The 72,089-nt window shown below is 45.1% G+C and overlaps 1 protein-coding gene across 1 annotated transcript; it reads left to right on the top strand.

Moving 5' to 3' along the window:
* Positions 1–16,051: 16,051 nt before the first annotated feature.
* SPATA18 (spermatogenesis associated 18) lies at positions 16,052–58,709 on the top strand. The gene is made up of 13 exons (XM_075544349.1): positions 16,052–16,312; positions 30,750–30,855; positions 30,987–31,102; positions 33,534–33,637; positions 37,862–37,957; positions 40,420–40,704; positions 41,588–41,900; positions 45,289–45,447; positions 47,106–47,281; positions 52,004–52,127; positions 54,094–54,177; positions 56,435–56,480; positions 56,794–58,709. Exons 1-13 carry the CDS (start codon positions 16,226–16,228, stop codon positions 56,799–56,801), a joined length of 1,704 nt encoding a protein of 567 aa, XP_075400464.1. The 5' UTR covers positions 16,052–16,225; the 3' UTR covers positions 56,802–58,709.
* The last annotated feature ends 13,380 nt before the right edge of the window (positions 58,710–72,089 follow it).

Genomic DNA, 72,089 nt, shown 5'->3' with positions numbered 1-72,089 from the left:
GGTGAAATCACTTCTGGAAAATATCTTTGGGCCCTACGGCTATCCAGCTCAGCCGGACGCATCAAGGAGCCCAGCTAGCCGAGGCGCCTTCCTCTGGGAACTCCATCTGTTCTTGCTTTTCAGTGAGGAGGAGTAGTTATCTGTACATCAGAGAACTGTTGTTAAGTTTAAACGAGGTAATCTGGCACAGAGTATATCCCTTCTAATCGCATGCTTTTCTCTTCCCTGCTTGTAGCTAATGTCAGTGCCTAACTTACTGCCATGAGTCAATACAGACGCATAGCGACCTAATTGGACAAAGTAGAACCGCCCTGTGGGTTTCCCAGAGGTCACTCTTGACAGGAGTAGAAAGCCTAGCCTTTCTCTGAGCGTTCATCCATCTCATCTATCTTTTTTCTCCAATGTTCCACCCAGCTACCCTCTCTCGGCTCACGCCTGCTCCTGTCTCGAGGACAAGCTTCAGAGAAGAAAATTAGAAAGTATAACCCATTGCTTTGGGAGCCAGCAGGGTGTCACTGTGTTAATAGTCTGGCTCTGGTTCCCTTTGTCCATTCGGCTAACTGGACTTTTGACTGATGCTCACTTATTGTCCCCAATTACTGTGATAGAATCCTTACTTCCTATGTGTCGTCTCTCTCTCTTTGCTGCTCAGAAAGCTCTCTTCTACTTTGGCTAGCACATTCTTATTTATCCTCTAACTGAAAACCAAACTCACCGCCAATGAGGTCAATTCTGAGCAGCAGGACTGGGTAGCACTGCTCCTGGGGGTTTCTCAGACTGTAACCTTTTATGGGAGTAGAAAGCCTCATCTTTCTCCCTTGGAACAGCTGGTGGTTTTGAACTGCTCATCTTGCGGTTAGCAGCCAAACATGTAAGAGCTCATTCATATGCTACTTGCTCTCCACTGGCTTCCAGGCTCCCACAGCACTTAGTCTGACCCTTCATGCTGTTCCTTACTCTTTCGTAGCATTTGTCAGGGCCCATGGAATTTCATGTGTTCACCCAACTGGCTGTTTCTGGAAGACGGTGAGGTCTACTGAAAGGTTTGTGCAGTGTACTCCTACTTTCTTTGCCAGTGCCTATCACAGTCACGGGACTCAACGCATGTTTTAGAAATCTGCCCGATACAACAGCTGCAAGAAGAATCTTTGCTACCTTTGATTTTGCCAAATTCTCTCTTTGCCAAATGTTGAGATATCTGACCATTGATTTTCCTGAAGTTAAATATTCCTTTGGCTGTCCAGGGTGGTCTTCTCCTGGATAGCATGCTGTTGCCTCACGTCCCTCTGAGAAGACAGACACCCTGTTATTCTCCTTAGTGTGTCGCAGCATTCTTTTTGATGCGATTGCTGTGCCCTTTAAAGAAGCCCAGTCAATAACCTGGAGTCACTGAAGCAGTTGCTGATAAAAATCCCGACAGTCGTTAAGTATAGCGTCACCAGGAGTCAGAATCAACTCGATAGCAGTGAGTTTGGTTTGGTCTTGGCCTTGAGTATAGATTTCAACTCAATGTAAAGAAACAACATCTTTATAACTGATCCAATAGACATCATGGTAAATGGAGAAAAGGCTGAAGTTGTCGAGAATTTAATTGTGCTTGGATCTACAATCAGTGCTCGTGGAGGTAGCAGTCAAGAAATCAAATGGCACATTTGATTGGGCTCACCTACTGCACAAGATCTCTTTTAAGAGCAAAGATGTCATTTTGAGCATTAAGGTACACCTGGTCCAACCCATGGTATTTTAAACTGCCTCTTATGCCTTTGAAAGTTGGACATTGACTAAGGAAGATCGTGAAAAATTGATACATTTGAATTATGATGTTGGCAAAGAACATCTGAAGGTACCATAGATTGCCAGAAGTACACATAAATATGTCTTAGAAGAAGTACAGTCAGACACTCCTTGGAGGTGAGGATGGCAGGACTTTGTCTCTAATGCACAGGACCTGGTGTAGGACCAATGTGTGTTAGGTAGTTTTTTGCGTATCAACATCGCACCCGTAAGAAGATCTGGGTGGAGTCTAGCCTGTCAATCAGGTCACAGGCTAATGGCGTATCCTGGTTGGCGTGGCCTTCTCATAAGGAGGGTCCTGGGAACTTCCTGCCTCTCTCTGCTTTCACCTGTCTGTGATGAGACACGCAGACACCTGTGCCAGCCCTGAAGATGCTTTCACCACCATTGGAGCCACACAACTCTCCACCCACCAGCCGGTGATCTTCCTGCACTCTGCATCATTGCTTGTGGTTTTGCGAGCTTGAAGAGGGATTGATGGACTAGTGCTGGATTTATGGCAGGTATCAGAATTATGGACGTTATCTTGACTGGGCTGGGATGTTTTCCTAATACACAATTACTTCTTGATATAAAGTTCTTTCTTACATAAATATGAGTGTCACTGATTTGATTCTCTAGTTCACCTGGCCTAACGCACAGTGTTTCATTCTGTATTGTGTATGGGTTAGAATCGACTTGATAACACCCAACAACAATAACATTGGACATGTTATCAGCAGAGAAATCATGCCTGGTAAAGTAGAGGGGTGGAAATGAGGAAGGCCACTGGCGGAATGGTCTGACACAGTGGCTACAACCATGGCCTTAAACATAACAACAATTGTGAGGATGTGCAGGACCCCCTGCCGCATCTAACAACAGCAACAGTTCGATCACATGGCTACTTCTTGCTTGTGGATCATTCAAATTTGTTTTCTCAAATATTATCTTCAAGTTTGTTTTCTGAAATAATGCTTTTTAGACTCCACTCTGTGACTGGTAATTCCTCTAATTCTTTTAGAAAGGAAGAAATCAAGGTTCACTGAGGTTAGGTGGTTGATTAAGTTTTCAACTAACAAAAAGTCAGGATTGACCGTAAATTCATCTAACCAGAGTCTCTGCTCTTTCTACCATATGGCATAGCCTTTAACTCTGCAGTTCTCTTTGCCTGCTGCATGTCATTAGCATTTACAAGTATGGAGTACTAGTCGGATCTACCACCCTCTGCCGTTGAGTTGATCCCGGCTTACAGAGTCCTACAGGGCAGAGGAGAACTGCTCCACTGGGTTTCTGAGGCTGTCCATTTTTATGCCAGCAGAAGCAGATGACTTCATCTTTCGTTATGGCTGGTGGATTCGAACTTCTGACTTTTTGTTAGTAGACTAATGCAGAATCCCCTGTACCAGTGCCTCTTCTGGTCAGATTACAAAGACATTTGTATGTTCATTCACTTCAAGGTCAGTGCATCCAAAACTTGGACTGAAAACCTTTCCTACCGATCTGCTTCTCATGTGTCCTGTTAGTGAGCAAGGCAAGTACAACATCCAACTAGAAACCCCCCACCCCCTCACTCTTGACTGTTTCCTCCGTCTCCAGTGTGGTCTTTCTCAAATACAAATCTGATCCTGTCCTCCCTTGCCTTGAAGCTAATCTTTCTCCAAGGCTTTCCAAGATAAACATCAAACGCCTTCATATTAGCACCTACGGTCCTTTACCTTCTGGTTCTGTTCGACCTCCTTTTAGCCATGCTTCCCTCGTACACACAAATTCACCTTTCCGCTCAGCCGTGGGTGAAATTTGCAGTTCCCACTTACTTGCTAGAACTCACCAAGTTGTTAAGGCCTCTCTGCCTTCAGCCGAGCCACTGCTAAAGACTGTGTTTAAAGGAAACTTCCCTGGCGACACTGTCGGGTCAACGTTAAACTACTCAAGCACAAGGCAGATCGTTCAAAGCTTACCAGCCACTCTAAAGGAAAGCAATGAGGCTATGCACTCCCCTAAAGACTTATGAGAGCTCACAAAATCTTAGAAACCCTACATAGGGTCTCTATGAGTCATAATCAGCTCAATGGCAGCCAGAGGTTGGTTGGTTTGTTTTATTCATGTAAGTGAGTCAGCCAAGGCTCAAAAACTTTCTTCAAATAATACTGCAGGCCCTGATTCAAAAACTCAAGATCCCAACACAGACAGCTGTGAGACAAGAATAACCCAGAAGAGGATCAGGGTGCCTGCAAAGGAATCCAGGCCAGAGAACACGGGCTATTCCTTTAGTTACACGTTGGTGAAAGGTTTGCAACTGTCCCAAGTGAGGAAGAACTGTAAATGACAGCAAAGACTAGGCAACCTCAAACTACAGCATGTGGGCCACATGTGGCCCGCCGAGGACATTTATCCATCCTGCCAGCTGGTTTCGCCCTATTTGTTTTTTTACTTCAAAATAAGATATGTGTAGAGTACATAGAAAACTGTTTATACTTTTTAAAAAAACTATAGACCAGCCCTCCAATGGGTCTGAGGGATAGTGAACTGGCCCCATGTTTAAAAAGTTTGAGGACCCCTGGCAAAGACGTATGAAGCAGGGAAATTACTTGGTATGGTCCTTCCAGCCATAGTGTTCAAAACTCCCAGCAAATGAGTGGGTAGGGCCGTGCAATTCGGTTGTATGAAACTCTAGTGGTAGAACTGGTCAAATTTGCCATCCGTCTGGGTTTGAAACAAGCCATCTCAGAAGTAGAAATGGGGAGAATCTCATGACCATCAAGAAAGGGAAACCGGGAGTACAGCATTTCCTATGAGCTGAGATTCCTTTGCCGACCCTCCTAGATCCCGGGAGACAGCTGTGACCCCAGAGACAGCTGGAGCTGGGAGAGAAGTGACAGAGGAGCAGAGCCAGCAGAAGCGGTGACAGAGCCCAGGCTCTTGACTCTTGGCTGTCTCCCGAGACTTAACCTGGGGGGCTAGCCGTGCCCGTCCTACCCACAATCCATGCACCTAGAACCGAGGACCGTCGGCCTAAACTGTATGGAGATGTGGTGTGTCCTTTGGGCATTGATCTGAAATGCTAAAGGAGCTTTTACCACGTGTCCCAGCAGGGCGGAGGCCAAGGGGCTGAGGGCCAGAAAGAGATGCTCCTAATAGAACTGCTTATCTTGATCCTGAATTGTAACTCGTTAGCTTCTCCCCCAAACCCCTTAATTGTGAGTTCTGTGTGCAGTGCAAGGATTGGTGACCCCAGGAGAGAAGGAGAGTGGCACGAAGGGGCAGTGGGTGCCAGAACACTATCAAGTCGGAGACTTGTTTAATCTCTGCCTCATAGAAATTGGCCTTGGGCTGATGTGGAATTGGATTCTCCATTCCTCGGTGTAGTCAGAGGAAGTCAGACATGCCCATGCCATTCCTATAGGACCGCACTGGATTTCCTTCGAGCATACTACATGTTTATCTTCATGCACCGTGGACTACATAGACAACTCCTTGAGTGCATTCCGTTACCCTTGCTGGCTCTGTAAACTCTCAATTGGGAGGAAAAATCTCTGCAGTGGCCTCATATAGGTAAAATTTAGAATAGGCACAATTAAGTACTTTCAGAAGGCTCCAGTGAGGATGGCATGGGGCTGGACGTGGTTTCCTTCTGCTGTACAGCAGGAACCGACTTGACAGCACCTAACAGCAACAACAACAACAACAACAACATTCCATATGGATGTTTGGCTCATTGCACATTACTTGAACAAAAGGCCCCAGATTACTTGGAAGAAGAATAACGCCAGAAGAACAGCTGTTCAATTTGCTTTCTTTTGGTTATGACATCAGAAATAAACCAGTCAATCATTTCCCTGCTTCCTGCCCTTCCATCCTCTCTCCCGCACTTTCTTCATTTCTTTCTCTTTTGTGAATAATTTTGTTTATCCATCTGCTATAGAAGGTCTAGTCTGTGTCAGGTCCTGTACTGAGGATGTAAAGCTAAATAAGACGTTGTTCTTTAAGAAGCTCACAAGTTTATCAAGGAGGCACATCAGTCAGTAAGTATCACTGGGTATCATAAATATAGCAATAATAACATGTCCAGAAGTTAGAGAGAGAAGCACTATGGTGTTAGTTAGGAAAATTTTGTCAGTTTACACCTCTATATTAAAATTGAAGTTTCAGAGAAATCTTTGTTTATTTACTGGAGGTTAGAAGGATTGGTTATTGAAGAAAAACTTTAGGGTAAAAAATTGTACTCAAGAAAGGTGCTTGACTTTTGATAATTGACTAATCACTTGAAAGCACGGTTTGACCCCATCTGACCCATGAGCCAAAAATGAAACAAAGGACAAAATTTGCTGAATCATTGGTTTGTTGAAACGAACCATGTCTAAAAATAGTTTTGAAGAATGAGTTTGAGTACCTGAAAACGGAGGCATCTGGCATGATTCATACAAATAAGTCTGAATACAATTTGTGCACTGTCACCACTAGTGTGTTGTTCTTTACTTAAGACTGATAAAAATATTTTGTTCTCAGCAGAAATACTTGTAGAGAGATTTCTTTTTTCTTTTTAATTTAAATCATTTTATGGGGACTCGTGCAGCTCATCGCAATCCATATATACATCCATTGTGGCAAGCACATTTGTTGCCCTCAGCATTCTCAAAACATTTGCTTTCTATTTGAGCCCTTGGAATCACCTCCTCATTTTCCCCTCCCTCCCCGCTCCTCCCTCCTTCATGAACCCTTGATAATTTTTAAATTATTATTTTATCATATCTTGTAGAGAAACTTCTAGGTGTTTAATGCCCTAATTCTTTAATATGACTCTTCAAGAACCTTTATTAGTTGCACCAAATGACCTTCATTTTCTTGATAAAACCAAACTCTGGGTCAATGCTGACTCATAGCAATCCCCTGTGGGTCTCCGACACCAACTGTTTACTGGGAGTAGAAAGCCCGGCCTTTCTCCCTCGGAGCTGCTGGTGGTTTCCAACTGCCGGCCATTCGGACAAAATTCTATCATGCGATTTTCAGCTTTGCTTCTGTCTCTCAGGCCATATTTTTCAACTACTGTACCTTTCTCATTGTTTCCAACTTTTGCATTCCAATCACCAATAATTATCAATGCACCTTGATTGCATGTTAGATCAATTTCAGGCTGAAGGTGTTGGTAGAATACTTCAAATTCTGCTTTAGTGTTTGGTGCATAAATCTGAACAATAGTTGTACTGACTGGATTTCCTTATATGCAGATAAATATCATTCTATCACATCGTTGTACTTCAATTAGATCTTGAAATATCCTTTTTTGATGACTAATGTATCGCCATTCCTCATGATTGTGTCCTTCTTGGCACTGGAAATCATATGATTTTTCTGATTCAAACAGTCAATTATCAGTCCATTTCAGCCCACTGATGCCTAGAACATTGACCTTTATGCATTTTATTCTTAACACTTTCATTTTTCCTAGCTCATGCTTCATACATCCCAAGAGCCAACTATTAAAGAGATGTTTACAGTAGTTTCTTCTTATTTTGAGTCATATCTCATCGGCAATAATGCCTTGCTCCATCCATCTGTTTCATGATAGTCAACTCTAGTTTGAGAGTCATATTTTTCTAATCATATTTCAATGTCTTTTGGCCTGAAGGGCTCAGTGTCTGTCAGTATCTCTGACAATGTTCTGCTTCTGGTTATTAGGTTTTCAGTAACTGACAGTGTTTCTATGTTCTCCACAGACTTTTCAGTGGCCAATCCCTCTGAAGTTGATAGCCTATTCCTTCTGTACAGTATGTTCTTAGTCTGGAAGCTCTGATGAAACCTGTACACTTTGAGTGACCCTGCTGGCATTGACAATACCAATGACTTAGCTTTCAGCATCACACAAGCCAACACAGTATGACAAACCGACAGACAAGTTGGAAAAGTGGTGGGATTGATATTCTGCTGGGTATAAAATGAGCCATCTGAGAAGCAAGATGGAAGATCCAGGAGTGGAGCATGTCCTTTTGACCCTGAGGTCCCAGCACATTGAGCCACCTTGATCCAGGAGACAGCCTTGACACCAGAGCAGCAGCAAAAACAGATCCAGGAGCCAGAGCGTGAGCCAGAGCAGTGACCTTTCGAGCTCACAGAACAAATACTGCTGTGTGCTTGGGGGCAGGAATCTGCCTTGTGGAGTGGGCTGCCTCTGGGTGTTTAATTGGAGGAGTTGAGTTTGCTGAACTATGGAGCTAGATCTGAGCACCTTCAGGCTGAGGCCTTTTTTTTTTAATAAACATTTTATTAGGGACTCATACAACTCTTATCACAATCCATACATATATCAATTGTGTTAAGCACATCTGTACATTCTTTGCCCTCATCATTTTCAAAGCATTTGCTCTCCACTTAACCCTTTGCAGCAGGTCCTTTTTTCCCCCCTCCCTCCCCTCTCGTCCCTCCCTCATGAGTCCTTGACAATTTATAAATTATTATTTTGTCATATCTTGCCCTGTCCAACGTCTCCCTTCACCCCCTTTTCTGTTGTCCGTCCCCCAGGGAGGAGGTCACATGTGGATCCTTGTAATCGGTTCCCCCTTTGCAACCCACTCACCCTCTACCCTCCCAGTATCGCCCCTCACATCCTTGGTCCTGAAGGTATCATCTTCCCTGGATTCCCTCTGCCTCCAGCTCCCATCTGCACCAGTGTACATCCTCTGCTCTATCCAGACTTGCAAGGTAGAATTCGGATCATGATAGTTGATGGGGAGGAAGCATTTAGGAACTGGAGGAAAGCTGTATTCATCGGTACTACATTGCACCCTGACCGACTCATCTCCTCCCCTAGACCCCTCTGCAAGGGGCTCTCCAGTGGCTGACAAATGGGCTTTGGGTCTCCACTCTGCACTTCCCCCTTCATTCACTGTGGTAAGATTTTTTTGTTCTGATGATGACTTATACCTGATCCCTTCGACACCTCGTGATCACACAGGCTGGTGTGCTTTTTCCATGTGGGCTTTGTTGCTTCTGAGTTAGATGGCCGCTTATTTACCTTCAAGCCTTTAAGACCCCAGACACTATTTCTTTTGATAGCCGGGCACCATCAGCTTTCTTTGCCACATTTGCTTATACACCCGTTTGTCCTCACTGGCTGAGGCTTATGGTGGAGTGATGTGCCCTTTAGCTATTTATTGGCAGCCTAACATTTCTTTGTAGCATTGCATGAGCAGGGCAGAGGCCAGGTCAGATGGCTGAGGGTCAGAGGCAGGCCTGCCTGCGGTCACACTGTCCTGACGGCACACCTGTAGCCTGAGCATTTCTCACACCAATTGTAGACTGTTAACTTCCCCCAACAAACCCCCTATTTGTGAGTATGGTCTGTGAATTCTGTGTGGTCATTGCAATGAAAGTTCAAACCCAGCTGAAAAATAGAGTGTGCAGTATGAGGGACAGTTGGGGCCAGAATAGGGCAAAAACAAATGAAAGGTGGAGACGTGTCTAACCTCAGTCTCAGAGGAATAAGCGTTGGGCAGTGATGATGGCAGTGATGATGACCTTCCCCATCGTGTAGCGGGAGGAGGTTAGATACTACCCACATCACATCATCCTTTTACAAGTTTATGCTTAAAAACAAAATGATAAGAACATTCTGGAAGTGAATGGTGAGAATGTTTCTTGCCAAAAAGTATTTGTCTCCTGTTGTGGCTCAGAAATTTTACATACATAGTTTGCTTTCAGAAAGTACTTGTGATTCATATGTAACTGCCAGCCCGACTGAAGAAGAATCTTTTCCTCTTTCCGATTTTGGGGTACTCAGTATTTCACCCAACGCTTCCCCCATTTGGTCTCTTGCAAATCCAAAATAAAGTGTGCTCAGTTCTCTTCTTAGATTTCTGGCTATTTTTAACTCTGACATATGCAAGGAATTGTGGAGCTTACCTCACCCCCACGTTGTGGTTTGTGTATGGGGAAAGTGAAGCTTGGGTGATTAAAATCCAAAAATTGAATTCAATTTCATGGAGTTGGGTCAGTTTCCCAATGAACCTGGGTAGGGCTGCTGAGAATATAAATCTGTATGGGAGCAGACAGCCTCTTCTTTCTACCTTAGAGTGGCTGGTGGGTTTGAGTCACCAACCTTGCAGTGATCAAAGACTTGAGTACACACACTGGTATACTCACTGCCATTGCTTCTGACATATTGCAACCTTATAGGAAAGAGTAGAAGTGCCCTTATTTCTGAGACTCTTTATGGGAGTAAAATCCTCATCTTTCTCTCACGGAGTGGTTGGTGGATTTGAAGTGCAGAACTTGAGGTCAGCAGCCCAAAGCATAGCCCACTACACCACCAGGATGTAAGCAATAGCATGAGGAAACACAAAGTAGCATAGTGTGAGATGGAGCAATGGTGTTCGTGTTCTAAGCTGTTTCTTTATTTGCTTGTTTCTACTTATCCAAGATACATGGTAATGCATCACAAATGAAAGGCTTCTCTCAGCCAGTGGCAGGTTGGGAGGCCAGAGGGGCGGGGTTTCTGTACCCCCTAAGACACTGGATTAGGATTTGGGTCCCTTCCCGCAGCTGCAGAGATGGAGCTCCCCCTGCAGGTCCCATGTGGTCAGGCTTGCAACTACTCAGTACACTTTTAGTGTTTATACCAAACAGGCTGTGTGTGTAAACGATTGTCATGGAGTCCCACCCTTGCAGAGAGAAGCAGCAACAAGCATTAGGTGAATGGTTGAAAGGGCTTTAGGGCTCAGAGGCTTTCAGGCCACTGTTTCTGCTCTCCAAGCCTGTTGACGAGGCCACAAAGGCTCCATTGGTGAAAGTTAAGAAAGAATGTAAATAAACAGACACCTGCGCCTCTGAGCGTGGCTTTCAAAAGTGGGTACTGATTGTGGAACCACCTACAGAATTCAGTAGAATTTGGTTTGGGGGCTTTTGTAATTTGACTCTGATAGGAACTTTGGTTACTTAATTCTCTATAACTTATTTAATGTACTGTATAAATAAACCCAAACTGTTAAGTATGTATTAATTTTACTTAATGTACTCAATGCAATAACTACAGTCCTTTAGGAAACAAACACAAATGAAATGTTTAATTAATGCTTATCTTTTCTTTCTGAGAAAATGACGTAGTGGAGAGTTTGTTAAACTAATCTAATTGGGACACAATTGTTGTTAGCTGTTGTGAAGTTGACCCCTGCCTCATTTGCTATCCTCTGCCCAGTGGGATCAGACTGTTGTGATCGCCAGCTTTTTCTTGGATGAATTTCAGAAATAGACGATCGGGTCTTTCTTCTTAGTCTGTCTTGGAATCTGCTCCATTGAAACCTGTTCAACTTCTTAGTGACACAAAGGGCACAGGCTGGGAGTTGAACCAGGGTCTCCTGTATGCAAGGTAAGAATTCTGCCACTGAACTATCGCTCCCTCTGGGACAAAGTTAGAGCAGCAATGCAACCTGCAGGCAGAATCTCTACTTAGTTAATCTTTTCATTCAAAGAACTGGTATGTGTATTTTTAAAATCTAAAAAAAAAGTCTAATAAAAAACTATAAGACCAATTTTCCTTTATCCTTTGGCTTTCAAAAAACTCAGACAAGTATAAAGTGAGGCTTCATCTCAGTATATAAACATAAGCTTAAATTTTTATTTTCTCTTTCTTAAAAAATACCCCCACCGTTCTATGAATCTTTTATTCAAACCAACTCAGATTTACAAGTTGTTTTTATCTGCTGTTATATCGGTCTCTTAGTCATGGCAACTCCACGTGAAACAGAACGAAAATGCTACCTGGTCCCGTGTGTCCCATGATGGGCTGTGAGCCATCGGGCTTCCAATGGTGCCTTTTCAGAAACCGAATGCCAGAACTTTCTTCCTCGGCGAGCTTCCAATTGCTGTTTGGAAGTTGTGGATTCATAATGAGTAAATCTATAAACCATCGTTTTTGGTTTTTGATCATTGAGTGGAAACCCAATGCTTCTCTCTTATCAAAAAGCACAAAGTTCCTCTGATGAACAAGATATGCTCCTGGTTTCTCGGGAAGACAAGAGGTATATGAAATTACTTCAGGCTGCAAGAACCTCGAATATCAAGCTTTAGAGGTAAACAATATCAGGTATATATTGTAAGGTGATTTAAAAGACCCATTCTATTGTAAGAGTCTATGAGTCTAATTGCTAAATTAGTAATATTGGTCAGAGCACCTTGTTTTGTGTCAGCAGCTTAAATATCGGTATTTTGGCTAACATTTTTCTGAGATGGCAAAGTGTTAGAGTTGGGATCTTAATTATCTAGTTCTCTCTCTCTCTCTCTCTCTCTCTCTCTCTCTCTCTCTCTCTCTCTCTCACACACACACACACACACACACGTCTGGTTTTAACAAACACATTTGTATTCTCATAGTTTAGAAGCCTAGAAGTCTGGATGCAAAGTATCAGGAATTCAGGAAGGTTTTCTCTCTCAGCTTTGGGGGAACATCTGCCCTCTTTTTAACCTCTTGGGGCTTCTCGGAGGCCCATTGAAATCTCCACATGTCTGGGCATCGATGTTCCCGTGGGTCCAGGAGGGTCTCAGGACCGTGTCCCTGGCTCTAAACCAGGCACTCCATTCCTGATTCTTCTTGGTGACTGCAGTTCACGCCGGCTTGACTCACTTTTCTCCCCTGTGATCTCTTGTGAGCTAAATGGTGAAGCAGATCAATTCCCAGGGAAATTTCCCTTATCAGGGATGTGTCCAGAGTAAGGATATTGTATCTTACCCTAACCCCCTTACAATCAAATGGCTAATCACGGCACATCTGCATGGTGATTATATTATTAGATAACTGCCAAAGCACTGAGAATCATGGCCCAACCGAGTTGACACTTTTTTTTGAGAGAGAAGTGGGGAGACAATTCAATCTATGGCATTTTACCATTTGGGTAACTTTTTATGGGATTAGGCTTTAATAAAACAAATTCCTAAACATGGTAGATATTTAGAAAACTAGAAAATTAAAATCACTCAGAATTAGGCCTTGGCTTCATAGTGTGCAGTGTAACAATATACAATGTTGTTATGCACCCTCCAATCTGTTCCGACTCAGAGATCCTCGGTGTAACAGAAGGAAACACCACTCACGCACGGGCCAGCCTCATGACTCGTGCATGTGGGAGCCTCCTCTTTTTGACTGACTCTCCACTCAGCCAAGAGTGCTATCCAAGGGGCTAGATTCTCCTGATAACATACCTGAAGTACATGAGACATCTCACCACCTTCGCTTCCAAGGAGCAATCTGGCTGTACTCTTCCAAACAGATTGGTTCCTTTCAGTGGGACTTTAAACATTTTTTTGCCCACATCATAACTCAAATGCATCAGTTCTTCAGGGCTTCCTTATTAATTGTCCAACTTTCACCCGCATTTCATAGGTGCACCCTAGACTTCAAAGTGACACTTTAAAACGGTGACATTTTACCCAATGCAATGTCATTTGTTTTCTTGGCTGCTGCTTCTATGGGCATTGATTGTGGATTGAAGCAAAAACGAAATCTTTGATAACTTTAGTCATTTCTCCATTGAGAATATTGTTGGCTCTTGGTCTACTTGTGAGAATTTTGGTCTTCTTCACAACGAACTGTAACCCATTACTGAAGGTTGATGTCCTTGATCCTCATTAGCAAATGCTCCAAGTCTTTTTCCTCACTTTCAGTGAACAAGGTTGTGTCATTAGCATATCAAAGGTTGTTAATCAGTCTTCCTCTAATTCTGAAGCCTCATTCTTCTTCCTGTAGTCCAGTTTCTTGGATTCTTTACAGATGGAATATGTATGGTGATAGGACACAACTCTGACAACACCTTTCTTGATTTTAAGCACCCTTGTTCTAGTCGTGCTACTGCCTCTTGTTCCACGTATAGGTTGTGTATGCACACAATGAAATGTTCTAGAATTACCATTTTCTCAATGTTTTCCATAGTTTGTTTATGATCCACACAGTCAAATGCTTTTGCATAGTCAATAAAACACAAATGAACAGCTCTCTGATAGTTTCTGCTTTCAGTCAAGATGCATCTGCCATCAGCAATGATATCCCTCCTCGCACCTGCTCTTCTGAACGCAGTTTGGATTGTTGGCAGCTCTTTGTGAATGCGCATCTGTGGTTGAATTATCTTCCATAAAATTTTACTTTGTGTTACATTAATGTTTGGTCATCTTTCTTTGGAATGGGCACCAATATGGATCTCTTCCAGTCAACTGGCCAGGTAGCTGTCTTCCTAGTTTCCTCAATCATGGATGAGTGAGTGCTTCCAGCGGTTCATCAGCTTATTGAGATGTTTCCATTGGTACTCCGTCAATTCCTGGAGCCTGTATTTCCCTAGCGTCTTCACTGCACCTTGGGTGGACTTTCCCTTCAGTATCCTTCAGAGACCTGTTTCCTCGCTACTGAATACTATATAGTAAGCATTTCTACATACTAGATAGTCTTTAATGACGTGATTTTTATTGTCCAACACTATGATTAGAAATTTTAACTCTTCCTAGGTTTCCCTACTAAATACTGTGATCATTGTAATAGTGCTTTGAGCATTCTTTTAGCACTTACGACAGTAAGAAAAGCTACGAATTTTGCTAAGCACCTTAAAGGAATTATCTGGACTAGTCTCATAATAGTACAATGATATTGGAACTATTATCTCAATTTAATAGATGAGGCAGAAGCATATTAAGACGTCCACAGGTAAGAGAAATCCAAACCAACTGGTTGCCAACCACTCTATTTCACCTCCTAGCACCCCTTAAGGACATAGTCGAACTGCGCTGAGCTTCGAGGCTGTAAAGACCCAGGAGTCGGACTGCCACTCTCTCTCCAGTGGAGTCTGGAGGAAGACCTTGCAGTCAGCAGCTTATCCACTGTGCTTATCCACTGTGCTAACAGGGCTCTTAGAAGAAGCACTCGAAACACTAGTTTAGTTTAGGCCCCCGTTTACCTGTCATAAACACATACTCTCTTCTTATGATTAAGTAAATGAGCACGCTTTGAAGATTACAGTGGCTGTCGGCAGTTGTTGGTTCTTCCTTTAAAGGAAGACAGATGAATATCTAATATTCATTAGATAATGAATGTTTAGAAGTGTGTCCCTTTCCTCTTTCGTAACATACTATGACAACAACACGTTTGTGCCTTTATAGCCCTTGGATTGTGATATACCGGAACACCAAACAAACCACCAAACCTCGACCTAGTGGCCCCAGTGTGGACGCTGTAGGAGGAAGCAAATCCTCCGTAGGGGTTCCTGGATTGGAAGTCTTCATGGGAGCCAGCATCCTGATCCTTATCTTGAGCAGCAGCTGCTTGGTACAAACAACTCATCTTCCTCTCCGTGCTTCCCCCCCCCCCAAAAAAAATCCGTCTGGTCTCCCAATTAGTAGTGGAGCATTTAACCACTTGTACTACGAGAACTCCCAGAAAATGGCACTTTATAGTGTATACTAATAACTAATTCTAAACCAGAAAGCCAAACTCCGTGCCATCAAGTTGATTCCAACTCCAGCGAACCGACAGGGCAGCGTAGAACTGCCCCTGTGAGTGCCCAGACTGTGACTCTTTACAGGAGTAGAAGAAGCCTTTTCTTCCCCCTTTTCCCGGGAGTGGCTGATGGATTTGAACCGCTGGTCTTGCGAAAAAAACACCGAGGAACTAGCTTCCATCTGTCAACATTCTGGAGTTCAGATCCATTCATCTGGGCACCCACCTAGGAGGGAGGAACGAAGCAAAAAGAGACAAGTGGGAAGAACGGAAATTATAGCCCAAAGCAATTCCATACACGCAAACCCGGAGGTGCTACACGTGAAAATTTAATGGAAAGTGTGTGAGATGGAAGACTAAAAGCTCCAAGCCAGCTTTCCGGAGAGCCGAGCCGGAAACCTTGGCTTTCCCAGTGGGGAGGTTCCCCAGACCCCCAGCGGGGAGAGTAGGGTTCTGGGTTCGGGTGCCTCGCGCTGTAGCTCCTCGAGGCACGCGCTGTCCCCTCCGGGGTCTTGGAGCCTTCCAGGCCACGTCCAACCAGAATCTCGGTGGCTTCGGGAGCGCGGGGGCCAGCAGTAGGAAGAGCCCCGGAGGAGGAGCGGCGGCGGCAGGAGCAGGAGCAGCGTCCCCAGCGCCAGCCTCGGTGCCTGCGCTGGAAGGCGGCGGGAGGGCGGGGAGGCGAGCGCGTTGCCAGGACGCCGGCCTGGCGCGTCCCCGGCAGCCTCGCCCACGTCACGGTTTGTTTAATCATCGCCGGGTATTTAGGGCCGGGGCTTGCGGGCCGGCCCCGGGACGCGGAGATCGTGCGGGGCAGCGGACGCGGCGCGGCGGCTGCGGCTCAGGACACCTCGCGCCGGCTTCCAGATCGCCGCCCCGTCCGCCGGGCGGGGGAGATGGAAACAGCAGCCGCGCGCTGAGCCCCGCCAGCTAGAGGACCACCTGGCCGCGCGTCCACCCGCGGTCGCCCGGACGCCCCCGCGAGCGATGGCAGACCACCTGAGGAAAATCGTCTCCAACGAGTACCTGCGCTCGCTGCCCGACAGGCTCGACTCCTGGCTGCGGGAGTACAGCGTGAGTCCGCGGCCCGGCGCCCCTGCCTTCGCCCCAGTTCCCCGCCAGGCCTGGGCCGGGGCTGCCGATTGATTACTCATCAGATGTGCGTGTGTGTGCGCGCGCACGTGTGTGTGTTGATGATTACTCTTCGGATTGTGTGTGTGTGCGCACGCGCGCGCTGCTGATTACTCTTCAGGGGCGTGTGTGTGATGCTGAGTACAGATGTGTGTGTGTGTGTCTCTGTGTGTGAGTGTGTGCTGCTGACTACTTTTAAGGGGTGTGTGCGAGTGTGTGCTGCTGATTACTCTTCAGGGGCGTGTGTGTCTCTGTGTGAATGCGTGTGCTGCTGTTTACTCTTCAGGAGTGTGTGTCTGTGTGAGTGTGTGCTGCTGACTATTCTTCAGGAGTGTGTGAGTGTGCTGCTGACTATTCTTCAGGGGTGTGTGTGGGGTGTGTGTCACTGACCTTTACCACATTCACCGCGAGGTGCCACAATCACTACTACGTTTGCGGAAGGGTTTCATCCCCCAGCGTAAGCGCCAGCTCCTCTCCCCAAGTTCCCCGCCTGGGCTGGGGTTTTCTCTTTTGGTCTCAGGACTGGACTCGGCTGTCCCCTCGGATTCCAGGTCGGGGACAGCTAGAGGCCGAGGCACAGTCAGCGGGCTCCGGGCAGGCGGAGCTAGGAACGTGTCCCGAGGAGGGAGAACACGTGGCTGCTTGGCTGTAACCAAGGACGCCAGTCACCCTAGCAACAAGGCTTTCCAGTGTGGCCTGCGGGTCTCTTTTTTCATCCCCTCTGCCAGCACAAGCCGTCCCTTCTTCTGCCCGCTCCCCTCATTGTTCGACTACTCCCTGCTCCTGTCCCACTCTGAGGACACCCAACGGTTGCAGATACCCCCCAGAACGACCCTTCGTCAAAATACATCCGAGCGTCACACGGCACACGGGTCAGGCTTGGGGGTTCCCTGTAGACTCTTCAGCCCAGCATGCTGCAGTACCGGGGCACATTACAAGTTAAGAAACCAGCATGTGTCCTCCAGCTTCCGTGCTCATCCACCTGCACCCTCAGCCCGGCTCCAGAACTTTCCCTACTCAAAGTCGAACCTGAGAGCAGCAGGCACCTGAACCCTGGCGGTTCTGTAGTCTAGACAGCAGCTGCTAACGCCAAGGTTTGCGATCCAAACTCACTAACGACTCCTGGGGAGAAAAAGGAGACCGTTTGCTCTGAAAAGATTTAGAGCAGTGGTTCTCAACCTTCCTCATGCAGCGACCCTTTCATACAGTTCCTTATGTTGTGGCGACCCCCTAACCATAACATTATTTTCGTTGCTACTTCATCACTGTAACTTTGCTACCATTATGAATCGGGTGACCCTTGTAAAAGGGTCGCTTGAACGCCCAGGGGGTCGCGACCCACAGGTTGAGAACCTCTACTTTAGAGGGCTGCTATGAGTCACAACCCACTCACTGGCAGTGGATTTGGTTTCTGTTTCTCATCCATCTTACATGAGAGGTCTCATTCTCCCAGGAAAGGTGAAGGCTCTGGGCTCGGAGTCAGATTCCCTCGCTCTTTCTAGGTCTGGTTCAGCACCCAAGTAGCTGTATGACCTTGGTCAGTTAGTTCACCTCTCTGGGTCTCAGGCACCTCGTCTATAAAACAGAGTGCAATTTCATGGCACACACGGTTCTTTTTCACTTGCAGGGTTTGGAAGGTGGATCCATTTTGTTTCAAACCGCCAGGAGGACTGCAGTTGCTGTTGCCCACAGTCTGGTGGGTTTACTCTTGACCCTTCAAGTGGGGTTCCTGTGGGCTTGAGCAGCTCAAGGACAGACACACCTTTCTCCTTAGCCTTCCTTCCAGTGTTCAATATGTACATCTCTCCCACCGCCCTTGATTGTTCCTACTTTATCAAGATTGCTGGAAAATACATCACAAAAAAGGCTGGGTCCCTTCCCCACCATCTTTACCATCAACTGACAGCTTATGGCTTATGGCAACCCATGTGTGTCAGAGTATTACAGAGCCCCATCATGACTGATTTTTCTAAGATCACTAGGTCTTTCTTCAGAGGCACATCTGATTGAATGTGAACCTCCAAGGTTAGTACCTGAACCTGAGCCCATGAACTGTTTGCATCCCAGCCAGGAATGACTCCTCATCTTTAAAAGTTCTTCATTTCTCTTCCACCGCAGAAGACTGAGTTGGAAAAATCCTAATACATATATTCACCATTCTTAAACTACCTTTTACCTTCTACCCCTCAATGCAGAAAAAATAGCTTTACTACTATGTGTCTTAAATAAACTTTGAACTTAAAGTCTATATTCTAATTCCACCACTTGTCAGCCTTCCAAACTGTGGTGACTTACATGTTGCTGCGATCCTGGAAACGATATCACTAGGATTTAAAATACCAGAAGAGGCACCCAAAGTGAACAGGTGCCAACAGAGCTTCCAGACTTAAGAACAGACTGTGAGGAAGGAATAAGCTATCCACTTCTGAGCCATTAACCACTGGAAAGCTTATGATTAGCAGCTGAAACTTGTCAGATCTAATGGCAGAAGATGAGCCCCCCAGGTAAGAAGGCACTCAAAACATGACTGAGGAAGAGCTGCCTCTTCAAAGTAGAGTCATGGTGACATGGAGGGAGTAACGCTTTTAGGACTTTCTTTTGCTGATAGGACTTAATGAGAAGTAACAACTGCAAACACCCACTAATAATCGGAATGTGGAATATGCAAAACAGGACTCCAAGAAGATCAGAAGTCATCAAAAATGAAGTGGAACACCAGAAGTTGATATCCTAGGCATCAGTGAGCTGAAGTGGACAGGCATTGACTATTTTGAATCTGAAAATATATGGTTTCCTGTGCGGGAATGACAAATTCAGGAAGACAGGTGTGGCTTTCATCTTCAAAAAGAACATTTCAAGATATAACTTGAAGTATAATTATGCCTGTAATAGGATAATATCTATAAACCTATGAGGAAGTCCAGTTAATACAACTATCATTCAAGTTTATGCACCAACCACTAAAGCTAGTAATGAAGAAATTTCAGAATTATACCAATTTCTTAAGTCTGAAATTGATAAACATGATCAAGATGCATTGCCAATTATTGGTGACTGGAATGCAAAAATTGGAAACGAACAGAAAGTTGGAAATAAGGTCTTGATTATAGAAATGAAACTGGATAGTGAATGATAGAATTTTGTAAGGCCAATGACATCTTCATTGCAAATGCTTTTCAATTACATAAAGGGTGACAATACACATGGAGCTTGCCAAATGGACTACACAGGAATCAAATTGGCTACATCTGTGGGAAGAGGTGATAGAGAAGCTCAATATCAGCAGCTAAAACAAGACCGGGGTTGACTGTGGAACAGACTATCAATTTCTTATGTGTAAGTTCAGGTTGAAACTGAAGAAAATGAAAAGAATTTCACCAGAGCCAAGATATGACCTTGAGTGTATCCCCAAAGAATTTTGAGAACACCTCAAGAACAGTGTTGATGCACTAAACACTAATGATTAAAGACCAGATGAATGGAAGGCGACACTAAGAACTTCATACAGGAAGAAAGCAAAAGATCTTCACAAAGACAAAAGTCAAGAAAAGGCCAAGTGGGTGTCAGAAGAAACCCCGAAACTTACTCCTGAATGTAGAATGGCTTAAACAAATGTAAAAAAATGAAGTACAAGAGATCAACAGAAAATTTGAAAAGGCAGCTTGAGAAGCCACAGTGAAGTATTATAACGAAAGAAATTCGCAGAGACCTGGAGCAGAAACCCAACAGGGAGAACATGCGCAGCATATCTTGGGCTGAAAGAATTGAAGAAAAAACATGAAGCCTCAAATTTTAATACTAAAAGATTCTATGGGAAAACTATTGAACTATGCAGGAAGTATAAAAAAGAAATGGTAGGACTGCACAGAGCCACTGATATAAGAAGAACTGGTTGACATTCAGACATTTCAAGAGGTAGCAAAGGACTAAGAACTAATGGTACTGAAGGAGAAGTCCAAGCTGCACTGAAGGCAGGAGGGAAATACAAGGTTCCAGAATCTGATGGACTAGCGGTGGAAATGCTTTAACCAGTTGATGAGAAGAAGCCCATATTTGCATCCATTTCAAAAAACAGGGACCCAAAAGGATACAGAAATTATAGAACAATGCCATTAATAAAACTTGCCAATAAAATTTTGCTGAGTACCATTCAACAATGGTTGCAGCAGGACATTGACAGGCAGGTGCCAAAAGCTCGGGCCAGATTTAGAAGAGGATTTGGAACAAGGGATATCATTACTGATGTCAGATGGAGCTTAGCCAAAAGCAGAGAAAACTTGTACTTTATTGACCATGCCAAAGCATTCAACTGTGTGGGTCATAGCAAACCATGGAAAACATTGAGAATAATGGAAATTCAGAACACTTCATTATGCTCATGTGGAACCTGTACATGGATGAAGAGACAGTCATTTAAACAGAACAAAGGAATACCGTGTGTTTAAATATTAGGAATGGTGTGCATCGGGCTTGTCTCCTTTCACCATACTTATGCAATCTGTATGCTGAGCAAGTAACTTGAGAAGTTGTACTGTATGAAGAAGAATGTGGCATCAAGATTAGAGGAAGACTTGTTAACAAACTTTATATGCAGATGACACAACCTTGCTTGCTTAAATCCAGAGAAAGACTTGAACGTGAAGACCCAGGACAGAAGCCTTCAATACGGACTACAACTCAAGGTAAAAAAAGCAAAATCCTCACAACTGGACAAATAGGTAAATAACATCATGGTAAACAGAGAAAAGACTGAAATTTTCAAGTATTTCATCTTGCTTGGATGCATAATCAACATTCATGGTGCTGGAGAAGAAGAATATTGAAATTATCATGGACTACTAAAAGAGCAAACAAATCTATGTTGGAAGTACATCAGAATGTTCCTAAGAAGCAAGAATGGTGAGACTTTGTCACACCCTCTGTTCTTGTTGTCAGCAGGATCCTGGGAAAGGACATCACACTAGAGTCCAGTGAGAAAGCAGAGACCTTCAAGGAGACGGATTGATCCAGTGGCTGCAACAGTGGGCTCAAACACAGCAACAATTGTGAGGATGGTCTGTTGGGTATAGGGTTGCTATGAGTCAGAACCGTTTTAACAGCACCTACTCAAGTTGTCACTGACAAAATTAGGTTCAACACATTTACACTAACTTGACTAGAGAAAATTTAATGATATTTTTAGGAAGCATCTGAAACTATTGAAAAATGCCACAGTTGATTATCCTTCTCCTTTTCAGCTATAGAGGCCCCTCGGTACCCACCCAACCCATTTCAATACAGCCTCTCCTCCCATCGTTCTACTTCAGAGACTTGATTTTCCAGCTCTCGTGACCACTTCCCTGGCAGCATCATCCTTCTTGAGCGCTCAGACACCTCTCTGCTTGGGATGGTGGACATCCCAATTCTCCTAAGGCTCCCAGACTGTTGGGCTCCTTGCTTGACCCATTCCTCTCTGTGGCTCTTCTTCAAGGGTCAGACTTTGGAGTCTTCCTTTTAGCTCTCTCTCCAGTATCGGTTCTTCGAAGTATGCCCAAGAACCTCAGACCTACATCCTGGACCTAGTATTGGCTCAGTTCTCACCAGTCCAACCCACTGCCACCAAGTTGATCCTGACTCATGGCAGCCCACCACGGGGTTTCCAAGGCTGTAACTTTTCGGGGGCGGGGAAGATAGTTTCATCTTTCTCCTATCAAGTGGTGGTGAGTGTAAATCGCCAACCCTTTGATCGGTCAATCAACACCAGAATGCACCACTAGGTGAAGCACGGACCTCTTCACTGTCTTCACTGCGATATACTCCATAGCCTTGATCATCAGCCTAATCGACTGGTGCTCACTTCAAAATCCCTAGAGAATGTGAGCACCTCCCACCACCTCCACTGCAGTCCTCTTAATCCACTTTCACCTGCATCATTTTAAAAACTCAACCTGAAGTGGTTTGGGTTTTTTAAATTGTGAAATCAGATCTGCCCAAACCCTCTACACCATAGGTTCCCACACTTATTTGGTTTAACATAGCCTTTTTAGAAAAAAATAAACAAAAACTCAGTGCCTCCTGGCAATCAAAACCTTTTGGACTACGGCCTTTAATCCAAGCTAGAGTGGTTGGTGTTAGGTGCTGTCCAGTGGTCCTGCACCAGCCTCACAATTGCCCTTATGCTTGAGTCCAGTGTGGCAGCCCCTGTGGCCATCCAGGTTGCTAAGGGTCTTCTTTTTGGCTGCTCCTTTACCTTACCAAGCATATGTCCTTCTCCAGGGCCCGGTCTTTCGTGACAACATGCCCATAATATATGAGATGAAGTTTTCCCATCCTTACCTCTAAGGAGCATCCTGGCTGGACTTCTTTCAAGACAGATTTGTTGTTTTGGCAGCCCATGGTACTTCCAGTCTTCTTCGTCAGCAGCATAATTCCAATCTCCCAGTCTTCCTTACTCAGTATCTAACTTTCATGTGCATATGAGGTGATGGAAACTACCATGGCTTGGGTCAGGCACACCCTAGTCCTCAAAGTAACCCCTCTTCTTTCCTGCACTTTGAAGAAGTCTTGTGCAGTAGATTTATCCAATGCAATGATCTCTGACTGCTGTCTCCATGAGCAGAAATAGAATTGAACTATCTATGAATGGAAATAACGATGGTTATTAATTAAAAACGGTAAGTCATGTTTTCCATGGAAAGTTGATTTTATTCACAGCCCTATGACTCACTTGTCGACTATGACATCAATTTAGTTCCAGTTAACTACAGTAAACCAATTGCCGTTGACTGGGCCCCAACTCATGTTAACCCCCTGTGTGTCAGAGTAGAACTGTGCTCCAGAGGTTCTTCAGTGGCTGATTTTCAGAACAGATTTTGCCAGATCTTTCTTCCCAAGTGCCTCTGGCAGGACGCAAACTTCCAACCTTTCAACTAGTAGCCCAGCTCTCAGTCACGTGATGTCCGCCACTCAGGAATCCCTTCTTCAGTATTCCCTTAAAAAGACTTTTTGCATGATTAGTTATTTTTTAATTCCAAGAAGGGATATTAAGAAAACAATCAAAGACTTAAAAAAACAAAGGAAACAGATAATCAAGCCGAATAAAAAAATTGCTTACTCAGTTTCTTGTACTGAAATGCAAGTCTCTTTCAGGTTTTGACGATGGCCTTGCCTTAAGGCTTGGTTTCTATTGGAAGCTAGGGAAGGCTTGGTTTGAACATGGAACTTTCAGAAACTGTTTTCTTTTGTGGGTCTTGAGAGTGTTCAGGGAAAGCACTATTTTCAGCTAGGAACGGAGTCCATTATCCAGAGCTTAACAGTCCATTCTACAGGTGATTCCACTTTGGCACTCTGCTTTTATTTACAGTATTTATTTGTGTCCATTTGTTTGTTCTATCTTTCAGATATTATGTATTATATCTTTCAGAGTCTATCTGTGTGCTTACATCTGGGAAGCAGTATGGAAAAAACAAGAAAAGTGCCATGGCTAACCTAGTGTATTTGGGGGTGAGGTGGTGTGAATGGGTCAAGTCAAGGAGTGGAAATGAGAGGCCGAATAGGTTGGGTGGTTGAGGCCAGATGGTGATGGGCCTTGGGAAGAGTGTTAAGGAGTTTGCACTTTCTCCTGAGGGCAAAGGGAAGAGACTAAAGACTGTATATAAAGAGTAGAAATATGTTTGTGTTAGATTTCAGAACACCAGCAGTTCCGAGGGAGAAAGACCGAGCTTTCTACTCCCATAAACAGTTACAGTCTCAGAAACCCACAGGGGGTCGATATGAGTCAGCAGTGACTCAGTGGCAGTGACCCTACCTTTAGCATTACCAGGAAATTGGAGAACAGATGGGGACTGTACCATACTTTAAGCAAAAGATTCTATCAACCTCTATAAGCTACTCTGGCACATTGAGTAAGCACAATCAAAGACTCTAAGAATAGTTTACATCGGATATGTTGCCCTGGATTCTTAAATTCACCATGCAACCTTTGTCTGACTTCCTTGAGAAAGTATTTAAAGAGTCAAATGATCTTCTTGGAGCTTGGGTATTTGCAGAACTGGATTCTGATCCCCTAATGACTTTAAAGAGATATTAACATGACCAAATGCAGTGTTGGCAATATCTGGAGTGGGTCATTTCTGGTCAACCCCCTCTATGGAGTGGGTCATTTCTGGTCAACCCCCTCTCCGTTGTGAGATGCTTTGTGTGTCCCCTAGTGCCCTGTGGAGTAGGGAGTTAACCTTGGTAAGATGCTCTTAGATGTCTCAAAGGAAGTACTCTCTGCTTTGTGTAGTGACAGTGTTATTGTTAGGTGCCAATGAGTGGGTGTGTTAGTCCGTGTAGACTAGAGAAACAAATCCATAGACACTCATATGTGTATAATAAAGAGGTTTATATACAAGAGAAGTTGAATATTGAGAAAACATCCCCGCCTAGTCCCGATCAAGTCTATAAGTCTGATATTAGCCCATATATCTGATACCAATCTATAAATTCCTCTTCAGACTCACGTAACACATGCAATGATCTGGAATGCAGGAAGATCACAGGCTAGTGGGTGAGAAGCCTTGTGGATCCAGTGGCATTGTAAGCATCTCAGCTTTGGCGGGACTCTCCACATAGCTTCTCTGGCTGTGAGGCTCTAGCATAGTTCCATGTATCTTGTCAATAGAGTCTCTCTCAGGGATTCAGTATATATTTAGAGAGTGTCCCCCGCCTCCAAGGAGGAAATTCCTGAGTTCCCAGAATCCTCAGGAGAAGGCCATGCCCACAGAGAGGTCCCATTGGCTGTATCCTGTTTGCAGGCTAAAGTCCACCTTCACACTCTTAATCCTCAAACTGACACCAGATGGTGTACCTACCACAGTGGGTCCAGACTCCTAGCCACCCTACGTACAATAGAACAAAACACTGGCCCGGTGCTGCACCATCTACACAATTATCGATACGCTTGATTGAGCCCAGATTGTGCATCTCCATCTCCTTGGCGATCTTCCTCTTTTTCACTGACTCTTCCAAACATGATGTCACTGTTACATGCGGACACCATGGACACAGGAGGTGACACAGTCTTGCCTTCCTTGCTTCAAATGAAACACTGGCCGTATGTCCTCCCACGTAACTTTCTTGACAGGTTATTTCACATTGAATTTTCTTTGCCGATACCCTAATTCAAAAGCATCATTTCTTGTCTGGTCTTCCATAGTCATTGTCCAGTTTTCACATGCATATGACAAGATCAAAAACACCATGGTCTGGGCCACGGCACCTTTGTCTTCAAAGTGCCATACTTCCTCTTGCATGCTTTAAAGAGGTGTTTGCAGTACATTTGCCCAATGTGATGTGTCGTTTGATTTCTTGCCTGCTGCTCTCATAGGTGATAATTGTGGATTCAAGGAAATGAAGTCCTTGACATCTTCAATCTTTTCTCGATGTATTTTGATGCTGCTCATTGGTCCGTTTGTGAGGATTTTTCTCTTATGTCGCGGTGCATTCCATACTGCGGTCGCTAAGTGCGTCAAGTCCTCTTCACTTGCACTGAGGAAGGTGGGCCCGTCTGCATGTTGCAGACTGTTGATGAGTCTTCCTCCAATCCCGATGCAACGTTCTTCCTATAGTCTAGCCGGCTTCTTGGATTATTTGCTCAGATTGAATACATATGGTGGAAGGCTACAACCTTGCTGCCCTCTTCTGGTTTTAAACCAGGCAGTATTCCCTTGCTCTGTTCAAATGTCTGCCCCTTTATCTGTACATAGGTTCCTAAAGAACATAATTAAGTGTTCTAAAATTCCCGTTGCTCATGATGTAGTTACTAGAAAATGGTGTAAATTTTGAGTGGGGATGGATGGCGTGAGGGCTGGTAATGCTTCCTTCATCTTGCAAGACCTTCCTCTTGCAATACTTGCTTCCTATATGCTAAAGGAATCTGCACTGACAACTGAAAAGAGTATTAAATGTCAGCACGCCAAGTGCGATTTTAAAGTGCTCTCTCCTCTGTTTGTTTTAGAGTAATCTTTATGGTTGAAATTCCAAAGGGTTGTAGTCGTTGCTATGGTGTGCTCAAACAGACTCCCTGCCCATGTACACTCCTCCCTGCATAGTCAACATGCTTCTACATTCTTGAGGATTTAATCTACTAGTACAGTTCTTTCCTTTTCCTCTTTACGAGCCAGATTACCCTAAAGAAATGAATTTAACCCCAAATCCCAAGATCACAACATAGTTGCTTCTCATTCATGGCAAGTTAGATGGCTTCTCTCCTTCATCACTGACTGCTCCAGGCACCCTCTGCGGGGCTGCTGTCTCATCATGCCATTCCGAAGGTCTCAGCTGCAGAGGAAGCGAACCCAAAACAACCCAAATCAAAGCACATTACTGTGTATGGGCCAGTGGTGAGAATTTGGGGTTTCTTTACATTGACTTGCAGTGCATACTGAAGACTGCAGGCCTTGACCTTCATCAACCAGTGTTTCAAATCCCCCTCAATTCCACGTGCATGTTACAGGTTAATAAGCTTTCTTCCAATCCCGATGCCATTTTCTTCTTCATAGAGTCCAGCTGCTTGTAGCCCAGCTTCAGCTAGCTCAGCCTACAGTTAGAGTAAGTCGGTGACAGGGTATGATGTGCACCTTTCCTGATTGTATAACATGCCGGTATTCCCTTATTCTGTTTGAAAGACTGCCTCTTGGTCCACGTACAGTTTCCACATGAGCACAATGAAGCGTTTGGGAATTTCATTCTCAATGTTTCCCCTAGTTTGATATGATCTACCCACAAATCAACATCTTGTTGGTATTCTCTGCTTTCAGCCAAGATGCATCTGACGTCAGCAGTGATACCCTCTTTCCAAGTCGTCTGAATCCACCTTGAATTTCTGGCAGCTCCCAGGCACTGTACTGCTCTCACTGTTGTTGATTAACTTTGGAAAACTTCTACTTGCGTGTGATATGAATGATAATGTTCTATGCTTTCTGCACTTTGGGTGCCCTTACGTTGGAGCGCTTCCACTGGGCTGGCCGGTGGTTGTCTTCCCAGTTTCTCGGCAGAGGTGAGTGAGTGCTTCCAGTGTGTCATCAGCTCTGCCCATTCTGGAGCCTTGTTTGTTGGCTACTGCCCTCAGGACCATTGGTTCTTCAGCAGATGGTACCCCTGGAAATGGTTGAATGCTGGCCAGTTCTTTTTTCATAAGGGCCTTTGTTGATTCCTCCCCTCTTCTTCTGATGCTTTCAAAATATCATTTAATATTTTGCACATAGAATCCTTCAATATTGCAACTCAAGCCTTGACATTGTTATTCAGTGCTTTCAGCCGGAGATATGTATATTCTTCCATTTTGGTTTCCTAATCCGGGTCTCTTTACATTTCATTACAACACTACTTCTCTTAAGGAGCCCTGGTTATACGTTCGAGTGCAATCTGAAAGGTCAGCAGTTTGAAATCACCAGTCACCCCGAGGAAGAAAGACCCAGCTTTCTACTTTTGTACAGAGTTAGTCTGTAAAACTCACAAGGATGGTTCTACCCTGTCCTACAGAGTCTCTGAGAGTCTTGATGGCAGTGGTTACTTATCTTCTTGAGCTACTCTTTGTGATTTTCTGTTCAGCTTTTCTATTTCATCATTTCTTGCATTTACTCCAGCTACTCCAAGTTCAACAGCAGGTTTCAGGGATTCTTCTGACATCACTTTGCTCTTTTCCTTCTTTCCGGTCTATTTAGTGACCGCTTGCTTTCTTCACCTGGATGTCATCCCACAGCTTATCAGGTCTTCTGCCATCAGTATTCAATGTATCAAATTTGTTTTTGATACTTGATCTAAGTTTAGGTGAATATACTCAAAGTCATATGTTGCCTCTCATAGACTAGTCTCTAAGTTCTTCACCTTAACTTCATTAACGAGCCATTGATGGTTGGTTCCACAGTCGCTTCTTTAGTTGCTAATGTTTACCTTTCCCATCACCTCTCCCCAAAGATGTAGTCGATCTAATTTTTGGATAATCCACTTGGTAAGGTTCAGGTGTACAGTTGGCTATTTATGTTGTTGAAAAATGGTACTTACCATCACGAAGTAGTCATTCTCAAAAAATTCTGTCTTGTCCAGCTTTGTTTCTATCACCAAGGTCATGTTTTTCAGCTACTGCCCATTCTTTTTTTTTTATAAATCATTTTATGGGGGCTCATACAACTCTTATCACAATCCATACATACATCAATTGAGAAAAGCAACCTTATACATTCGTTGCCCTCGTCATTCTCAAAATTCGCCTTCTATTTGGGTTCCTGGAATCAGCTCATTTTCCTTTTTCCTTCCCCCTCCCTACCTGCTCCCCCTCCCTCATGAACCCTTAGTAATTTATAAATTATTATTTTTATCTTTTTTTAAATTTTATTTTATTTTTTATTTTATTTTTTATTATTTTTATCTTATCTTACACTGCCCGGCGTCTCCCTTCACCCACTTTCCTGTTGCCCATCCCCCAGAGAGGAGGGTTCTCAATGAAATATTGAGAAAACATCCCAGTCCAGTCCAGATCAAGTCCATAAGTCTGATACTATCCCACATGTCCGATACCAATCTATAAATTCCTCTTTAGACTCACGTAACACATGCAATGATCTGGAATGCAGGAAGATCACAGGCCAGTGGGTGGAAAGTCTTGTGGATGCAATGGCTGTAGAAGCATCTCAGCATTGGCAGGGTTCTCCACGTGGCTCCTTCAGTTCCAGAGCTCTAGTGTAGCTTCATGTGGCTTCTCCTCAGGAATGTCTCCCAGGGAGTGAGTCTGCACCTGCCTCCATTGACCTATTTATCACCTTAGTGCCTCTCCATGCTGTCTTTGAGCTGTGACCCGATTGACAGGCTAAACTCCACCCCTTCACTCTTCAGTCAGTTTCATGTTGACAACCAGATTATGTAACTACCATAACACTGAATTTACATTTAGAATTGGAAATAATGGAGCATATAGACCGGGAAGCAGTGTCTTGTATGTATTTAGGAGTCTCAAGTGGTGCAAATGATGCTCTGAGGTCCTAGTGGTTACACATTGGTCTGCTAACCACAAGTTCTGTAGTTTGAAACTGCCAGCCAATACTCAGGAGAAAAATGAGGCTTTCTACTCCTGTTAAGAGTTACAATCTTGGAAATCCTCAGGGGCAATTCTACACTGTATTGTAGGCTTGCTATGAGACATAATTGACTCTATGGCAGTGAGTTAAGTATTACAAATGGTTACTGGTAGACCATTAATCAAAAGGTTGTTGGTTTGAAACACACACACCCACCCCGCCCCACCCCACCCCTCTTTCTTTTCCATCCAGACAGACCTGGCCATCTGTTTCTGGAAGGGCACAGCTGTGAGAACCCTGAGGCTGCAGTTCTACTCTGCAGCACAGCACAGCAGTCAACAGCAACCTTTTATATGGGATGATGGTGGTATGGTATTACAAAAGGTCTACTCACTTATTTTTTACATTGATTTTTTATTGCAAGTTATGCCGGGGTTTACATTTCAAATAATCAACAGTTTAAGGTACTTAATTTTTTTTGACAGAGATCTACTGAATAGGCAATACAAATTGTTGCTATAACCACCAACACATACACATACACACACACACTTTATTTCTGTTGTTAGGCCAGGTTGTCTGAAGAAACAAATCCAGGGACACTCATTTATGTACAAGAAAGGGTTTTTATATCTTGAAGTAATTATATAGCAAGAAGGCATCACAACCAAGTTCAATTCAAGTTCGTAAGTCCAATCAATGTTAGTCCCTAAGTTCCTCTTCATACTCCCATGGCCACATGCTGGTGGCACAGAATGATGAAGATCATAGGCTGGCGGGTGCAGAGCTGATTGGATCCAAAGTCAGTGGGAACATGGCAGGGAGCTGACAGCTCTCAGGTTTGGGCGGCTCACATGGGGCCACCCCTCGAGGAAGACAGAGTTCCAGCTGGCAGGAAGGTGGAGGGCAGAGAGAAAGACACAGTTCCCAGAGTCACATCCCCCAAGGAGGTGTCATCAAGTTACCACTTGATTAACAGGTTTGACTCCACCCCTAGCCAGAAATGTCTAGTTGACATAAAATATCCAACTGCCACATTAGTTATGTAACAGTTCCATGCACACATCCAGTTAGCAGTCTTCCAGGTGTTGTGGCCCCACCACTGCGGTCTTCTGCTGGATCCTCTGCGCTCAAGAGGGAGTTGGAGAAAGAGGACTCTCTTGAGAGACTTTCCTCTGGCTTAAACCTGGAAGAGACACCTGTCACCTCCCACCCTTTGACCAGAACACATAGTAGTCTCTACCCTTGGTGGGCACCTGGAGCCAGTTCGTCCCTTGTCTGCCTGCATTAGGTCTTTCAGAATGAAGGAGTTGCCCTAAGGTCTACTGTTTTTGGCTTTTCAGACAAACTCCTGTGAGGAAAATCTAAATTCTTGCCTGGAACTCATTGAGCAAGTTGCCAAGCTTCAGGGACAACTTTTTGGGGTCTTGTCTACAACAGCCCAAGAGGGTAAGAATGGCCGATGCTCCCCGAGCCACCTCTCTCCTCCTCCTGCTCCTCTTCTTTCATCCTCGGTGCCCTGTGTGGCTCGGGTAGTGGGGCCGGACTTCTCATGTGACCTGATTTATGTTTTCTTTTAGGAGGACAGTATGCCGGGGTGGAAATAATCAAATCGCGCCTTTTGCCTTGGCTGGAAGCGACTTTTACTGCTGCTTCCTTGGGAAAGCCTGTTGATAGTGCAGTTCTCTCTCTGCAGGTATGATGCTAACAGATAACCCTTGACTTTCAGCATCCTCACCCAGCTCTGGGAACGCAAATATATATATGGTTTCTAACTCGTGATGGACTCAAGTTTAATTGGAGACCTGGGATCTAGATACAGCAGTGAGTAGCCGTTAAAGTAGCTTAATGGCTTGAGCTTGCTCTTAAGCCAGGGCTGCATTGAAACCTCAGGTTTGCCTACTTACTGGTGGTGTGCTGTTACTAGGCGTCATCAGGACGATGTTACTAGGCATCGTCAATGCATAGCAACCCTGTGTACAACAGAACGAAGCACTCCTCGGTCCTGTGAGTTCCCCACATTTCTCTTTGAGCATTGGTGCACCCACTGTGTCAGTCCATCGTGCCAAAGTCTTCCACATTGTTGCTGACTTTCTACATTACCAATTATGCCCTTATCCAGGGATGAGTCTCTCCTGATGGCATGCACCAATTACTGGACAGACAGTCTCTCCATCCTTGCTTTTAAGGAGCACGCTGGCTGAACCTCTTCTAAGACAGACCTGTTTGTTCTTTTGACCGTCCAGTGTCCTTTCAGTATTCTTCGCCAGCACCATCATTCGTCAGTTTTTCTTCTGGTCTGACTTCAGGCAAATCGATGAGCCTCTGCATGCTCAACTGTAAAATGGGCATGAGTGGTGCTCTACATCTGGGAATTTGCAGGGTCTACTCTAGACACTGACTAGTAATTTTAAAATGACAAATCAGTCATCCAGACAACGAGGACTTCAGAAAAGGCGGGTGGCAGGTTTGTGTCCGTTCATTTTACTCATGCCGTCTGCATCCTAAAGAAAAACTGTGCATTTGGATGCTATGAAGAAGAAACTGGCAACAGATCGGAAAGAATTCATTCACAACCCGAGACTACTGACTCAACCTTGCTTGCCTGAAATGAAGGCGACTTGAAATGCTTCCCGAGGAAGGTAAAAGACCACAGCCTTCCGGTGGATTGCATTTGGGCATGGAGCAAGTGAAAATCTTCACAACTGGACTGATTAACAACATCACATGCACTGGAGAACATTTTGAAGTTGTCAGTAATTTCATTCTTTGAGAATCAAATGATCAAGGCTCATGGAAACAACAGTCAAGAGAACCAAATAGCATATTTCATTAGGGAAATCTACTGCACTAAACGTCTCTGAAGTTCTAAAAACCCAAGCTGTCACTTCGATGACTAAGATGAACTGGATTATGGTCCTGTCAGTCATGTCATCTGCATGTGAGAGCTGGATAATGAAAAAAAATAAAAGGACCAAAAGGTTGATGTATTTGAGCTTGCTGTGGGCAGAGAACCTTGAACATCTGGACATGGAGCAAATCTGCCCGGGAGAAAGACAACCCAAGCGCTCCTTAGAAGGGAGGTTGGTGAGACTCCATCGTGGCTCTTCTGGACATGTCATCGGGAAAGGCCAGCAGCTAGGAAAGGCCATCAGATTTAGTAGATAGAGGGTCAGTGGAAACGAGGGAAACCCTTCCTGAGATAAGTTTACGCAACTGACAACAAGGCGCTCAAGCGTATTGAAGGTCATGAAAGTGGCCCAGAACTGGGCCACGTTTCCTTTTGTTACAAATAATATCGCCAAGAACAGAGAAGACTCAAGGGCAGCTGACAACTACAAGGGTCTCATAAGAGAAAGAGCTCATCAAATGGGAAAAGCCTGTATTTTGAAAGTATGAAATGAAAATAATTGGCAACACCCACAATTAAAAGAACACTTAATTCTGGTAGGCGGACAGAGGGCGCCACGTTTTGAAGTTGCGATGGGTGGTTTCCCAGGGAGAGCATCAGTGCTGGAACAATTGAAGATGATACTGGGAAAAGAACACATGCTTTGCCTAAGGCCTTGGATTATGATGTCTCGGTAAACAAACCTTCAGTAATCTCAGTTTTGGCTTTATGTGTGTATTTTATTCTCATGAAATATACACAGCCCTATTCCATTTCAACAGTTTCTGCATGTCTAACTTATGACCTCGGCCCGATTGGTTATGTTGGGCCACCCTTCTCTTCATCCTTCTTCAAACTGTTCCATCACCACTGACCTACACGCCTTGACCCCCAGCTCGTCCTCTACCTTTCAGGTTGGCGCTGGGTATTCTATACCTGTATAACTCACCTCCTTATTAAGACAGTCAATTTATTTCCATCATTCCAGATCATTCCCCGGAGTCACTTTCCCAACCCCCACCTCCCACCCCAGGGAAACCACTTCTTGTTTTTTAACTACTGGAGACTCCTTTGGCAGCACCAGCACAAGAGTACTGGGCACTGGGCACTATGTGCCTTTTTGAGGCTGGTTTATTTTGCTCATCTTAATGTTTGTTTTTTTTTTTTTTTGTTTGCAGTTCATTCATGTTACTTCCAATCATTCAGGCTATTTTTTAAAACTTGTGTTTTATTCCAGGACACATTCGAAAAGGACAGAAATTCTGATTTTCGAGACCAGGACCTACAATTAGAGTCTGAATTGAGCTCCACCCGTAGTCAACTGAAACAGGTTCAAGACGAGTAAGAGGAATGCAAGTTGTCTTTCTCCAAAAATAATTATTTGCTCTTAACCTAGTTAAGTTTGAAAAGGGAATCATGGCTCATGTAAAATGTGGACATTGGCAAATAAGCAACATGTGCTTTGGGCTGCCAGCCTCAAGGTCAGCAGTTCGAAACCACTGGCCTCTCCCCAGGAGAATGATGAGGCTCTGTGCTCCTGTAAGAGTTCATACAAGCAAACAAACGAGCACCAAACTCAATGCCAGGGGCAGGGTAGAATTTTGAGTTTCTGAGACTGTAACTCTTTACAGGAGTAGAAAGCCCATTTTGTGTGGTTTCAAACCACTGACCTTGTGAATCACAGCCCAGTGCATAACCACTGCACCACCAGGGCTTGGTCTCAGGAATCCACAGAGGCAGTTCTACCCTGTCCTATGGAGTTGCTAGGAGTCAGAATCGATTTGATGGCACTGAGGGTTTTGTTTATTTTAGTTTCTTGCTACTAAAGGTTGTGGGTCGTGTCATTAGTTTGAGCTCAACCACAAAATAAAAGCCTAATAATCTGCTTCTGTAAAAAGTAACTGCCAAGAGACTCCCACGGGTCTCAGGTCTATTCTGTAACAAGGAGTTGCCATTGCTTAGAAAACAACCTTTTTCCCCCTACTCTTTTGTTCATGGTGACCCTATAGGACAGAGTACAGCTGTCCGTTTGAATTTCTGAGGCTGTAAATCCCGACAGAAGCAGACAGCCTCATCTTTCTCTTTATTTTTCTTTAAGAACAAAAACTCTCCATTCTCATGGAATGGCTGGTGGGATCGAACTGCAGACCTTGTGGTTCGTAGCTCTACTCATAACCCACTCGCCGAGAGTGATGACTATGGCCACGGGTGAGTGACCGAAGGTTCTGTTGTCACCCACCGTGGACTGAGAAGCTGTATGGATCATATGGTTTTGCTTTAGCTTTCATTTGGAAGACATAGCAAACTTACAAGAAAATTTGCAAGTGTGATCCTAAGAACACCCCTATGCTTTTTCACATATCCTGTCTTACGTATGCTGCCTTTTGTATGCTCTTTCTTTCCCTCTTTATCTTTAGACACGCCCCCTCCCCTTCACCCCCAGAACACTGCTTTCAGTTTTACATTCCTAATATTTTCAAAACCCACCTGTGGTTCTTATTCTATGTTGTAACGGTTATTTATAGCACTAAAACCCAATGGTGTTTCTTCCCTGTGTTCTGTGGTAGACAGCCTTGCCCTCCTTGACTTATCTGCCTGCTTGTGTCAGGCCAGGGTGCTCCCTCCATGAAATAAACGGCCTGCCCACCTTCTAACCTGGTGGAGACTGCTTTGGTCAGGACTCCGTTCCCAAGGGGCACATTCCATTAAGGGGTTGAATAGGGACAGGTCGATTCGGCTTGAGGTGGGGGATCGGAGAGTAGAGCAGGCAGGGGGTCTAGACAAGGGAGAACCAGCTGCGCTGGATTTTACGCGTGACTTCTGGTCTTGAAATTCTTTCCTTCAGCATCGTGGTCGTCAACTGATTAGGGTATCCTGTTGACTCCATGCATCTCTTTATACTTGCTTCTCTCTTCACTTCGATTCCACTCCCTCTGCCCTCATCTAAGCCTCTGATCGCTCTTGCCGTCCAATGGGCTTGCTGCTTTTGCCCTGGCCCTACTACACATGTCCAACATAGCAGCAATTAAACAAAATACCTTTTTAAAAATGGCATCAAGTCACCTTCCAGCCCCCAAAGCAGTAGCCTGGCTTTGTTCTGAGCGAACATTTCAAATCAATGACCAGGAGTGTACAGGCTTTGAGTGGTCTGTGCCTTCCTACCTCTCCCGTCGCCCTCATTTCCTATGCTAGTCCTGCCTCACCCAGCCCCCTTTCGCCCGGTGGTCTTCTTCAGGCCTGCTCTGCCATTTCCTTGGGTTAGTCTCCTGGCTCGTTAATGATCCTCCAGACCTCAGCCTACTTGGTGCCCCTTCTCAGGGTCCTTCTCCCTGGACTCTCTGTGCTGAAAGGTCCTCCCTCCTCCCACCCCTGTAGTCCTCTTTGCACTGTGATCTGCATTTCCCCTCAAAGTGCTTCCGACCATTTGGATTTCTAGAAGTTGATTTTTTTGCAGACTGATCACCCTCCTCCCCTAGATTGGAGACTCCCAGGGGCTAAGCCCTGGTCTAGCTATTTTGGCTCTGTTGAATCTCCAGCCTCCAGCTCTGTGCCTAGCACCTAGGAAGCCCTCAATATCTTGCTTCACGAATGAACGAATCTCAAGAAAGCATTTACATAAAATATGCCCGACTGCTTTCAACAATGCTTGGTGCCCGGTTGCACCTCCCTTTCTTCTCTCTGTGTGTCATCCAGCCATGCCAAATGAACACACACACCCTCCTGGGAATGGGACTCCACCTGTATGCTATGTGGTGGTGTATTGGTGTGGGGGTGAGAAAGCCCCATTATTTCTCTTTTCCTTTTTTCCGGTAAATACTCTCCTCCTTTTCTTGGTCCACGTTCTTTTAGTGTTATCTTGCTAAGAATGCTCATACTTTAAAAAACTGTTAATGTGTTCACAGCAATTTCCCTTCCACTTCCAATACCCCAATTACGAAGATATTGCTCCATTTGCTTTTTCGTTGAGGCTGAAGGCAGTTTGTCCATTCCTTCAGTTATATATACATAAAACATATATCTATTCTACTATATGGCAAGCATTACGTTAGGTGCTGGGGACTGCGAGGTACAGAGACCTGCTCCTTGCCCTCAGTGGCTCACAGTGCCTTCTCATGAACTTATAAATGTGAACCAAGTGCTGGAGGAGCACAGCGGAGGAAGGCAGATGATGCCGGACAGTGGGGTGATACGGGGAGTGGCCTGGGAATAGGAAGGAGAGGAGCAGGAACAGGAGGTGGGATGGAACTTTGGATAATGCACAGCACTTTCGGTAAGGACCTGAGCGGCTGAGATTTGACTGAAGCCTTGCTCTCTCTCATGATCTCAGCGTGCTTGCCCGCTGTTCTCTAGGCCACAGGGGAGGAGGAGGGGGCTGCTCTGAGTGGAGGTAGCAGTTGCACTCTGCCTCAGGCCTCCTGTGATGGTGCTTCCTGGAGGCAGAGTCCAAGTAGTCATAACAGCCAGGCCAACCCATGAGCTCTCCCAGGGCAGCTTAATCTCAATGGCCTTTATCCGATGCCATCCTCCCCACTTCCACTTCTGTTATAATTTAGATAGATTTAAAGATTACTTGCCTACAACAAAGAGATCCTTTGGAAATGACAGTGACTGTGTTTTGCTGAAAATTCAGGCAAACTGCTCGATTGGTGGTGGAAGGGCAGCAGCGGGAAGTCACAAAAGTGACTTTGTTCATGGGGTCACAGGAGTCCTGGTGGTGTAGTGGGTTACTTGTGGGTTACAAGGTTGATGGCTCAAATCCACCAGCCTCTCTGAAGGAGAGAGATGCGGCTTTCTACTCCCATAAAGATTTGCAGTCTTGGAAACTCATAGAGTCGCTACGAGTTCTAATTGACTTGATGGCAATTAATTTGGTTTATTAATTCATTATAGGTGAAAAATAAGGTTTTTACATTTAGGATGTCTGGAACTATTCAGAGGAGGTCTGGTGGGTATAGTGTTTATACATTGGACTTCTAACTCCAAGGACGGAAGTTCGAAATCACCAGCCACTCCATGGGAGAAAAATGGGGCTTTCTACTTTCTTAAAGAGTTACAGTCTCAGAAACGCACAGGGGGGCAGTAATGCCCTGTCCTGTAGAGTTGCTATGGGTTGGCATTGACTTGATGACAGTGAGTTGGAGGGCACATTCACCCCATAGTGCCAAGTCATGAGAAAAGACATTGGCGCATTGAAGGGAAATGGAGATTTGATAGGTGAGAAGCAACCTGGGGGTTGGTGAAGAAAGAGAGTGGAAAGAAAATCCTAATGGTGCTTCTTGGTTCTTTACCTGCTAATATGAATGATTGTCACCTGGTCTATTTGGGATCATGATTCTGTAATTTCTTACACGAGTTGAACTTTGAGCAAAGGAAGCTGGCATGTTTGGGCCTTCCAATTCTCAGCAGTGGCTCCGACCTCATTTGATTGATTACAGATGTCTTAGGATTCAACTTTGTTGAAGCTGGATGTATGTCATATGCCAAAAGTGCCCCCAGAGCGTGTGCCTGATTTCGGGCAGCCCTGCGATGGTAGGATCGGTCTTTAGTGGCTCATTTCTCTTGCAGTCTGACTGAAACGGAAAAGACCCTTGAAGACACCAAGAGCAGATCGGCCACAACCCTTTTGGCTGCAGAGGAAGAAATAAATCAGCTAAAAAAGCAGTAAGGAAAAAATGGTAGATTTATTGCAGCCCGCTGATTAATCTTTGAATTTAGCATCCCCCGCCCCTTGGGTACGCCACTACCAGATGAAAGCTGTCTCCACGCACGCGGCACGGGCAGCAATGTGTATTTTCGTGTTTTTTTAATAGCCATTTCAGAGTCAGTCACCATCTTTATATTTCTTCCAATACACGTATTAAAAGTAATGTTAAAACTACTGAATGAAGTCCGTCTGAGGGGAATTCAGGATGTTTGGGGGGAAATTCCCTGATTTTTTCATTCAGTTTCTGCATCGTCTCTTTGAAGCCCCTCAGAGTCACACGAGCGTGGAGCCAACTTTTCCACCTAAAGTTGCTTTTGACCATCGCTGAGGAAAAAGCACTGCAGAGCTGAGTTTTAAAATAGGTGCATAAACGGGGTCTTTCGCTGAGATTACATAGTTCAGTTGATGGTTCGCTTGATAGTATTATTTTCAACATTAGAATAATAGTGTGATTAATTATTGTTGGGACAAATCTTCATTCAAAGTTCAGAATATCTCTAAAGATACATGTTTACAAGGGAAAATAAATACTGATTCCCAAAGGTTATATACCTTTTTTGTTCTTTATTTCAATGGTTTCTTAAAAAAAAAGAGCAGGTGTGGGTTTATTTATTTATTCTTAAGAAACACCTAAAGCAACCTGCGGATGTCTTTCCTAGCTTTTTGATGGAAGGTCTGGTCTGACCTGAATTCTCTTCCCTCCTCCGTCTCTTCATTTCCACTTCTTAGTTCCCATGCCACGCTGTCTCTTGAGCTCACTGGTGGGTTTTGCATTGGTTCCTTAGCGCTCATTCCATTCCTGTTTGTAGGTGCAGCTTTTAATTCTGCATTCGCATTTTTAGCTTCCCTCCATCCTTCTTAATTGGACCCTTTACCTTTTCATCATGCATCGTTGTTCTTTTCCATCACAGCGGGTTCTCTATCCGCTTACTTTATTTTATTTAGCTCTTGTTTTATTGTGTCTTGCCTTTTTTAATCAAATCACAAATGAAGACACCAACTCTGTGTCAAAAGTTAGGTTAGCTTTTGTCTGTTCCACTTATTTCTGAGGCCCACCCTTTCCACCTAGTCTCATGGGTGTTCAGTTTCCAACGCACTTTCCTCAAGAATCCATCTGTTTAAGGCACTCTGGCCATGGAGTGGTTAAGCACTGGCTGCTGACAGAGAAGTCGGCAGTTTGAACCTGTTTGCAGCTCTGCGGCAGAAAGATGTGGCAGTCTGTTTCGGTAACAGTGTACAGCTTGGAAATCCTCTGGGGGCAGTTCTGCTCTGCTCAATAGAGTCAATATAGGTTCACTATGAGTTGTAATTGGCTTCATGATGATTTTTAAAATGTGTCCATCTGTTCAGAGACGCAAAGAGCTAGTGAAGGTGGAAGATTCGATCTGAGGCCAGCTCCCAGAATACATTCTGGGGATCAGGTGCTTTCAGTCGAGAGAAAGCAGCATGACTGCAGACTGCTTTTGTTTGAGGACCTGTCTGAGCATTCTTCATGTTCCATGAAATCTGCACCCTTATGCACCCTGATCTGCACCCTGATCCCTAATAGTTCTGTATTAAAAAAAGATTTTATTTCCTTTTTTCTCCAGTAAAAACGTACACAGCAAAGGTGCAGCAATTTCAACAATTTCCGTATGCACACTAGTTTAAATCCTGCAAGCTGTGCCACCAGTCTGGCTACCCTTTTATGAACTATGAGACCGTCTTTTCCTGTAAAGCTTGACCATCTCAGAAACCCACAGGGCAGTTCGACTTTGTCCTTTAGGGTCACTCTGAGTCAGAATGGACTCGGTGGCAGGGAGCTGGGTTTTGGTGTTTAGTAACATACATTCACTGCGCCTAAGTTTCTCATCGCACCTTTCCAGGTGTTGTTAATTTGAGTCCATACAGACAGTCCTTTCAGAGAGCACCGTGCTCAAGGCACCAAGCGCTACACTAACCCGGCCGAACGATTGTTGAAAGGAGACTTCAGAGCAGAGTTGTGGTTTAAGGTGTAAAGGCTATCTCAAGGAAGTGTGTTCTTCCTCAACCGCTCCAGAAAGTCTACCTCACATGAGCAATGACGCTCTGTTCTGTGTTTCTCCCCCCTTTTATCAGGATTTGGCCGTCAAATCTTTGATCAAAATGTTCAGAAATGGTGGCTGGGCACCATGCGTTCTTCAAGTCTCAGGGCATTCTGACAGTTCTGTTCTGCTGATTTGTGCTTGCACATCGATATCCCCTTCACTTCTCCTCGTCAGTAATGGCATCTCATAGGAGTAGTTAGAGGGGTCTTTGTGGTTACACATGTCAACGGTGGCTTATTTATTTATTTATTTTTCTCTGCCTTCTTTTGTTTCCACCCCTGCTTCCCCCTGTCTCCCATCCTTGTTTCTTTTCTTTCTTTCTCCTCCCTCCTTCTCTCTCTTTCGCTGTTCAGGCTTAAATCTCTTCAATCCCAAGAGGAAACTCGCCACAGAAACTCAGATTACTACACGGAGCGGGGTAGGAACATAGACCACCGGGGCACAGATGGGAGGAACCTAGAGTCAAGGCCCCTAGAGCAACGATCTTCAGAGGCACGATCCACCGAAGTCAAGAGCTTGGACTGGCGGAGCACAGACACGCGGGGCCCAGAAGCGATCTCTGACTACGAGAAACAGCTCCGCACGCTCAAGGACGAGATAGCTGTTCTGTCTGCCGAAAAGAATGTCCTCCAAGGAAGGTCTGAAGACTCTCTGACCTTTCTATTTAAGCTCCTTTGGATGCCTAAGGTGTTGAGTTTGTGGTAAAAGCCTGGCTTGGGGGGAGAGCCGAATGAAACAAGACCCCAAGCCAAGACCAATATTGGGAGCTTTGTAAAGGGATGGCCTTTTTCTAGAGAGAGGACATCTCCTGGTCTGTCCATACTTGCGCCTTCAGTAAACTTGGGGGCTGATGTGAACAGAATGGTTCTAGGCGATAGGATGGAGGAAAAGTCTTGGGCTTGAAAACAGACGTGGGCAGGTAGACAATGTACGTGCTGGTAGTAGCCAGGCTGCAAGCATGCTCCCTGGTGGTCGTCTCCTTTTCTCTGAGACCTGAGGGTCCCCTCTCTAGGGTGACCATGTTACTGGTCCCTATGACTATAAGACCATTGGTTTCCTAGCTGACATTGTGGCACAGGAGTTGCAGGTAAGCAAACTTGTGAGATCTATCTCTGTCAACTCACGGAGTGGAGAACATGAAGAAAGGTCCTCTGGGAGTTGAGCTGAGGCCAAAGGAAGGACATTTTGCTGGTCCTAAACACACCCACCCCACTCCCACTATCAAAGCCACCTTCCTCTGCCAGCCCTCTGCCCCATCCCATTTCCTGACACGTCCCGTTGTCCTCCATGTGGGGGATCAGTTGAGATGCGGAGTGAGTCAGAGGCCCTCCGGAAAGTCTAATCCAGCCGGTAAATGCCGTTGCGTGTTGTTTCTGTGCTCGTGTTGGAAGCCTGCCGGGTAAGCACGGGCCGTGGCTCCTGGGGGTCGCTTGCGGTTTCTGTGGGGAGGAGGACCAAAGTCCAGGAGCAAGAGGGGATTTCACTCAAGGCGTCTCCCTGATGATTCTCTTTTACCCACAGGCCCAATCGGAGCCGGTCTCCAAGCCCTGAGTCGCGCAGCCGCAGCCATAGCCACAGCCACAGCCGCAGCCGAAGCAACAGCCGCAGCCGCAGCCGGCCGTCCAGCCGGTCTGGCAGCCCCAACACCGCAGTTGCCAAAGTGCGAACCCCGTCCCCCAATCGCTCCAAGCTGTCCAGCGTGGCCCGCAAGGCCGCCCTCCTGTCCCGGTTCAGCGACGCCTATTCCCAGGCCCGCTTGGACGCGCAGTGCCTCCTGCGGCGCTGCATAGACAAAGCGGAGACAGTGCAGCGCATCATCTACATCGCCACCGTGGTAGGTGTACGCTCTGCAGGCCGGCTGGCCTTGGGAGCCCGCAGTTCGAGAAACACAAGGTGCAGCTAAAAATACAAAACCCGTGTGGATCCCGAAGTCACTTAAGGGGGAGACATTTTTCCCCTTTGTGCCCCTGGCTCCATCAGCCCCTTCTTTAGTCTCCCCCCACCCAAGTTGTCGGTCCAGGACTCAGATAAATTCCAATATGCCCCCCCCATATATATAATTTTATTGGGGGCTCTTCTAGTTCTTAGAACAATCCACATACACACTTTTGTACATGTGTTTTCCAGCATTTTTATTGGCACAATTTACACATCATAGAATTGAATGTTTCAGTCGCTTGATTGTTTCAAGGGAAATTGTACAATCAGCACCACAGTCTGTCTTAGAGCATCCCTCCCACCCCTATGGTTAAATCGCCTTTAAAATGAGTTGTGCACCATGACCCATCACCACCCCTCCCCCCAGCTTTCATGATTTACTCCCCAAATCTCATTTCCCTCCCTATCGCCATCCCCACCCCTGCACCCTGGCTTCCCTGTATCCCCTTGTATCAGTTCTTCTCAGTACTCTTCCACTCGTCCTGTGCTTCACATCAGGGAACCAGCAGAGGACAATGGAAAACAAATCATACTAAGAGGGTAAAGCTACGATCATAGTAGTATAAAGACAAAACTAGAAACCAATACACGAGAGGGAGAAGACCCCCGTCAACATCCAAAAAGCCAAGAAAGAAATTTCTGTCTTGAAGCAACTAAGAGATGCTTGCACCCAGAACAAATTCAGGTCAGGTCTAGAGGGAGATCAACTGGCCCAGTATCGAGTTTGATCTCCAGTATAATCAAGATTATAATGGCCTGTCTCTGCCTGATCGTAAGGCTGTTAAGGACCCTTGCCTTTGGCTATAGTGGATCTGCCAACAGCTTGGTCTGACTAGATAGTTTGCAGATGGGGTTTAGGCCCTGGCTTGTCTTCCACAGCCTTCTACATAGTGTGTGTTCCTAATTTTAGATCTGATACTATTCTAGTCACCGTATTAGAATTTTATAATTTTCATCTTTGGATCACACAAGCTGATGTGCTTCCTCTGCGTGGACGTAGTTGAGTCCACAAGTAGGTGGCTACGTGTTTGAATACAAACCTTGAAAACCGCAGACCCCGTGTTCCTATTGATAGCCACACCAGCTCCCTCGTTTCAGTTTCCTTTCATGAGCAGTACTGGGGTGAAGTGTTTTTACCATCCATTCACAACTCTTATGTATCAGTATTTCTATTGAACAGATGTGTGTTGAAGAAGAATCCCTCCCTGCAGCACTAGCTCAGGTCTATGGACTCTAAATGATGTGCCTTGTATCCTCTGCCTAATGTGGGCACAAGGTGTTGAGTCTGGCTGTAACTGTTAGTGCCAATGGCAATCGTTGGGTGATTCCTAAAAGTTCAGTGTTATTGTGTTAATAACTCTTCTGATTAAGCCCTGGCCGGTTAGATGAAAAGTTGGCGGTTTGAATCCACCCAGAGGTTATCTTAGGAAGCAGATATGCTGATCTCCACCGGAAAGATCACACGACCTTGACAATTGGAAAGAGCAATTCTGCCCTGCAGCACATGGGCTTGCACGGAGTCAAAACTGGCTCCTGGGCAATGAAGCGCAGCAGTCCCTTGAAAGGCTGTAGCAAATCGTCCACAGAGTATGAAAAATAAAAAAAATACACCTACAGGTTCAGTACACTCACTGTCATCTAGTTAATTCTGACTCATAGTGATCCGATAAGACAGAGTAGAGTTGCCCTTGTGGGTTTCTGAGACTGTAAACCCTTAACAGGAGTAGAAAGCCTTCTCATTTTGAGTGGATCAGCTTGCACACAGAAGGTCCTGGGTTTCCCAATGGAACCACACAGGAACAACACACCGACAATTCAAAATTGCCAAAGCAAGTAGTTTGTTCCATGGCTCCCAAATTGAGATGAAAAGCTCATTATGAGAATAAGTTAATTGTTTTTAATTGGAGTAACAGCAGAATTATCAGCGTCTGTTGAACTTTATTTTCTGCTTGACCTGTGGGTCACATCTAGCCCCAGCCTCTTGTCCTATGATCATCAGAGAACTAAGAATGTAAGAATGGCTTTACTTTTTTAAGGGTTTGTTTAAAATAATAAAAAGATGTGACCCAAATGGTATGTGGCCTGCAAAGCTTAAAATACTTACTATCTGGTTCTTTACAGAAACAAAACAAAACAAGAAACCCCAGCATCTTCTGGGCTAGACAAGACTCAGTGATTGGATCCCTGGTAGTACTGTGGATCAACCTTAGGGTGCTAATTGGAAAGTCAGAGGTTCAAAACTACCAGCTGCTCCTTAGAAGAAAGAGGAGCTATCTGCTCTCATAAAGATATATAGCCTAAGAAACACTAGATAGGGTAACTATGAGTCAGAATCCATCAAGTTAGGTAATGCTTAAGAAGGGTAGAGACAACATCTTTCTTGTATAGCTGAGTTTTCCCACCCCTGGTGGCTTAGTGGTTTATGAGTGAGCTGCTAACCACAAGGTCAGTAGTTCAAATCCACCAACTGCTTCTTGGGAGAAAGATGAGGCTCCCGCCCCCCCCCCCCACCGTAAACAGCTACAGTCTTAGAAACCCACAGGGACAGTTCTACCCTATCCCATAGAGTGACTTGGAGAATTGACCCTCTGTGGCAGTGAGTTTGGTTTTAGTTTTACTACATAACAGGCATTTGGTAAATATCTGTTGAATTAATATATGTTAGGAACCATTGTTTTTGCTATGTGCTTATATGTAAGATAAACTGCCTTTTTTTCATGTCTTTACCAGTAGCATAGCATGGCTGTGGGCTTATAGCCACAACGGACATTTTTCAAATGCTCGCGTCACCACAGATGGGTTATTTCCTTGAGCATCTGCCTGATTCTTCTTTCTGCTCTCGGGATTCTCCGAAACATGGAGGATTATGAACATAGATCGTCACACATGTATTTAGTTGTTTTTCAAAATTGTACAGTTTTTTTTTCTCTCAAATCAGAAATACTTTTCATGAACCCTGCTTAGTTTGTCAATAGAAGCATATGGTTTTGGAATTTTGGACCTCTTTCTAATTCCTTTCCCAATGGTGTAGTGGTTCTGCATCAGGCTGCTAACCCCAGGGTCAGACATTCGAAACCAACAGCTGTTCCTTGGGAGGATGAGGAGGCTTTCTACTCGTGTAGAGTTACAGTCTTGGAAACCCACTGGGGGCAGTCCCACCCTGTCCTAGAGGGCTGCTGTGGGTCAGTGTTTTGACTCCAGGGCAATGAGTTTCTAATTTCTTGCCTTGGATTTCCTTACTCCATTCCTCTGGACAAACACATGTGCTGCTTCTTCCTGTGCAGGAAGCCTTCCATGTTGCTAAAATGGCATTCAGGCACTTCAAGATCCGTGTGAGGAAGACACTGACCCCATCTTATGCCGGGTCGAATAACTTTGAAGACGTTGTCTCGGATTATATCGTTTGTCATCTTGATCTCTATGATGCGCAAAGCAGTGTGAATGTAAGTGCTGGGACCCCGCTCCAGGGATGGTTCACTGATGACACTCGATCCATTGAATCACAGTAGTAACTCACAGTAGTAACTCCGAAATCCACCCAGTGGTGAGGATTACTTCTCTGTAATCGAAGAGAAGAAATCACCAGGATCCTATAGACTTTGTCAACCCAGTCATTATGGGTGGTTTGCTCCTAGTATTTTATGGGGAATAAATGTTCTGAGCTTTCTAGCTTTACATATCCTTAAAAATTTTTTCATTGGCATATAGTTGGCAAAACATGCAATACAATAGTTCAACCATATTAAAAAGAGTGCAATCATCCCCACACTCAATTTTAGAACATTTCTTCTTTCGTGTACTCATTGTTATTAGTCCCAACCTCTCTGGCCATACTCCCAAGAAACCATTAATCCAGTTGTTGTCTCTATAATTTACCTATCCTGGATTTTATACACAGAAAAACATGCGACACCAAAACCCCAACAACACGATCAAATTAAAACAGGGAAAGACTTCCACTGAAAAGAGAGCAGAAAATATTACAAACTAGAACACATTTAAAATGGGTCAAAAAGAGATCAGATGATGCAAAATATTATCTTTGCCGTACCTGCGTCTGCAATAATCACTTTCCAGGGCCCTCTGCAGGAGAGCAAGGCATGCACTTCCCTGGCTAAGGTCAAAGTCACTTCCCTGGCTATGGTCAAAGGCACTTCCCTGGCTAAGGTCAAAGGCACTTCCCTGGCTGTGGTCAAAGGCACTTCCCTGGCTAAGGTCAAAGGCACTTCCCTGGCTATGGTCAAAGGCACTTCCCTGGCTAAGGTCAAAGGCACTTCCCTGGAGGTTTAGTCCTTCACTTTTACCCTTCACTTTTTAAAAAACAGAAACAACTTTAAAATGGGCAACAGAGATCAACTATAAGGAATTACATTTTCACCTAACTACATCCGCCATAATTGACTTTACAGTGCTCTCTGTCTGACTGTAAGGCTACTTACATCACTTGACTATGGTGAGAGGGGATTTACTCCAGGCCGCGTCCATGTGTGGACCTTAAAATAGGGAGGTAAAGTGGAGATATAGTACCGTAGTGCTTCAAAGCAACGGCTTTGGGCATGATAAGCATGCATGTGCTTCCTGGCTCTGCCATGGGCTAGTTGCATGACATTGCTCCTTTACTTAGCCTCTGTGGGCTTTAGTTTCCTCATGTGTAGATGGGAGCAACAACGATGATTAACATAGAACATTACTCAGACGATTCGATGAAAGGAGGCAGGTACTCTGCTCAGTACAAAACTCAGCACACGCAATCAAAGCAAGTAAATGGAAGTAGACACTCAATGAAAGCAAACTATAATAATAGTCACAGAGTATGAGCAAGCCACTTCTGTGTTGGCATGTCGTACAGATATAAAAATGATGTAAGCAATCCATTAGAGACATGAGTTGAGGGTCTTTTCCTGAGTTTTGGGGACTCATAGCTATGAGTATGTCAGCCGTACCCTGTTTCGCCTTCTGTCCTCTCTTAAAGAGAGATACGATCTTTCTCTTGGTAGCCCAGGCACTGCTGTTCTGAAATAACTGACTTACGCTTTCTCCCAATGCCTATAGCTGTCCCAGTGAAGTGTACCCCGGTGACACCCTTCGTCTTGTTTTCCAGGATGTGATCCGAGCCATGAATGTCAACCCCAAGATTTCGTTCCCTCCCGAAGTTGACTTTTGCCTCCTCAGCGACTTCATCCAGGAGATATGTTGCATTGCCTTTGCCATGCAGACCCTAGAACCGCCCCTCGATATTGCATTTGGGGCCGATGGAGAAATTTTCAACGATTGCAAGTAAGGGACACCGGAGCACAAGTTGAAGGACAAGTTAGGGGGAAGTGTCCTAGTGGTCGGAGAATCTTGGGGTTGGGTGGGGGGCGGAAATGAGCAGACACTGATTTCTAGCCTTGTCGTAGATTTCTCATCCTCTGGGTAGAGTTCTCTCCTAGGGTCATTTTCATTCCCAAGAAGATGTAAATCAGAGGCCGTGTTACGATTTCCATACTGGTCTTTGGGAAAGACTCATGAATCACTGGAGCTTATCTGGAGCGCTAAAAAAAAAGGTGCTGTATACATAAGCAAGAGCCCGGATGTCATAGTGGTTATACATTGGGCTGCGATGTGCAAGGTTAGCAGTTCAAAACCACCAGCCAATCCTTGGGAGAAAGACGGGCTTTCTGCTCCCATAAAGAACTACAGCCTGGGACACTCACAGGGGCAGTTCTACCCTGTTCTACAGGGTTGCCGTAAGTTGGCACCCACTCGGTGGCAGAGAGAGTAGTACATAGATAACTAAGTCCATTCCGAATAACAGTGACCCTATGGGGCAGAGAACTGCCCCTGTGAATTAGTATTTTTACCTTTTCAATTGTTTATTGTAAATTAGGTGGGGGGTTTATATTTTGGGTGATCAACTTTATATTTAACAGTTTGAAGTACCAACCAGTCCTCCCACCCCACCCTCTGCCCTGTAGTTCATCTTTCACCTGCTTTTAAAAAAAATTCTCTTCAGCAATCCTCTCAACAATCCAAGTTGGTTTGCCTCATGGCGACTCCATGTAAATCCATGACAGACCATCCTCACAATTATAGCCATGTTCGAACCCATCATGGCAGCCACTGTGTCAATCCACCTTAAGAGTCTTCCTCGTTTTCGCTGCCCCTTTCCTTCGCCAAATATGATGTTCTTTTCCAGAGACAATTAGTCCAAAGTGCGTAAGATGAAGACTCACTTCCTTGCTCCCAAGAAGCATTCTGGCTGTACTTCTTCCAAGACAGATGTGTTAGTTCTGTTGGCGGTCCATAGTAATAAACCCAAGTTAACATCTGCTCACAGTTTGGCCCTTTGTTTCACCCTCCCTCCCTTCCCACCTTGTGGGCTTTAGCATCTGTTTCCTTGGGTACGAATGGCTTCATCTTGGATTTTAATGTATTTGTTCCCCTTATAGCAGAGGTCTCATGTAATATTTCTGCTTTTGTGATGGGCTTTATTGCGTCATCCAGGCCAGACCTTGCAAATAAGGTGTATGGACCATCTGCCTGAGAATTACACTGGGTTATTGCTAAAACTGCAGATTCAGGAACCCTCCCCACCCAGGATATTTGATGCAGTAGGTGTGGGGTGCGACAGAGATCTCTGTAATGTAACAAGCTCCCAGGTGTTCCTTATACTCACTAACAGTTGAGAACTCTGCCCTACTCTTGCATTGGGCTGTTAACCTCATGGCCAGCAGTTCAAAACCACCAGTGGCTCTTCAGGAGAAAGATGAGGTTTTCCTCTTCCTTAAAAATTTACAGCCTCAGAACCTACAGGACAGTTATATTCTGTCTGATAGGGTCGATATGAATCAGAATCAACTTGATGGTTGGGAGTGCCCTACTCCTCTGTCTAGGAACATTGATTTCTACCAAGTTACGCATGGTGATTATTTCTCTTCTAAATTTAAGGAGATAAAATGCATTTTAAGCATTTTATTGAGAATTGTGTGAGATCTTATGACATAGCTGGAGATTTCCTGGGAAGGGCCCATGTTAGCGATTAAGACTGCAGGCTCTGGAGTCACGCCACGTAGCTTCGCTTCCTGGCTCCACCACTACTAGCTGCGTACTCTTGGTCAGCTTAGGTTTTCTGGTTTCTTCTGTGTCGTACTGCTTCCCAGGCCAGTAGGTTAGGTGACATAATCCAGGTAAAGCACTAGAAAGCAACCTGGCATGTGGTGAGCAGCCGGGAAACATTAGCGCCAGGTTTTTATTTTCAGGCTTGGTTGGTGGTGGTCCAGTTTCCCCCACAAGCTTGTTGATGACAAAGACCAAACATCGTTCACTCGAGTAAATCAAATTGTTCAAATAATGGGCTTTCCCATTATCTTTGGTTGTTGGTTACTCTTTATTTGGCTCGGACTCACGGTGACCTCACACAAAACAAAGCGAATGTTGCCTGGGCCTATGCCATCTTCTCCATCACCGATATGGTCCAGCCCACTGCTGTGGCCATTGTAGTTTGAGTGCCTTTCAACTTCAGAAGCTCCGTTCATCATTGTTATTAGAGTCGGCTTTTTACTCCTGACCTGCATTCACCCTTGACCCCCAGCATCACAGGCTAGTTGGCTTCAGAGAAAGCTTATCAAATGAGCAATGGACTTTGGACAAGCGAAGTGCAAGCTCTTCTTACTGCTACAGGGTTCTTAAGCTGAGTATACATTCCTTTTTTCAAATTTATGCTTGCCAATTTTGGTTGATCACATGCTCCCTCAACCCCAAACAAACAGAACCCAAGACCTATTACAACCATAGGGGACAATGTTCTAACTTTTAATACAATTTCTCATATTTTAAAATGCTATGCGGTAGTTTTGGTGAAGGGTACACAGTGAAACAGGTTCCCCTTCCGCAAGGTCTCCACGGAGCGTTCATGGACAGTGGCTGTACTCTTCTCAGTCTCATGACTTCTGCCTGGTTCTACCATCCCATTCACTTCCTCGAATGCGTCCCTGCCCAGCTAGGCTTTAGAGGAGCTTTAGGCTAGTCGGTCTCCTACAGAGGGCACTTTTTAAAAGCTTGCAGTACTCAAGAGTGACATTCTTCACTTGCTGTGCTAACCTGCTCTGTGGTTAAAAGGGGACTTCAGGTGACAGTTCCGGCTCCAGGTTTCAAGAGTATCTCATGGATGTTACTCTAGCCTCAGTGCGTCCAGTCAGCCTGGATTATTTTGAGACTTTCAAATTACGACCCACATTTCCTATCCTTTCTGACAGAATATATCTATTATGAGCCTGACCACAATGCTTAGTAGTGGTAGCCTGGCACTACGTCATAAGGCAGAGGAGGCCATGGTTCATGGAAACAATGAGCCCTGTAGCTCAACCCCTCATCTGATTCGTGGGTTTCCTTCCATCTCTTCAGATGACTAGAGGTAGTTGTACCTTAGATGGCCACTTCCAAGCTTTGAAGACCCCAGACATTACTCATCAACCTAGGATGTCGAACATGAACTTTCTGAACTACACGGTACCCATTTGCTGCATTGTCCCTCGAGACTAGAACCTGATGTCTTCCCAACAAGAAAACTAATCCCATGAGGTGACTGGTGATGCCAGAGAAGTAGCCTGAGCTGTTTTTGATGCTATCATCTAATGCTTGTTTTCTCTTACTACTCACGCCTCCACCTTTGAGCTTGTTTCCCGTATTTCTTAGAGGTCATTGATAAAAGTGGCGGCTCTTCACAAGAGTGAGGGAGGGTCCTTGGCACCTCAGTTCAGGTTTTCAGTCATCTCTTAATTACCGCCTACGCTCACTCTGGAGATGGCCATTCAACCAGCTGCAAATTCACCGAATGGAATCATCATCTCTCTATGAGCAGTGACTGTCAAGTCAGCTCCGATTGGTTTGTGGAGCTCCATGTATGGGAGCAGAAGCGTGCCTGACGGTCAGCTGGCTTTTTTAGAATGAGACCCCTGGACCTTTCTTCAGAAGCTCCTTGGGTGGAACCAACCTCCAGCAGCCTGGTGTGTTGACGGGGGTTCCTGGGTGGTACAAATGGGGGAGCCCTTAGTTACTTACTGGAAGGCTGGAGTTGTGCTTACCCCGAGGCGTTTTGTAGGGAAGATGTGGTGGCATACTTCACGAAGAAAATAATCTTTTCCTGTGTTTTAGATGCAAGCTTCCTAAGCAAATTAGGTTACCTTGGAACTAATTATATAAACATCATTCTGTGATGTCGGTTACAAGTTTACAACGTGCCAATATTCATATTATTTCCATTCTGTTAATTGTTTAAGGGAGCATATTATTCATGAGCGGTATTGATCTTAATAGCCAATGTAATAATTGGCTGAAAAGTGACCTCAGAAAAAGTTTCAAGTCGAAGTTCACCGAATATTTTAAGGTAATAGTTTTAGGGGGTTCCTTTCAGCTCTACTGATCCAGTCGGTCCCCTTTTAAAGGAATTTGGTTGTGTTTCACCTTTTTATCCTATTTGTAACTTTCTATTGTGTCAGAACAGTTGATAGCGGTAGCAGGGCACCATCTAGTTCTTCTAGTATCAGGTAGGAGGCACATTACCACGTACACATTTTGGGGTTGCTTGATGATATCCTGAAAAGAAAATCAGCCATTGAAAACCCACTGGAGCATAGTTCTCCTCTCACACACACAGGGTCACCATGAGCCGGTGTAAACTTCATGGCAACTGGTTGTGAGTTATCGTACTCTTAGTTTGTCCACAAAATGATGAGACGCCTCATAGGAAGATTTAGTGATACACCTCTAGCATTTCTCTGAATTTTAAATCCTGCAATCCAAGAGAAGAAAAGGAACTGGACTAGTCGGATATGATGTGTCCTCAGCGAACCCTTGCTGGGTTCACGTTGTCACTGGGTCCTCTCTTCGAAGAGCCACGATCACCTGCTCCGTAAGAGAGTCAGGATTCCTATTTGTCTAGGTAAGGAACGATGCCCGCTCCCCGCCACCCAGAAATGCTACCCACTTTAACTTCTTTGTCTTGTGTGTTTCAAATAGGTACCGTCGCAGTTACGACTCGGATTTCACCGCCCCTTTGGTCTTCTACCATGTGTGGCCTGCTCTCATGGAGAACGACTGTGTCATCATGAAGGGAGAGGCGGTCACCAAGAGAGGGGCTTTTGTACGGTGGCCTTGCATAGTGAACATTCATCCCAAGTGTTTGCTTCACAAGTTCGAGAACATTTATAAACCCAGAGATTCTGTAAAAGATGTCTGTAATGGGTTATTAAGTTCAGGTCCCATACAAAGGGGAGGAAGTGTGTGGTACCAGGGCCTGGCTGGGAAAGAACAGATCCTATCTCCATTTGTGCCTCTTTGATGCTTCATAGCTTCCCAGAAGTGGCTTTGCCTGTTTCTTCATGAGTAAGATGTAACTAGTCACATTGGCCTCCTCCGTCTTAAGAAACTTGCTTTTGTTTATGGGCAGAACCCTTTACATTCGTTTGCTGGGAGACCCTTTAGCGGTCTAAGCTTTTCAAAACGGTTGATTGACTTTCTGGAAGCCTTGTGCCAAATTTTCGTGGAAAGCCTGCATTTTTGGAAACTCTACATGTGCCCTGTGCTTCTCTCCTTTGTATGTGCGGGGAGGAGAAGGGGGGTGGAGCGAACAGCCAACCAGTTTGGAAGGTGGCTTCCGATGTGTGTTGGCGGCCGATTGATTTGAACAGGTGCTTAGTTTCAAGCATTGAACGTCTTAGGTGTGTGGGGTGTGTGTGTGTGTGCGTGTGTGTGTGTGCATGCACAGGGGTGGAGACTGGGTGTTGGAAATGGTGTGTAGTCACAGTACGTAACTTTCACTCTGACCCCTCCTGGAGGGAGTTGAGCAGATTCTGAAGTGCAAAGCTACCACGTGGTGCCCTCGGCGGGCCTTGTCCTCTTCGCCTTGGAGCACAGGGGAGGTGCTTCGTGGTAGCTTTTTGCACATAAAGAAGGGGGGAAAACTGGAGGGTTTCTTTCAGGAAAAAAAATCCCATTACAATGAATACGATCTCCATCAAGTGTTTTGTACTGTGGGAGATGAGCCCATAGAAACTGGGTTTTATTGACCTGAACACCACCTATACTTTCCACCTATACTTTCCATCTCTACTTGTAAAGCAAGGTTCTGCTTGCTTTACAATGATCAATCTCTGTAAAGAAAGCTCTTTTAATAAACCATGTATACTCTCTGCAGTGCAGTTCTGAAGGCAGGGAGAAGACATAGGCATGATTCTTAGGTTCTAACATCAGATTGCAATTACCTTTTAGCTCCCCTTTTCTTTTCCATCAAATATAACACCAACACTGGCCAGAGCTTAAGCATTAAAAACAAAATAACAATCCTATAAAAGGAGGAATTTGAATAAGAGAAGAGGCAAATGAAGAGAAATTTAGAGGAAAGGTTTTCCTAGTGAAATTTCATTATAATGAGTATCTCACTCACAGCTGTTGAGTTGATTCCGACTCACAGTGACCCTATAGGACAGGCTAGAACTTCCCTTGTGGGTTTTTGAGGCTGTTACTCATCGTGGGAGTAGACAGCCTCCTCTTTCTCCCACAGAGTGGCTGGTGGTGGTTTCAAACTGCAGACCTTATGTTCAGCGGCCCAACACGTAACCACTGGGCCGCCAGGTGTCATTATAATGAGTACAGTATGTTTAATTAGTTCTGTTGGAGCAGATGAGTATAGCATCGGCAGTTTCCCTCTTTCCTCCATTTGATCTAGTGAATAATGTATACTTACTGCCCAGATACTTTTGGCACTCTATGAAGGTGCTGGGAATTCCTTGATCCAAACAGACCAATGCCTGCCCTCATTAAGCGTCTGTTCTTCAACACTTGGCAAATCCAGAATGTACCTTCCAACAGCTTACTTACTCTTCAAAACAAAATTTAAAGTAGTGACAAGAATTTTTATGCCCCAACGTTCATTGTGATGGGATTTCGAGAAATACACTGAAGTTATCACCCAATATTGGACGAATGTCCGGTGAAAAGAGAGGATACTAGTTCTGATGTGAGGAGCAGTGTAATCTTCTTGGTCAAACCTCTCCTGACATTGGACGGATGCCTTGATTTGAGCTATTTCTCTGTTCTCTTTTGCTTAGTGGAATTCAGTTCGACCTATAACTCGATGTCGAAGCCGGAGCCTAAGCCCCATTTGCCCTCGTAGCCGTATTGGTTTAAGCACAGTAAGTCTCTGTCTAAGCATTTATCACACAAAATCACCTGCGGTCGACACTGCCTTTGCTTCAACCTTGGCCTATGAGAATGGGCGCTATGGATAGAGGACCACCAGAAGCTTATTTCCTATGCAGTGCCCACAAATGTATCTTGGCCTCCCACGGTCATCCACAGCCTGCTGCAAACTGGACTCTCACAATGTAGGTGGTGATACTAATCCCTCCTTGGGCTTCAGATGACATGATTCACGGTCCTTCAGTTACATACTTCTGGTGGTCGCCCTCTATCCATAATAGAGGGATGGGAGGAGAGTGCTCCCTAAGCAGAATGCATCGGAGAGATGAGTGTAGAAGATCAAAGGTCTAAACCTGGCCTGGACAGTTCAAACCTTGTGGTTGAGTCCCCTTCTGATGCATGCTGGACCTGTTCGGGTTTTCAACATGTACTCTATAATTTTTGTTTTGTTTGTCATATTAGGGTTTATCTTAGATGTGTTATGTCATTGGGGGTCACCCCCTTGAGGTTGTGTTACATGCTTTTCTGGTTTTCGGTATTTGAAAGCCAGGACTGATGGATGTGTAGGGACAGCACGTAGAATAAGGGTTTCTGGCGGTGAGGGGTGGGGGGATGTGTGCATTGGTGGCCGGTGGGGGGAGGGTGGGTGAAAGGGAGACGATGTCAAGGAGTCCAGGGAGGAAAAGAATGTTTGGAAATGGATTGTGGTAGTATGGCATGACACGACATATGAATTAACTCCCAATTAACAAATATGGGGGCTATCATAAAGGGTATCAAGAGAGCCTGTTGCAATAACTCCCGATTGACTTTTACACGAGGGAGAAGCAGTAGGTTGTGTGTTGGGCTGCCAAGCACAAAGCCTGTGGGAGAAAAATGAGGCATTCTATTTCCATAAAGATTTACAGTCTTGGAAACCCACAGGGACAGTTCATCTCTGTCCTCTAGGGTTGCTATGAGTTGGAATCAACTCCCTAGCAGTGATTTTTTTTTTTGAGTGGGCCAAGGATAGGATTCCGTTGGCACAGTGGTGAACGTACTTGGCTGTTAACTTAGGGTTCAGTGGTTAGATCCCACCAGCTGCTTCTTGGGAGAAAGACATGTCCTTCTGCTTCTACAAGGATTCACAGCATCGACCGTCCTACCAGGTAGTGTTGCTCTGTCTCACCAGGTCGCTAAGAGCCCTGGAGATGTAGTGGTTATGAGTTGGGCTTTGATCCACGTGGTCGACAGTTTGAAAGCAGCTGCAGCTTCAAGGGAGAAGGTCTGGACTGTTTACTCCTGTAAATCGTGACTGTCTGGGAAACTCGCAGAGGGTCACTGAGTCAGCACTGACTCAGTGGCAGGGAGTTTGGTTTTATAAGGTTGCTATGAGTTTGAGAGTCTGAATCCACTTGATGGCATTGGGTTGGACATATAGCCAAGGAAAGTTTCTAGCCTTGATTCTCATTAGAAGGCATAGCTCTCTATCATTAGCCCCTCTACATGCAGGGACCACCTCTTCTCTTTCCATTTGTGCTCAGGGAGAGCCAAGGGATCCAAATTTCAAATTAGGATCAAGTGTATTCTCAGAGGTCAGACGGTTGCCAACACTCTTTGCATCATCCTCTTCCTACACGACGGTGTGTGCTTCCATCGTCACAGACAAAAGTTTGTGGTTAATCTGTGTTTTGGGCTGATTTGAAACCGGAATGCACCCACAGCAGTCTGTTTTCATTAGTATCTGCTATCTACAGTGTTTGAAAGCTCCGAGCACAGCGGGGCATTTCGGCTGTCATTTCTGAGAAGGTGGTGGCACACTGTGCTTCATGAACATGGAAGGCGTTAGCTGGACAGAGAGATTCTTCTCTGGCGGCCAAGTAGCCCCCTCAATAGGGTAGGGTTTTGGATGTGGCAGATAATGCTTATAAGAAGGGTCTTCCAGAGAGTATTTTGGAATTTTTAATTAGTTATTTCAAGAATAATTATGTTCTGGACGTCACTGGAGTCCACACGGCTGCCCTTTGGCCACTGGGCCCAACTTTTAATTATTACATATAATTGAAACCAGATTAAAGGCCCATTTAATTTAATGAAATATGAAAGAAATCACAGCCATCAATCTTGGTGGAGTGGGGAGGAGGCCCAAGTCCAAAGTACCTTAGAGAGACCATTTAGCTGGTGTGAGAGCTAAAAAAAACCTGTGCCAGAAGGCTTTGGACTTGGAGCTCCGTCCACGTGTAACTCACGTTGCCATCTCCTGTTTTCCAGCTCTCCCGAAGTCGGAGCCCTTCTCCAATAAGGTGTGGATTGCCAAGTAAGTGGACGCTTTCAGCTGGATTGTGCATCGCAAATGAACGCTTTTCGATGACTCACGCGTTCTGCTTCTTAATGCTCCTTTCAGTAGGCAGTATTGTGCAGCAAAAGTTTACTTCCTAGGGATCATCGTCTTCCTCCACCGCAAGCCTTAAGTCTCCGGCCCACTCACTGCGGGGAGCTGACAGTCAGCATCCACACCCCCTAGGTTACCCCAATTGAGAGCTTTCATGAGCCCCTTCTTTGACATGCGGACTTCCCTAGTAAGTCCTACCAAGTGACCATAGTAACGCACTTTTACTTTTTCTCCCTAGGGTATTAAAATGACCAGATGTGCTCCTTTGCTACGGAACATCTGCAATAGCCAGCTTCCCAGTGTCTCCACCAGCCTCCTGCATCTGCCTCAGGCCTCACTTAAGATAATGTCTAAAGGCAATTCAGTGTACCCCTCTGCACAGAGAGTTAAATGTTTTGGTTAAGCGGGTTTGTAACTTTAGACATAATTTCATTTTACTTTATTTTTTAGACAGTTGCCCTTAATTTGATAAAAAGAAAGATTGCATAGGTGTTTAGGATCATATTCATTTGAAGCATGATACAGGTTCAGGATGTCTGTAGTTGAGTAGGAAACAAGATGAACCACAGTGGAAAAAAAACACAAAAACGTTACCATGCAGGATCCAAAAGACCAAACAGGTCAAGCGAGTTCACAGATTGACCCCTGGGTCATGAGTGCTGGTTTTAGCTTTTAACAATATCCACTGCTCTTATTTCCTTATTTGTTAAGATTTGGAAGCCTGCCCTGATTTCAGGTTGGGGAATTTGTAGCAGCGAGCTAAGGCTAGAAAGAAAGGTAGAAAGATGACGAGTTGAGACCCGAGAGTTGCCTGGCTTCTTGGTCACGGCTCTTGGAGCCCCTATTTCGGCCTAGCTGAGCACCTTATGTTTGAAGCTGATGTCAGAGAGGGGGTTTCTTGCTTCCTGAAAGCAGGAGCAATAATTTGTGTAGAAGCCAGCTTTGGGGTCAATATCAATCACCTCAATTTTGTCTTCTGCTATGATTACATGTTGTCATAATGCTCATGCACAACATAAACCCACCTTCTCCAAGCCCATCCACTTCTTTCCGAATCAAGACCTCCCATGGACGCCATCTAACTGAAAGCAGCTCCACTCAAGGTCTAAAACTGAGGGCACCGTTTACTGGTGGACAATGGTGTGGGCATCTCTTGATCCCATCCCTGAGAAGTGCTGTGGAGGGTTCTTCAAGGTCAAGAGAATGACGGAGTAGGGCTCTCTTGAGATGGCGTGCTTTCTGCCCAATCCCATGGCAAAGCCAGCCTTAAACACGAGCGTCACCAATGACTGTTTCATCCGTGTGCTTTTCAGAGAAACGCTCTCTCTGAGTTGGCCGTAGCTCAAGGTCTCTAAGCTCAATGGCAACACTAGCCGTTCAGGTGGAAACCAAAACAAACTGTCAAGCATCTGACCTGTGATGCTGGGCAGTGGACCTGGAGAGAGAGACGTCCTCCGTCTTCACTCCTTGAGCCTAACGGTCACCAACTCCGACACGGGAGGTTACATTTCTCCTCCTTTGTGCATTGATGTTGGTGACCAGGTCACCCGTCGGCCTGGCTGTCATCAAGCCGGTTCTGTGACCTTCAGCAAGCTTCTTCACCTCTCTGGGTCAGTTTCCTCATGACACAGTTGAGGAGATCGCATGAGAACCCTGCCAGACTCAACATGCCCTCTTACCACAAACGCGTCATTCTGGTTGCCTTGAAGTGTTCAATGACATCCAGTCAGCTCCGTCTATGACATGAAATTCACAGGTGAGGCGATCCGATCCCTAGGCGCATGTCATTTTAGATAATGAATGTAGTCCCCACTCCCGAATATAAAGTTGGAAGAAGGAAAGCAAGTGTTCATCAAATAAGACATGATTTAATTAGAATAAATTAATCGAGCAAAGACAACTTGGGCATAGTCCCCCCCTGGGAATGTAGACTTGATTCGTTGTTTGTGCCTGTGTGTTGGCTCACCAGCTGCAAATGCAGATCAGTGTGTGTTGTGTTGGCATCGTGAGGCAGCAAGTAGGGGGGGGGGGTCACTGGATATGACTTTCTGAAGTCCTGGCTAATTCCCCAGAGAATTTCAAGCAAAATTTTAGAATCTCTGCCTTGATTGACATAGAAGTCACATTCCTGGAAAATCAAGTGTATATTAAAGCCTTGCAACAATTACTTTGTGTTATTTGTTAATTTGTGCAAGGCAGCTCGGTTCTCATGTAGCAACTGTGGTCTTTGTCCTCTCCATGCCAGACATTCACCAACCCAAGGTCACTGCCACGGAGTCGATGCTGACTCAGAGCAACCCTGTAGGACTGGGTAGAACTGCCCCTGGGGGTTTCCAAGACTGTAACTATTAAAAATATGATTTTATTGGGGGCTCATACAGCTCTCATCACAATACACCTATCCATCCATTGTGTCAAGCACATTTATACATGTGTTGCCATCGTCATTTTCAAAACATTTTCTTTTTACTTGAGCCCTTGGTATCAGCTCATTCCCCCTACCCACTCTCATGAACCCTTGATATATTATAAATTATTATTGTTTTCATATCTTACATCATCCACTGTTTCCCTTTCCCAACTGCTGTTGTTCATCCCCCTGGGGGGGTGTTACATGTTGATCATTGTGATCTGTTCCCCCTTTCTCCCACCACCTTCCCCTTCCCCTCCTGGTATTGCTATGCTCATTATTGGTCCTGAGGGTTTTATCTGTCCTGGATTCCCTGTGTTTCCAGCTCTTATCTGTACCTGTGTACATGTGCTGGGCTATCCAGATTTGTAAGGTAGAATTGGGGTCATGTTAGTGGGGGGAAGGAAGCAATAAAGAACCAGAGGAAAGTTGTGTGTTTTGTCAGTGCGATACCGCACCCTAACAGGCTTGTCTCTTCTTTGTGACCCTTCTGTGAGGGGATGTCCACTTGTCTTCAGATGGGCTTTGGGTCTCCACTCCAAACCCCCTCATTTGCATTGATATGATTGTTTTGGGTTTCCTGATGCCTGATACCTGATCCTGTCAACACTTTGTGATCACACAGGCTGGTTTGTTTCTTCCAAATGGGCTTTGTTGCTTCCCTTCTAGATGGCCGCTTGTTTAACTTCAAACTTTTAAGACAACACACCCTATATCTTGTAATAGCTGGACACTATCAGCTGTCTTCACCACATTTGCTTATGCACCCATTTGGTTGGGAAGGTGAGCATCACAGAATGCCAGATTATTAGAACAAAGTGTTCTTGTGTTGAGGGAGGAGTACTTGAGTAGAGGCCCAATAATTAAGATATAAATATATGGACATAGATCTATTTCTCTATCATTATATATAAATGTTTACACATGTACATACCTATATTTAGACCTCTATAAATGTAATTTGCCTTCTTCGAGGTTTTTCCTCTATTTTCTTTTACTTTCTTCTGTCCCACTATTATGTTCAACCTTCATTAATTCCCCTTGGCTACATTGTACTTGATCAAGCCCCACCAGGCATCCTACACCCTCCTCACCGTTGATTTTAGATCACTTGTTCTCTTGTTAACACCACTTTCCTCAGCCTCCCCCTCCCCAATGTCCCCCAGGACCTGTTGTTTCCCCCTATGAATTGTTTATTATGCCTATCTTATCTGGATAGAGATGCAAAAACAATAATGAACACAAAACCAAAGCAACATAAACAAAAACCAAACAAAAAAATACAACAAAAAGGAAAAGCCTATAACTAGTTCCAGGTCTGTTTGTTGACCTTTATGAGTGTTTTCTGGTGGAGTATGATGAGGTGCCACACCATGCCCCCCAAATCTATTTTTGGGATTCCTCAGGGACTTCATTGCTTTGCTCCCCTTGCTGCTCCATTGCAGGCCCTTCGTGTTTCATCACAGTGCGGTGGGGTCAGATCGGGCACTGTGCCTCCTGTGTTGTCCCTTGTAGCCCTATTGGTCAGTGAGGGATGTTGTGTCTCATAGTGGGGCCTGCTCTATGGTCCTCTCTGTGCATTGGCTACTCTGAGCAGGAATATTGTCCTTCAGCCTTGCTGGGCCAGGATGTGTTCCACTCTCTCCACTCTCTCCTTCCCTCTTAGTTTGCTCCTGTGCATTATGATCAGATGCACCCCTCTCCCTGACCTGTAGTTTCAGTGCTGTCCTCTGCAGTGCCTTCTTTGGGGTGTGGGTGTGGTTGTGGGAGGAGGATTCACTTAGCTGGGACTGGGGCCAGCCCTGCAGCTCTCCCTATTGATTCGCTGCTTCATGCAGGTACGTTGTGTTCATGTCTTGGCGCACCGAGTTGAGGTGTGGTCCTTCTCTCCCTCTCCTTTATGACTGTCTCCCCACTGATCCTGGGGGCATTCCAGGAACTGCCTTTCCTAGATTGAAGTCTATTTTTGGGACTTTTCAGGGGTTTTGTGACTTTTCTTTGCACCTGTTGTTGATCTGCCATGTGTCCCCAGTCTTGTCCTCTGTCATGGTGTGATCCAGTGAGGGGACAGCATGTCTTGAGCTGTTGTTGGCCCTACAGTCCTCTCTGCCTTGGCAGCTCCAAGAGTGTAACGCTTGATGGGAGTAGAAGACCCCTCCTTCTCCCTACAGGCCAGAAGGATCTCCCAATTCTTGGGGCTAAAAGATGCCTGCACGGTTTTCTAAAATGCTATCTGAAAGCGTCATCCCACCTGCATTGGAACTCACTGAACTCATCTCTAATTGACCTTTTCTGAAACCTCACCGAGTAAAGAGAAAGCCTGTGTATCAGCATCTCTCAATTCAGGGCTATATAGATGGCCTGATATGGAAAAATTTCACCCATAGCTCAGTTACTTTTCTCTGTACCCGATTACCTGCTGTTTCTTGGGGTTTTGCATAAACCTCACGGGGGAAAATGGAATCATTTTGAATTAACTTTTGGAAGAATCCATGTCACCAAAGGAAGATGACTGTATAGCATATCTTAATTCTGTTATTGTTAAATCCCATCAAGTCAGTTCATAGCAACCCCCCCTCTGTGTATCAGAACACAACAATGCCTGGGCCTAGACCATCTGTTGGTGCTATGGGCACATTGAAGCAGCCACTGTTGCTGTGGGCATTCCCTTCAGAGATTTGAAAAATGAAAAGCTCCTACATTGTAATCTATGTTAATTGCCCTGTTGAATTTAATGTCTAGTAATGAAACCAAGGAGCCCCCGTGGTGTGGTGAGTTGTGTGTTGGGGTTGCTACCTCATGGTCAGCAGTTCGAAACCAGAAGCTGCTCTTCAGGAGAACATGAAGCTTTCTCCTCATGTAACGTTCCAGTCTGGCAAACTTACAGAGACAGTTCTACCCTATCCTATAGGGTCGCTATGAGTCGGCATCGATTCCGTGGCATTGAGTAAGAAAACCAAGAGCGAATACTTCTGTAACTGGAACTTCGTTCAGATTCTCAGGTTCACTGAGTTTCTTTACGCCGTTGATTTTGTGACGGCGGAATCCACATCATACATTCATTCCATAATTATCCCCTGTGATAAACAGTGGTGAATGGACCGCTAGCTCCCCAGGAGCTTCCTTCCTATCATGCCCAGATATGATGAAGAACAGATATGATAAAGACAGATAAAACAAAAAAAGAGAAGAATGTCACATATCGGTTGATGATATAATATGTACATTAATTTATGGGGCAAATGAAAGTCAATAGTGGAAATTCCCTGAGCTACACATGGGAATGTAATTCAGTAATTTCAGTTGCTGGTGAATTTCTGTCTGAACAAATCTTTACTGGCAACCCCAGGGTTACTAATGATGAAAGGAGGGCAGGTTGAAGTCCTCATCAGACCAGTGTAACACCGCCTGTGATCACCGCTGTGTGTGCTGCTGGCAATGGTCCTGAGGAGCAGGGTAATTTTCAGACCATCCCAATCCCTTTTCAGGCACCCCTCCAAGTTTCCATTGTACGGCAGCTGGCTGACAGTAGCGTCCCATCGAGTTTGGGTTGAATAGAGCCCAAGCAGTATTTGTAGTAGCTCTTTGAACAACTCCATACCTCAAAAGCCCATGTTATTCCAAATTCCACATTGAAATGTGAGTCCAGGAACCATCTGAGTAAATAACCCTTAAAGACCAAAGCAATGAAGGTTGCTGGTTTGATGAACTGAGGGCACAGGGCCTTGAACACGAGCAGGGACCACTTGCCTTGTTTCATGGTGAAACGTGATGGGACAATTTTGCTCTTTGAAAAATAAGCACAGGGTGCCAACCTGAACAGCATGGCGTCCCCAGAAGCACAGGCAGTCGCCATTGGAAACCGGGTGGCTGGTTCTGTTTTTATGCGGGTGTGCAACGAATATGACCAGCGGGTCAATGCTAAGTTTTACCTCCAGATTGGGTTAGCCATAAATGTCATGGTAGAACTGAAATAACATAGTGGGCTGTATTTTTTAAAAAGCTCTCAAGTAACTGGACAGGTGGTCAGAGCACTCCGAGTACCATGTGATGAATCAGACCCTTGGTAAATTGATTCCTGCTGCGGAGATGCTGCAGCTCACCTGCTGCTTCTCGTCCCCGTAAGCCGGGGAGTGAGTTCCCAAACCATGGCCTCAGAAAGACAGGCTGCAGGGTTGGTCCCGCTCTGTGGGTCACAGTGGAAGCGAGCACTCATTTAACAAGGCAGTTCCAGGTACTGTTAGGTGCTGCGGGTGCAATGGTGAACAAGACTCGGAGTTTGGAAAGACTCCCCTGAGCGCTGTTTGCTGGTGTCGATTGGTGAGTCTGTGATTGCCCTGAAAGATGGAGCAGTGGTGAATGGCTCGGGCTTTCTTGTTCGGTCTCCCCCGGCACTGCCATCCATCCATACTTAGCTCCATGTGGGGCGTTCCCCAGCTCAACCTAAAAGACCAGCAGAATGATTTGAGAAAACAGCTGCAGCTTAAACAATGGACTGGGAATGGCAAGTAGGGCCCAAAAGACTGTGTTTTCACCCTTAGAAGACTCGCCATCCCCTGAGTTAGAGTTTATTTTTATCCCCGTGCATGTCATGGTAGGACTAGGGGCCAGATTTCCGGTGACTGCTGTTTCAGAAGTCGATCACCACTCTAAGGAGATACCTCTGGATAGATCTTGCAATCAACAGGGGAGCAGCACATTAATTAAAACAGTTTTCCAGGGACCCCCTCAGGCTTAGAAAAGAGAAATTAATTAGAATAAGAGTAGAGATGTAGTTACGGTTCTAGAATCTACTTCCTATAGAAAGTAATCTAGGGTCACCGCGAGTCTGAATGACTTAGGCAGTGACTTTTCATGAGACAGCCCAATTTCCAGGGTGCTATTCAGGTTTAAGAATGCAGTTGAAATGCGCATGCAAGTAACTCAGAGCAGTAACTCTTAGTGGAAATGGAGGTTTGGATTCTTTTCTGAATGTCATGTGGAAAGAAAGAAAGATTATAATTATTAGGGGCTTGTTACATGTGGGTAATGTGGACGGTGTGTAGCGACAGGATTTCTTTGGAATGTTGTGTAAGGGCATGAACATCAGCTTTCGTCCAGTTCACAGTGTGTTTGGCAAGAGCAGAGTGACACTGGTTCTCTTTGATCCAAGACCCACTTGGATTTGTACCATACCTCATTGCTTACATCATGCATCCTTTGTGGAAACTTACTGGCATGTATGTGATATAACTTCTTATCTTTAAAAAACTTGAATCCCCAGAAGAAGGTCATGCCCACTCAGAGGCCCCATTGGCTATCTCCCTATTGATGGGCTAGACTCCGCCCTACACCTTAATCCTCAGTTTGACACCAGATTATGTAACCACCACAGCAGTCCATCCATCAATTGTATCAAGCATCTTTGTACATATGTGGCCATCATTGTTTTCTAAACATTTACCTTCTATTTGAGCCCTTGGTATCAGCTCCTCTTTTTACCCCCTTTCCCCCTTCCCCTCCCCTTGTGACTCCTTGATAAATTATTGTTAGTTTTATATCTTACACTGACTCCTGTCTCCCTTCCCCTGCTGTTTCTTCCCCCCTCCTCTCCCCACCTTCTCCCCACCCTCCTGGTATCACTACTCTCATTTCTGGGCCTGAGGGGTTTATCTGACCTGGATTCCTGTGTACATGCTCTGGCCTAGCCCACAGTGAAAGGCAGGATTGGGGTCCTGATAGTGGGGGGTGAGGAAGCCTCAAGGAACCGGAGGAACATTATGTGTTTCATCAGTGCTCTACTTCACACTTGCTGATTCATCCTTTCCTTGTGGCCGTTCTGTGAGGAGATGTCTCATGGTCTACAAATGGGTTTTGGGTCTCTGCTTCAACCCCCCCTTGTTCTCAACAATATGTATGTTTGTTTTGGGTCTTCTGATGCTGGTTACCTGCTCATGTGGACAACTCATGATCACACAGGCTGGTGTGCTTCTCCCATGTGGGCTTATTGCTTCTCTGCTAGATGGCCGCTTGTTTAACTTCAGCCTTTAAGACCCCGGATGCTATATCTTTTGATAGCTGGGAACCATCAGCTTTCTTCACTAAATTTGCTTATGCACTCATTTTGTCTTCAGTGATCATGTTGGGAAGGTGAGCATTACAGAATGCCAGGTTGTTAGAACAAAATGTTCTTGCATTGAGGGAGGCCTTGAACAGAGGCCCAAAGTCCATGCATGACGGATGACCTCGATATATTGCCGTATAAATATATGTACATATGCTAATACCTCCATTTTATGAATTAATAATTTACATAAGTACACACTTGCTTATACCTATATCCATAGCTTTGCTTCCTAGATCTTTGTCTGCCTTTCCTTAGACACCCACAGCCATGTTTTACACCCGTCTACATTCTCTTCAGGAGCTAGACAGGGGTTTCTACTCCTGTAAAGAGTTAATCTTGGAAACTCACAGAGGGGCAATTCTCCCCTGTCCTACAGGGTCACTATGAGTTGGAATTGACTCAGTGGCAGTGAGATTTTATGTTCACATGTCACTTTCCCTTGTTCTCTTCCACTCTCCATTTTCCAGGTTTTACTTTCCCTAATTAATCTTCTCCCAAGGAAATCCATTTACAGGGCTTTACCTTACATGCACCTGAACTTCCATGGAAGCCCTGGCCTTGGGCTGCTCACTGCAAGTTTCCTCTCATCAGCTACTCACAGAAGCCCCATAGAGGGTCACAATGGAGTAGAATCAACTCCATGACAGTGGGTTTGGTTTAGTTGTGAATCTTCAGTGTAAAGAGCCCTTGGGGTACTGTGGGTTAGTCATTAGACTGCTAATTCTAAAGTCAGTGGTTCAAACCCACCAGATGCTCTAGTGAAGGTTTGCGTATGGTCTGGGAGCCAGGTGAACCAGAATGGACTTGAAGGTGATGAATTTGTTTACTATTTCACATCATTTCTGAACCAGTGAGTTACATGCATGCTATTAAAAAACAACATAGTGAATAATATTCCACAGAGAAATGCATTTATACTTCAATTCATGTAGTGCTTTAGTTTTGTGAGTATGCCTAACTTATTTCCCCAAATTTGAATATTTTGGTTATGGTATTTAAAAATAGATGATAAACTTCTAGTTGCTCTGTACTATGATTGGGCTTGTACCTTAAAATACCTACACAAGTATTTCCTCAAATATTTGATGATAAAAATCAGTTGGCATGCTTATGAGAGACACTCACCCCAAGTATACAGAATCAGAATCTTCAGGAACAACTAAAATGTTAACATCATCTGATGAGCTTGGCTTATAAGAATAACAGAGAAATAATGCTTCTATAAACCTGCTCTAATTTTCTCAATGTTTTATTAATTTGATGGCCTCAGGAAATAAATTGTTTTCTATCACTCAGACATAATGACTGAAAATCTAGTATGTGTGCTCTCTCTTGGCATGCCAACAATACATGCATGCCTGGTTATGGGCTATAATTACGTGGTCAATGTAAGAAACCGAAAGGAGCGAAATGAAAGAATAACTATTTTATTTTGTTTCCCGAGACCTTACACTTTCCTTCCCTTGGGTTTCATGTTTGGACAGCTTCTTTATTAGCTGTCAGGATATATATATATATGTTTCTTATTAAACCCAGAGGTCATTTCCCCCTCCACACGGTAGATCTGCGTTCACTGTTTTTAATGGAAGGATGGAGTCTGAGCTAGATTCAGGACTAATGAGTCCCCATCGGCCACAGTTTGCGCAGCCATGGTCACCAGCCAAAGGGAGCCAGAGTCACCTGGATGATCGGAGACATCTTTATGAGTATCCATCGGAGCCTCTAGAAACAAGCTCAAGTTGAGTGAAACTGACAACCAAATATTAGACCTCACAGGTGGCTTTGTCTCCTCTGGAATTTTCCCAAACATTGGAATCAAGGAAAGCAATTTGCTTTACGCTCTACTTTGCAAAGCACCGAATGTCCAAATGAGAAGAATGGAAATGAATCAGCTTCAATTTTCCTTCAGGCCAGTGGAAGCTCATCCCCTTCTCCCACGGTTTCTTTTCCTTTCCTCCTCCTGAGGCTCCTCCTCCTTTGAAGAGAAAGAGCCAACTAGGATCTCATCATTGCAGTGTCTTAGGTGCCCTCTGAAAGGCTCGAGGGCAGAAATGACAGCCACATTGCATCCGAGGGTACCGGGTCTGAAGGATATGGGCTCATCGTTCTAATAAAGATCATCTCTGTGGATGGGAAGATACTTTCCTCAGTATTCTCTTCTTCCAATTCAGCCCTTCTTCATTGAATAGCCAACATGCTCATGCAAGAAGAACCACAATTGTATGACGTGTTGCAATGATCTCTCCATCTCTGGACAACTTAATTAGATGCAGAGGAAAATCTAGAGACATGAATCAATTCCAATCTTTGGTGCTATTGTGGGAGGTCTTTTTTAGGGGCCCTGGCAATGCTGCCAGGTAACCATTGAGCTGCTAACCTCAAAGTTGGCCGTTCAAACCCACCAATTGCCTGCTCTTGTAAAGACTTGTTCTTGGAGACCCTATTTCAGGGGCTGTATGAGTTGGAATCTGACTATTGGCAGTGGGTTTGGTTTGGGTTAATTTCTGTCCCAAACTATCTAAAAAGCCAAACTCACTGACACGGAGTCCATACCACTGCATAGTGACCCTGTAGGACAGAGTAGAACTGCCCCTATGGGTCGCAAGCCTGGAGTTTCCATAAACTTGTTTTCCTGGTGAATGTAAGGATTGGGCCACAAGATGGCAATATTGCTTAAGAAATAAGAGGATACTAGCAGACAGGCATAAGCTTCAAATTGGGAAATAAATAACAATTCCTCCGATAAAGTTAGTATCTTAATAGTTTTACTGCTTTCCATACATTTGGAGAGTAAATTAATCTTCTGGAGGACGGTTTAGGCGTAAACTACGGAGAGTATGGTGCGAAGGTGAAATGTTAACTATGTCAAACCCAACAAAGGATTTATGTGTTTGATTCCTTTAAGGCTCAAGAAGCAATTTCTGTGATAGATGCTCATTTTTTATTAAAATTAAATCCTCTTTTTCACCAAATGCCACCATCTTGTCAAGGTGGTGTTCTTGCTGCCTACAGGGCAGTTTTGTTACTGCCAATTCAGGCGCTCGCTCTTCAACGTGGAAGAGAAGAAACGAATGGCTTCTCCCCAGATCCTCTAGGACTGCTACTATCGTTCACACAATCAGTGCTTTTTAGGCCCCAAACCAGGTTCAGAAATGCTAAGGATTGGTTTGGGGCAAGTTCTTTAGTTTTCTGGAAGATGGACACTGATAATATGTTCTCCTGGGCTTTGAATGCATACCACATTGCTATCTGCTAACTTGCTTTACTTGACTGGTGTCGGTGGATTCGATGGGAGAGTCCTGTTGAGATCTGTGTCTCTTCAATGACAAGGGTTGAAAATCCAAACCCCAATAAGCAAGTTCCTGTATCAAATGAGAATGGATTTATTGGAGACTTGTCTCTGAAGCCAGACAAATGAGAGGTGTAATGAGGACTCACCCAATGGGTTTCATTCGGCAAAGGAGCATCTTGGAAGGTGGCGCAGGACTGGACAGTGTTTCATTCGGCTGTACACAGGGTCACTATGGGTTGGAACCTACTAGATGACCCTAACCACCACTACCACCACCACCACCTTCTGGTGTCTCAGCTTCTGCTGACATTGAGCTGTCCTACACGGATCCAATCCACCAGCTTCCCTCCTACGCCATCACGTTTTTCAGACTACAGTATGGGTTATGGGACTTACTGCAGCGGGGGTCTGAGGTACGGACATCAGTAAGGTGGTGCGTGCCTTCGAGATGATTCAGATCACAGTGACCCTATAGGACAGAATAGAACCACCTCATCGACCTTCCTGAAACAAAACCCAAACCACACGCACCGTCACCGAGCTGACCCTGCCTTACAGGAACCCTCTAGCACGGCGCAGACTTGCTCCGTCAGTTCCCAAGCCTTAATTGTTACAGTGCGCCTGCAGAGCTGCTGGTGGTTCCTCATGGCAACCCTGGGGGGTAGCGGCCCAGCAGATGACCCATTATGCTGCCAGGGTTCCGAGGGTTTGCCAGCTGGCAACCTTGATAGGAGCAGGCCACCAGATCTTTCCTTCTGCAGACAAGGGCTTAGTCGTTGTACCCCAAGGGCTCTTTTGATGTGGGAACGAGCTGCTCTAAACGGCATTTTCAATCTCTTAAGCGTAGAGTAGATGACAATGTAAAGAAACTCAACGACCACTCAGGAATTTTTATTTAAGCCAAGCCACACCCAAAGAGAACATCTTGTGTCTTAAATCATTTCCATGGGAAACTCTGAGATAATGGGAGGGGTTGTAAATTGCTGGATGCCCCTCAGTTCTTTGACAGAGTTCCCTGGAATGGGGGTCATGTTTGGCTTTATTCCCTATAACCAGAGAATTACTTTAGGAAGAATTAATCTTCTGGCATTCAGAGAATGTACACCAGCATGGGTATATCATAAATACATTCCATTTGGAGTGTCCTGTCCCACCAACCACTCATTCTTAGAATACCCTTCTACAGTAAATATCTAAGTGATGTTCATTATTTCAAAACTTTCTGATTATGACAGTAAAGTTACTGAAACCAAAGAAAGACTCTGTTGCCTTAATTCATGTTCTCTAAATTACCCCTCTATTTGATCTCTAGGTTCAAATAGCCACTGCAATGGTTATGCAGAAATCATTGACAAAATTCAGGATTAAAGGGGTTAAGGAAGTTAACAAGTTGTAATGCTGGTGAGAAGTTTATCAGAACAATGTTACAAAGTTCTGGCAAGTCTGCTAATAAATGCCCAAAGGGCATACCACTCTGCTCTAAGCTTCAACTCAAGGCATTCAGTTCAAGCTCTGTAGGTCAGCAAACCCAGCTCCCTGAATTAACTGCCCAGAGGCACCCCATTCCAGTAAACCTCAGCCCAAAGGCTCTCAACTCCACTTCTCAGGTTGGCAAATCCAGCTCCCCCAATTCAGTGCCCAGAGGCACCCCACTCCACCAGCCAGCTTCCTGCACAAAAGCACTTGGCTCTCCTTGCTCCATGGGCGGGGAAGCCCCTCACTGTCTCGTACTCTGGCTCCTGGTTCTGCTGCTGCTGCGCTGATGGTGTGGCTTTCCTCTGCATCCAGGGGGTTCACTGTGCGGGACCTCAAGTCCAGAGGAGACACTCCACTCCCGGCTCTTGCTGATAATGAGATGCCCCTCCTGCTTCTCAGCGGGCTCCTTTTATATGCAGCAGGATGGCACTCCAGGGAATCCTGTTCACAGTCACTCACGGGTGAATCCTATCAGTGTCTTCCCCCATCTTCTTAGCAGACTCAGGCAGGGAAAGACCATTTGGTGGGAGTTAGGGACTTGGGCTAGAAGAGTCACATTAAATAATGCACTGCCCCCCGCAGACTCCTTTTATTATTCCCTATAATCTGCAGGCCTCCGGGGACACATCATTTGAAGGGCCAGGGGCAGCATGTTATTTTGATTTTCAGAGTCTGTGAAAGAGGATCAGGATGGACCTGGGCTGCCCACATTGCCAGACCTAACACAAATCACAGCATCAGCAAGGCAAGGCCACTCCCCAAAGGATTCGAAAACAACGCAGTGTGTGAGTTTTCAGATGTAGTTCTAAGGACAATTTTGTTGGACTTCCTTAAACTTTTAGTTTAGACTGAAAAAAGATTTTAGATTGAATTATAAATTGAATTATAAATGAATGTGGGGGTGGAGCACCATAATCTCTTCAAGACTCTAGGTTGCTAAAGGCAACCTAACAAGAACAAGACATGAAGCCATTCTGCTGACCGGGGGCCCTCAGAGATAATGGTCAGCCTGCCCTGTCCCCTCAGCCTCCTGTGCCCATCTCCCTTCATGACTCTCTGTGTGGCAGGCTCTGCATTTTGGGACCAAAAGCAGACCCTCTGCTCCTGCTGCTGCTGGCCCTGCTGAGTGATAATCCTGGTGGGTGTCAGAAGCCCCTCCAGAGCCTCCCTTGAGGAATCTCGGCGGTGACTTCCCTGCCAGCCCAACAGCACTGCGTCTGCCTGGTAGTGGGTCTTCCAGCTTTGTGAACTCCCTGAGGAGAGACTAACACAGACTGTGGATGCAAAAATAAATTATTTTTAGTTTTTTGACTTCTCTTTTCCTCTGGTGAAGGTATTGGTGTGGTAGTTACACAATTTCAGGTCAACTTGATAAATCAGAATGAAGTCAATGGAGTCAATCCGCCTGTCAATTAGATAATAGCCAATAAGGCCTCTGTATGGGCCTGGCCTCCTTGTGAGGATTCTGAGAACTCATGTCTTCCTCTCTGGAGGCAGGATGCACACACACTCTGCTTCACATTCCTGTTGACAAACTACATGGAGTCATGCTGATGGCAGCTGGAGCCCTGGAGATGCGTCCACTGACATTGGACCCACAGGACTTTCCATCCACTAGCCTGTGAACTTGCTGCATACAGCATCATTGCACGTGCTGTGTGAATCTGAAAAGGAACTCATGGCTAATATGGAACTTATGGGCTAGTAACAAATCATAGACTTGATCTGGACTGGGAAGATGTGTTAGTCTGGGTACATTAGAGAAACAAATCCACAGAAACTCATGTATAAGAGAGTTTTATATAAAGGTCAAGTGAACCTTCAAGAAAATATCCCAACCCAGTGCTGCCCAAGCCCACAAGTCCAACATTAACCCATATGTCTGACACCAATCCACAAAGAAGTCCTCCATCTCACAAAACAGACACAATGATGCCGACTGCAGGAGGAAAGCCGAGTCAGTGAATGTGTAAGCATCTCAGCACTGGCAGGGGTTTCCACACGGCTGCTCCAGCACTGAGGGTTGCATCGGGGGAGGTCCATGTCACCATGTGGCATCTCCTCAGGGATGTCTTGCAGGAAGTGAGCTTTGCCAGCTGAAGCAGGGAACTGGCTAAGGCACCCGCACCCTGGCCCGACCATCACAAAGCAAGAGACCTGAGAACTAGAAAGGCAAGTCTCACTGAGCCATTTATCCCTCTGCCCTTCAATTATCCCCACATGTCTTTATCGGCCAGGTAGGCACAATAA

Source organism: Tenrec ecaudatus, chromosome 3 (assembly GCF_050624435.1).
Source record: "Tenrec ecaudatus isolate mTenEca1 chromosome 3, mTenEca1.hap1, whole genome shotgun sequence".
NCBI lineage: Eukaryota > Metazoa > Chordata > Mammalia > Afrosoricida > Tenrecidae > Tenrec > Tenrec ecaudatus.
Note: the sequence above shows the minus strand (reverse complement) of the source record. Positions and strands in the feature narration are given on the sequence as shown.

What these genes read in the sequence shown, in the direction of transcription:
- SPATA18 (XM_075544349.1), top strand. Translation starts at nt 16,226, where the DNA reads ATGGCAGACCACCTGAGGAAAATCGTCTCCAACGAGTACCTGCGCTCG. An exon ending in CCTGGCTGCGGGAGTACAGC is followed by an intron (nt 16,313 to 30,749) that starts GTGAGTCCGCGG and finishes TTGGCTTTTCAG; the next exon opens with ACAAACTCCTGTGAGGAAAA. An exon ending in GTGCAGTTCTCTCTCTGCAG is followed by an intron (nt 31,103 to 33,533) that starts GTATGATGCTAA and finishes GTTTTATTCCAG; the next exon opens with GACACATTCGAAAAGGACAG.